We start from the raw sequence: 72,089 nt of genomic DNA, 5'->3' as shown, positions 1-72,089 counted from the left end.
TGTTCTATGAATAAAACCTTGTGTTCTATTAATAGAACCCTGTGTTCTATGAATGGAACCCTGTGTTCATTTAATAGAACCCTGTGTTTTATGAATGAAACCATGTGTTCTCTGAATGGAAACCACCCGTGATCTATAAATATAACCATCTGTTCTATGAATAAAACCTTGTGCTATTTGAATAGAACCCTGTGTTCTATGAATGGAACCCTGTGTTCTATGAATAGAACCCTGTGTTTTATGAATGAAATTATGTGTTCTCTGAATAGAAACAACCCATGATCTATAAATATAACCATGTGTTCTATAAATAAAACCTTGTGTTCTATTAATAGAACCCTGTGTTCTATGAATAGAACCCTGTGTTCTATGAATAGAACCCTGTGTTTTATGAATGAAACCATGTGTTCTCTGAATGGAAACCACCCGTGATCTATAAATATAACCATCTGTTCTATGAATAAAACCTTGTGTTCTATGAATAGAACCATGTGTTCTATAAATGGAACCCTGTGTTCTATGAATAGAACCCTGTGTTTTATGAATGAAACCATGTGTTCTCTGAATGGAAACCACCCGTGATCTATAAATATAACCATCTGTTCTATGAATAAAACCTTGTGTTCTATGAATAGAACCCTGTGTTCTATAAATGAAACCCTGTGTTCTATGAATAGAACACTGTGTTTTAGGAATGAAATTATGTGTTCTCTGAATGGAAACCACCCGTGATCTATACATATAACCATTGTGTTCTATGAATAAAACCTTGTGTTCTATTAATAGAACCCTGTGTTCTATGAATGGAACCCTGTGTTCTATGAATAGAACCCTGTGTTTTATGAATGAAACCATGTGTTCTCTGAATGGAAACCACCCGTGATCTATAAATATAACCATCTGTTCTATGAATAAAACCTTGTGTTCTATGAATTGAACCCTGCGTTCTATGAATGGAACCCTGTGTTCTATGAATAGAACCCTGTGTTTTATGAATGAAATTATGTGTTCTCTGAATGGAAACAACCCATGATATATAAATATAACCATGTGTTCTATAAATAAAACCTTGTGTTCTATTAATAGAACCCTGTGTTCTATTAATAAAACCCTGTGTTCTATGAATAGAACCCTGTGTTTTATGAATGAAACCATGTGTTCTCTGAATGGAAACCACCCATGATCTATAAATATAACCATGTGTTCTATGAATAAAACCTTGTGTTCTATGTATAGAACCCTGTGTTCTATGAATGGAACCCTGTGTTCTATGAATAGAACCCTGTGTTTTATGAATAGAACCCTGAGTTTTATTAATTAAACCATGTGTTCACTGAATGAAAACCACCTGTGATCTATAAATATAACCATGTGTTCTATGAATACAACCTTGTGTTCTATGTATAGATCCCTGTGTTCTATGAATGGAACCCTGTGTTCTATGAATAGAACCCTGTGTTTTATGAATGAAACCATGTGTTCTCTGAATGGAAACCACCCGTGATCTATAAATATAACCATCTGTTCTATGAATAAAACCTTGTGTTCTATGAATAAAAACCTGTGTACTATAAATGGAACCCTGTGTTCTATGAATATAACCCTGTGTTTTATGAATGAAATTATGTGTTCTCTGAATGGAAACCACCCGTGATCTATAAATATAACCATGTGTTCTATAAATAAAACCTTGTGTTCTATTAATAGAACCCTGTGTTCTATGAATGGAACCCTGTGTTCTATGAAAAGAACCCTGTGTTTTATGAATGAAACCATGTGTTCTCTGAATGGAAACCACCCGTGATCTATAAATATAACCATCTGTTCTATGAATAAAACCTTGTGTTCTATGAATAGAACCCTGTGTTCTATAAATGGAACCCTGTGTTCTATGAATATAACCCTGTGTTTTATGAATGAAATTATGTGTTCTCTGAATGGAAACCACCCGTGATCTATAAATATAACCATGTGTTCTATAAATAAAACCTTGTGTTCTATGAATTGAACCCTGCGTTCTATGAATGGAACCCTGTGTTCTATGAATAGAACCCTGTGTTTTATGAATGAAATTATGTGTTCTCTGAATGGAAACAACCCATGATATATAAATATAACCATGTGTTCTATAAATAAAACCTTGTGTTCTATTAATAGAACCCTGTGTTCTATGAATAAAACCCTGTGTTCTATGAATAGAACCCTGTGTTTTATGAATGAAACCATGTGTTCTCTGAATGGAAACCACCCATGATCTATAAATATAACCATCTGTTCTATGAATAAAACCTTGTGTTCTATGAATTGAACCCTGCGTTCTATGAATGGAACCCTGTGTTCTATGAATAGAACCCTGTGTTTTATGAATGAAATTATGTGTTCTCTGAATGGAAACAACCCATGATATATAAATATAACCATGTGTTCTATAAATAAAACCTTGTGTTCTATTAATAGAACCCTGTGTTCTATGAATAAAACCCTGTGTTCTATGAATAGAACCCTGTGTTTTATGAATGAAACCATGTGTTCTCTGAATGGAAACCACCCATGATCTATAAATATAACCATGTGTTCTATGAATAAAACCTTGTGTTCTATGTATAGAACCCTGTGTTCTATGAATGGAACCCTGTGTTCTATGAATAGAACCCTGTGTTTTATGAATATAACCCTGAGTTTTATTAATTAAACCATGTGTTCACTGAATGAAAACCACCTGTGATCTATAAATATAACCATGTGTTCTATGAATAAAACCTTGTGTTCTATGTATAGATCCCTGTGTTCTATGAATGGAACCCTGTGTTCTATGAATAGAACCCTGTGTTTTATGAATGAAACCATGTGTTCTCTGAATGGAAACCACCCGTGATCTATAAATATAACCATCTGTTCTATGAATAAAACCTTGTGTTCTATGAATAAAAACCTGTGTACTATAAATGGAACCCTGTGTTCTATGAATATAACCCTGTGTTTTATGAATGAAATTATGTGTTCTCTGAATGGAAACCACCCGTGATCTATAAATATAACCATGTGTTCTATAAATAAAACCTTGTGTTCTATTAATAGAACCCTGTGTTCTATGAATAGAACACTGTGTTCTATGAATAGAACACTGTGTTTTAGGAATGAAATTATGTGTTCTCTGAATGGAAACCACCCGTGATCTATAAATATAACCATGTGTTCTATGAATAAAACCTTGTGTTCTATTAATAGAACCCTGTGTTCTATGAATGGAACCCTGTGTTCTATGAATAGAACCCTGTGTTTTATGAATGAAACCATGTGTTCTCTGAATGGAAACCAACCGTGATCTATAAATATAACCATCTGTTCTATGAATAAAACCTTGTGTTCTATGAATAGAACCCTGTGTTCTATAAATGGAACCCTGTGTTCTATGAATAGAACCGTGTGTTTTATGAATGAAACCATGTGTTCTCTGAATGGAAACCACCCGTGATCTATAAATATAACCATCTGTTCTATGAATAAAACCTTGTGTTCTATGAATAGAACCCTGTGTTCTATAAATGAAACCCTGTGTTCTATGAATAGAACACTGTGTTTTAGGAATGAAATTATGTGTTCTCTGAATGGAAACCACCCGTGATCTATAAATATAACCATGTGTTCTATGAATAAAACCTTGTGTTCTATGTATAGAACCCTGTGTTCTATGAATGGAACCCTGTGTTCTATGAATAGAACCCTGTGTTTTATGAATGAAACCATGTGTTCTCTGAATGGAAACCACCCGTGATCTATAAATATAACCATCTGTTCTATGAATAAAACCTTGTGTTCTATGAATAAAAACCTGTGTACTATAAATGGATCCCTGTGTTCTATGAATATAACCCTGTGTTTTATGAATGAAATTATGTGTTCTCTGAATGGAAACCACCCGTGATCTATAAATATAACCATGTGTTCTATAAATAAAACCTTGTGTTCTATTAATAGAACCCTGTGTTCTATGAATGGAACCCTGTGTTCTATGAAGAGAACCCTGTGTTTTATGAATGAAACCATGTGTTCTCTGAATGGAAACCACCCGTGATCTATAAATATAACCATCTGTTCTATGAATAAAACCTTGTGTTCTATGAATAGAACCCTGTGTTCTATAAATGGAACCCTGTGTTCTATGAATAGAACACTGTGTTTTAGGAATGAAATTATGTGTTCTCTGAATGGAAACCACCCGTGATCTATAAATATAGATCAGAGAACACATGGTTTCATTCATAAAACACAGGGTTCTATGAATAAAACCTTGTGTTCTATTAATAGAACCCTGTGTTCTATGAATGGAACCCTTTGTTCTATGAATAGAACCCTGTGTTTTATGAATGAAACCATGTGTTCTCTGAATGGAAACCACCTGTGATCTATGAATATAACCATCTGTTCTATGAATAAAACCTTGTGTTCTATGAATAGAACCCTGTGTTCTATAAATGGAACCCTGTGTTCTATGAATAGAACACTGTGTTTTAGGAATGAAATGATGTGTTCTCTGAATGGCAACCACCCATGATCTATAAATATAACCATGTGTTCTATGAATAAAACCTTGTGTTCTATTAATAGAACCCTGTGTTCTATGAATGGAACACTGTGTTCTATGAATAGAACCCTGTGTTTTATGAATGAAACCATGTGTTCTCTGAATTGAAACCACCCGTGATCTATAAATATAACCATCTGTTCTATGAATAAAACCTTGTGTTCTATGAATAGAACCCTGTGTTCTATAAATGGAACCCTGTGTTCTATGAATAGAACACTGTGTTCTATGAATAGAACACTGTGTTTTAGGAATGAAATTATGTGTTCTCTGAATGGAAACCTCCCGTGATCTATAAATATAACCATGTGTTCTATGAATAAAACCTTGTGTTCTATTAATAGAACCCTGTGTTCTATGAATGGAACACTGTGTTCTATGAATAGAACCCTGTGTTTTATGAATGAAACCATGTGTTCTCTGAATTGAAACCACCCGTGATCTATAAATATAACCATCTGTTCTATGAATAAAACCTTGTGTTCTATGAATAGAACCCTGTGTTCTATAAATGGAACCCTGTGTTCTATGAATAGAACACTGTGTTCTATGAATAGAACACTGTGTTTTAGGAATGAAATTATGTGTTCTCTGAATGGAAACCACCCGTGATCTATACATATAACCATTGTGTTCTATGAATAAAACCTTGTGTTCTATTAATAGAACCCTGTGTTCTATGAATGGAACCCTGTGTTCTATGAATAGAACCCTGTGTTTTATGAATGAAACCATGTGTTCTCTGAATGGAAACCACCCGTGATCTATAAATATAACCATCTGTTCTATGAATAAAACCTTGTGTTCTATGAATTGAACCCTGCGTTCTATGAATGGAACCCTGTGTTCTATGAATAGAACCCTGTGTTTTATGAATGAAATTATGTGTTCTCTGAATGGAAACAACCCATGATATATAAATATAACCATGTGTTCTATAAATAAAACCTTGTGTTCTATTAATAGAACCCTGTGTTCTATGAATAAAACCCTGTGTTCTATGAATAGAACCCTGTGTTTTATGAATGAAACCATGTGTTCTCTGAATGGAAACCACCCATGATCTATAAATATAACCATGTGTTCTATGAATAAAACCTTGTGTTCTATGTATAGAACCCTGTGTTCTATGAATGGAACCCTGTGTTCTATGAATAGAACCCTGTGTTTTATGAATAGAACCCTGAGTTTTATTAATTAAACCATGTGTTCACTGAATGAAAACCACCTGTGATCTATAAATATAACCATGTGTTCTATGAATAAAACCTTGTGTTCTATGTATAGATCCCTGTGTTCTATGAATGGAACCCTGTGTTCTATGAATAGAACCCTGTGTTTTATAAATGAAACCATGTGTTCTCTGAATGGAAACCACCCGTGATCTATAAATATAACCATCTGTTCTATGAATAAAACCTTGTGTTCTATGAATAAAAACCTGTGTACTATAAATGGAACCCTGTGTTCTATGAATATAACCCTGTGTTTTATGAATGAAATTATGTGTTCTCTGAATGGAAACCACCCGTGATCTATAAATATAACCATGTGTTCTATAAATAAAACCTTGTGTTCTATTAATAGAACCCTGTGTTCTATGAATGGAACCCTGTGTTCTATGAAAAGAACCCTGTGTTTTATGAATGAAACCATGTGTTCTCTGAATGGAAACCACCCGTGATCTATAAATATAACCATCTGTTCTATGAATAAAACCTTGTGTTCTATGAATAGAACCCTGTGTTCTATAAATGGAACCCTGTGTTCTATGAATATAACCCTGTGTTTTATGAATGAAATTATGTGTTCTCTGAATGGAAACCACCCGTGATCTATAAATATAACCATGTGTTCTATAAATAAAACCTTGTGTTCTATGAATTGAACCCTGCGTTCTATGAATGGAACCCTGTGTTCTATGAATAGAACCCTGTGTTTTATGAATGAAATTATGTGTTCTCTGAATGGAAACAACCCATGATATATAAATATAACCATGTGTTCTATAAATAAAACCTTGTGTTCTATTAATAGAACCCTGTGTTCTATGAATAAAACCCTGTGTTCTATGAATAGAACCCTGTGTTTTATGAATGAAACCATGTGTTCTCTGAATGGAAACCACCCATGATCTATAAATATAACCATCTGTTCTATGAATAAAACCTTGTGTTCTATGAATTGAACCCTGCGTTCTATGAATGGAACCCTGTGTTCTATGAATAGAACCCTGTGTTTTATGAATGAAATTATGTGTTCTCTGAATGGAAACAACCCATGATATATAAATATAACCATGTGTTCTATAAATAAAACCTTGTGTTCTATTAATAGAACCCTGTGTTCTATGAATAAAACCCTGTGTTCTATGAATAGAACCCTGTGTTTTATGAATGAAACCATGTGTTCTCTGAATGGAAACCACCCATGATCTATAAATATAACCATGTGTTCTATGAATAAAACCTTGTGTTCTATGTATAGAACCCTGTGTTCTATGAATGGAACCCTGTGTTCTATGAATAGAACCCTGTGTTTTATGAATAGAACCCTGAGTTTTATTAATTAAACCATGTGTTCACTGAATGAAAACCACCCGTGATCTATAAATATAACCATGTGTTCTATAAATAAAACCTTGTGTTCTATTAATAGAACCCTGTGTTCTATGAATGGAACCCTGTGTTCTATGAAGAGAACCCTGTGTTTTATGAATGAAACCATGTGTTCTCTGAATGGAAACCACCCGTGATCTATAAATATAACCATCTGTTCTATAAATAAAACCTTGTGTTCTATGAATAGAACCCTGTGTTCTATAAATGGAACCCTGTGTTCTATGAATAGAACACTGTGTTTTAGGAATGAAATTATGTGTTCTCTGAATGGAAACCACCCGTGATCTATAAATATAGATCAGAGAACACATGGTTTCATTCATAAAACACAGGGTTCTATGAATAAAACCTTGTGTTCTATTAATAGAACCCTGTGTTCTATGAATGGAACCCTTTGTTCTTTGAATGAAACCATGTGTTCTCTGAATGGAAACCACCTGTGATCTATAAATATAACCATGTGTTCTATGAATAAAACCTTGTGTTCTATGTATAGATCCCTGTGTTCTATGAATGGAACCCTGTGTTCTATGAATAGAACCCTGTGTTTTATGAATGAAACCATGTGTTCTCTGAATGGAAACCACCCGTGATCTATAAATATAACCATCTGTTCTATGAATAAAACCTTGTGTTCTATGAATAAAAACCTGTGTACTATAAATGGAACCCTGTGTTCTATGAATATAACCCTGTGTTTTATGAATGAAATTATGTGTTCTCTGAATGGAAACCACCCGTGATCTATAAATATAACCATGTGTTCTATAAATAAAACCTTGTGTTCTATTAATAGAACCCTGTGTTCTATGAATGGAACCCTGTGTTCTATGAAGAGAACCCTGTGTTTTATGAATGAAACCATGTGTTCTCTGAATGGAAACCACCCGTGATCTATAAATATAACCATCTGTTCTATGAATAAAACCTTGTGTTCTATGAATAGAACCCTGTGTTCTATAAATGGAACCCTGTGTTCTATGAATAGAACACTGTGTTTTAGGAATGAAATTATGTGTTCTCTGAATGGAAACCACCCGTGATCTATAAATATAGATCAGAGAACACATGGTTTCATTCATAAAACACAGGGTTCTATGAATAAAACCTTGTGTTCTATTAATAGAACCCTGTGTTCTATGAATGGAACCCTTTGTTCTATGAATGAAACCATGTGTTCTCTGAATGGAAACCACCTGTGATCTATGAATATAACCATCTGTTCTATGAATAAAACCTTGTGTTCTATGAATAGAACCCTGTGTTCTATAAATGGAACCCTGTGTTCTATGAATAGAACACTGTGTTTTAGGAATGAAATGATGTGTTCTCTGAATGGCAACCACCCATGATCTATAAATATAACCATGTGTTCTATGAATAAAACCTTGTGTTCTATTAATAGAACCCTGTGTTCTATGAATGGAACCCTGTGTTCTATGAATAGAACCCTGTGTTTTATCAATGAAACCATGTGTTCTCTGAATTGAAACCACCCGTGATCTATAAATATAACCATCTGTTCTATGAATAAAACCTTGTGTTCTATGAATAGAACCCTGTGTTCTATAAATGGAACCCTGTGTTCTATGAATAGAACACTGTGTTCTATGAATAGAACACTGTGTTTTAGGAATGAAATTATGTGTTCTCTGAATGGAAACCACCCGTGATCTATAAATATAACCATGTGTTCTATGAATAAAACCTTGTGTTCTATTAATAGAACCCTGTGTTCTATGAATGGAACCCTGTGTTCTATGAATAGAACCCTGTGTTTTATGAATGAAACCATGTGTTCTCTGAATGGAAACCAACCGTGATCTATAAATATAACCATCTGTTCTATGAATAAAACCTTGTGTTCTATGAATAGAACCCTGTGTTCTATAAATGGAACCCTGTGTTCTATGAATAGAACCGTGTGTTTTATGAATGAAACCATGTGTTCTCTGAATGGAAACCACCCGTGATCTATAAATATAACCATCTGTTCTATGAATAAAACCTTGTGTTCTATGAATAGAACCCTGTGTTCTATAAATGAAACCCTGTGTTCTATGAATAGAACACTGTGTTTTAGGAATGAAATTATGTTTTCTCTTAATGGAAACCACCCGTGATCTATAAATATAACCATGTGTTCTATGAATAAAACCTTGTGTTCTATGTATAGAACCCTGTGTTCTATGAATGGAACCCTGTGTTCTATGAATAGAACCCTGTGTTTTATGAATGAAACCATGTGTTCTCTGAATGGAAACCACCCGTGATCTATAAATATAACCATCTGTTCTATGAATAAAACCTTGTGTTCTATGAATAAAAACCTGTGTACTATAAATGGATCCCTGTGTTCTATGAATATAACCCTGTGTTTTATGAATGAAATTATGTGTTCTCTGAATGGAAACCACCCGTGATCTATAAATATAACCATGTGTTCTATAAATAAAACCTTGTGTTCTATTAATAGAACCCTGTGTTCTATGAATGGAACCCTGTGTTCTATGAAGAGAACCCTGTGTTTTATGAATGAAACCATGTGTTCTCTGAATGGAAACCACCCGTGATCTATAAATATAACCATCTGTTCTATGAATAAAACCTTGTGTTCTATGAATAGAACCCTGTGTTCTATAAATGGAACCCTGTGTTCTATGAATAGAACACTGTGTTTTAGGAATGAAATTATGTGTTCTCTGAATGGAAACCACCCGTGATCTATAAATATAGATCAGAGAACACATGGTTTCATTCATAAAACACAGGGTTCTATGAATAAAACCTTGTGTTCTATTAATAGAACCCTGTGTTCTATGAATGGAACCCTTTGTTCTATGAATAGAACCCTGTGTTTTATGAATGAAACCATGTGTTCTCTGAATGGAAACCACCCGTGATCTATAAATATAACCATCTGTTCTATGAATAAAACCTTGTGTTCTATGAATAGAACCCTGTGTTCTATAAATGGAACCCTGTGTTCTATGAATAGAACACTGTGTTTTAGGAATGAAATGATGTGTTCTCTGAATGGCAACCACCCATGATCTATAAATATAACCATGTGTTCTATAAATAAAACCTTGTGTTCTATTAATAGAACCCTGTGTTCTATGAATAGAACCCTGTGTTCTATGAATAGAACCCTGTTTTTTATGAATGAAACCATGTGTTCTCTGAATGGAAACCACCCGTGATCTATAAATATAACCATCTGTTCTATGAATAAAACCTTGTGTTCTATGAATAGAACCCTGTGTTCAATGAATGGAACCCTGTGTTCTATGAATAGAACCCTGTGTTTTATGAATGAAACCATGTGTTCTCTGAATGGAAACCACCCGTGATCTATAAATATAACCATCTGTTCTATGAATAAAACCTTGTGCTATTTGAATAGAACCCTGTGTTCTATGAATGGAACCCTGTGTTCTATGAATAGAACCCTGTGTTTTATGAATGAAATTATGTGTTCTCTGAATGGAAACAACCCATGATCTATAAATATAACCATGTGTTCTATAAATAAAACCTTGTGTTCTATTAATAGAACACTGTGTTCTATGAATAGAACCCTGTGTTTTATGAATGAAACCATGTGTTCTCTGAATGGAAACCACCCGTGATCTATAAATATAACCATCTGTTCTATGAATAAAACCTTGTGTTCTATGAATAGAACCCTGTGTTCTATGAATGGAACCCTGTGTTCTATGAATAGAACCCTGTGTTTTATGAATGAAACCATGTGTTCTCTGAATGGAAACCACCCGTGATCTATAAATATAACCATCTGTTCTATGAATAAAACCTTGTGTTCTATGAATAGAACCCTGTGTTCTATAAATGAAACCCTGTGTTCTATCAATAGAACACTGTGTTTTAGGAATGAAATTATGTGTTCTCTGAATGGAAACCACCCGTGATCTATAAATATAACCATGTGTTCTATGAATAAAACCTTGTGTTCTATTAATAGAACCCTGTGTTCTATGAATGGAACCCTGTGTTCATTTAATAGAACCCTGTGTTTTATGAATGAAACCATGTGTTCTCTGAATGGAAACCACCCGTGATCTATAAATATAACCATCTGTTCTATGAATAAAACCTTGTGCTATTTGAATAGAACCCTGTGTTCTATGAATGGAACCCTGTGTTCTATGAATAGAACCCTGTGTTTTATGAATGAAATTATGTGTTCTCTGAATAGAAACAACCCATGATCTATAAATATAACCATGTGTTCTATAAATAAAACCTTGTGTTCTATTAATAGAACCCTGTGTTCTATGAATAGAACCCTGTGTTCTATGAATAGAACCCTGTGTTTTATGAATGAAACCATGTGTTCTCTGAATGGAAACCACCCGTGATCTATAAATATAACCATCTGTTCTATGAATAAAACCTTGTGTTCTATGAATAGAACCATGTGTTCTATAAATGGAACCCTGTGTTCTATGAATAGAACCCTGTGTTTTATGAATGAAACCATGTGTTCTCTGAATGGAAACCACCCGTGATCTATAAATATAACCATCTGTTCTATGAATAAAACCTTGTGTTCTATGAATAGAACCCTGTGTTCTATAAATGAAACCCTGTGTTCTATGAATAGAACACTGTGTTTTAGGAATGAAATTATGTGTTCTCTGAATGGAAACCACCCGTGATCTATACATATAACCATTGTGTTCTATGAATAAAACCTTGTGTTCTATTAATAGAACCCTGTGTTCTATGAATGGAACCCTGTGTTCTATGAATAGAACCCTGTGTTTTATGAATGAAACCATGTGTTCTCTGAATGGAAACCACCCGTGATCTATAAATATAACCATCTGTTCTATGAATAAAACCTTGTGTTCTATGAATTGAACCCTGCGTTCTATGAATGGAACCCTGTGTTCTATGAATAGAACCCTGTGTTTTATGAATGAAATTATGTGTTCTCTGAATGGAAACAACCCATGATATATAAATATAACCATGTGTTCTATAAATAAAACCTTGTGTTCTATTAATAGAACCCTGTGTTCTATGAATAAAACCCTGTGTTCTATGAATAGAACCCTGTGTTTTATGAATGAAACCATGTGTTCTCTGAATGGAAACCACCCATGATCTATAAATATAACCATGTGTTCTATGAATAAAACCTTGTGTTCTATGTATAGAACCCTGTGTTCTATGAATGGAACCCTGTGTTCTATGAATAGAACCCTGTGTTTTATGAATAGAACCCTGAGTTTTATTAATTAAACCATGTGTTCACTGAATGAAAACCACCTGTGATCTATAAATATAACCATGTGTTCTATGAATACAACCTTGTGTTCTATGTATAGATCCCTGTGTTCTATGAATGGAACCCTGTGTTCTATGAATAGAACCCTGTGTTTTATGAATGAAACCATGTGTTCTCTGAATGGAAACCACCCGTGATCTATAAATATAACCATCTGTTCTATGAATAAAACCTTGTGTTCTATGAATAAAAACCTGTGTACTATAAATGGAACCCTGTGTTCTATGAATATAACCCTGTGTTTTATGAATGAAATTATGTGTTCTCTGAATGGAAACCACCCGTGATCTATAAATATAACCATGTGTTCTATAAATAAAACCTTGTGTTCTATTAATAGAACCCTGTGTTCTATGAATGGAACCCTGTGTTCTATGAAAAGAACCCTGTGTTTTATGAATGAAACCATGTGTTCTCTGAATGGAAACCACCCGTGATCTATAAATATAACCATCTGTTCTATGAATAAAACCTTGTGTTCTATGAATAGAACCCTGTGTTCTATAAATGGAACCCTGTGTTCTATGAATATAACCCTGTGTTTTATGAATGAAATTATGTGTTCTCTGAATGGAAACCACCCGTGATCTATAAATATAACCATGTGTTCTATAAATAAAACCTTGTGTTCTATGAATTGAACCCTGCGTTCTATGAATGGAACCCTGTGTTCTATGAATAGAACCCTGTGTTTTATGAATGAAATTATGTGTTCTCTGAATGGAAACAACCCATGATATATAAATATAACCATGTGTTCTATAAATAAAACCTTGTGTTCTATTAATAGAACCCTGTGTTCTATGAATAAAACCCTGTGTTCTATGAATAGAACCCTGTGTTTTATGAATGAAACCATGTGTTCTCTGAATGGAAACCACCCATGATCTATAAATATAACCATCTGTTCTATGAATAAAACCTTGTGTTCTATGAATTGAACCCTGCGTTCTATGAATGGAACCCTGTGTTCTATGAATAGAACCCTGTGTTTTATGAATGAAATTATGTGTTCTCTGAATGGAAACAACCCATGATATATAAATATAACCATGTGTTCTATAAATAAAACCTTGTGTTCTATTAATAGAACCCTGTGTTCTATGAATAAAACCCTGTGTTCTATGAATAGAACCCTGTGTTTTATGAATGAAACCATGTGTTCTCTGAATGGAAACCACCCATGATCTATAAATATAACCATGTGTTCTATGAATAAAACCTTGTGTTCTATGTATAGAACCCTGTGTTCTATGAATGGAACCCTGTGTTCTATGAATAGAACCCTGTGTTTTATGAATATAACCCTGAGTTTTATTAATTAAACCATGTGTTCACTGAATGAAAACCACCTGTGATCTATAAATATAACCATGTGTTCTATGAATAAAACCTTGTGTTCTATGTATAGATCCCTGTGTTCTATGAATGGAACCCTGTGTTCTATGAATAGAACCCTGTGTTTTATGAATGAAACCATGTGTTCTCTGAATGGAAACCACCCGTGATCTATAAATATAACCATCTGTTCTATGAATAAAACCTTGTGTTCTATGAATAAAAACCTGTGTACTATAAATGGAACCCTGTGTTCTATGAATATAACCCTGTGTTTTATGAATGAAATTATGTGTTCTCTGAATGGAAACCACCCGTGATCTATAAATATAACCATGTGTTCTATAAATAAAACCTTGTGTTCTATTAATAGAACCCTGTGTTCTATGAATGGAACCCTGTGTTCTATGAAGAGAACCCTGTGTTTTATGAATGAAACCATGTGTTCTCTGAATGGAAACCACCCGTGATCTATAAATATAACCATCTGTTCTATGAATAAAACCTTGTGTTCTATGAATAGAACCCTGTGTTCTATAAATGGAACCCTGTGTTCTATGAATAGAACACTGTGTTTTAGGAATGAAATTATGTGTTCTCTGAATGGAAACCACCCGTGATCTATAAATATAGATCAGAGAACACATGGTTTCATTCATAAAACACAGGGTTCTATGAATAAAACCTTGTGTTCTATTAATAGAACCCTGTGTTCTATGAATGGAACCCTTTGTTCTATGAATGAAACCATGTGTTCTCTGAATGGAAACCACCTGTGATCTATAAATATAACCATGTGTTCTATGAATAAAACCTTGTGTTCTATGTATAGATCCCTGTGTTCTATGAATGGAACCCTGTGTTCTATGAATAGAACCCTGTGTTTTATGAATGAAACCATGTGTTCTCTGAATGGAAACCACCCGTGATCTATAAATATAACCATCTGTTCTATGAATAAAACCTTGTGTTCTATGAATAAAAACCTGTGTACTATAAATGGAACCCTGTGTTCTATGAATATAACCCTGTGTTTTATGAATGAAATTATGTGTTCTCTGAATGGAAACCACCCGTGATCTATAAATATAACCATGTGTTCTATAAATAAAACCTTGTGTTCTATTAATAGAACCCTGTGTTCTATGAATGGAACCCTGTGTTCTATGAAGAGAACCCTGTGTTTTATGAATGAAACCATGTGTTCTCTGAATGGAAACCACCCGTGATCTATAAATATAACCATCTGTTCTATGAATAAAACCTTGTGTTCTATGAATAGAACCCTGTGTTCTATAAATGGAACCCTGTGTTCTATGAATAGAACACTGTGTTTTAGGAATGGAATTATGTGTTCTCTGAATGGAAACCACCCGTGATCTATAAATATAGATCAGAGAACACATGGTTTCATTCATAAAACACAGGGTTCTATGAATAAAACCTTGTGTTCTATTAATAGAACCCTGTGTTCTATGAATGGAACCCTTTGTTCTATGAATGAAACCATGTGTTCTCTGAATGGAAACCACCTGTGATCTATGAATATAACCATCTGTTCTATGAATAAAACCTTGTGTTCTATGAATAGAACCCTGTGTTCTATAAATGGAACCCTGTGTTCTATGAATAGAACACTGTGTTTTAGGAATGAAATGATGTGTTCTCTGAATGGCAACCACCCATGATCTATAAATATAACCATGTGTTCTATGAATAAAACCTTGTGTTCTATTAATAGAACCCTGTGTTCTATGAATGGAACCCTGTGTTCTATGAATAGAACCCTGTGTTTTATCAATGAAACCATGTGTTCTCTGAATTGAAACCACCCGTGATCTATAAATATAACCATCTGTTCTATGAATAAAACCTTGTGTTCTATGAATAGAACCCTGTGTTCTATAAATGGAACCCTGTGTTCTATGAATAGAACACTGTGTTCTATGAATAGAACACTGTGTTTTAGGAATGAAATTATGTGTTCTCTGAATGGAAACCACCCGTGATCTATAAATATAACCATGTGTTCTATGAATAAAACCTTGTGTTCTATTAATAGAACCCTGTGTTCTATGAATGGAACCCTGTGTTCTATGAATAGAACCCTGTGTTTTATGAATGAAACCATGTGTTCTCTGAATGGAAACCAACCGTGATCTATAAATATAACCATCTGTTCTATGAATAAAACCTTGTGTTCTATGAATAGAACCCTGTGTTCTATAAATGGAACCCTGTGTTCTATGAATAGAACCGTGTGTTTTATGAATGAAACCATGTGTTCTCTGAATGGAAACCACCCGTGATCTATAAATATAACCATCTGTTCTATGAATAAAACCTTGTGTTCTATGAATAGAACCCTGTGTTCTATAAATGAAACCCTGTGTTCTATGAATAGAACACTGTGTTTTAGGAATGAAATTATGTGTTCTCTGAATGGAAACCACCCGTGATCTATAAATATAACCATGTGTTCTATGAATAAAACCTTGTGTTCTATGTATAGAACCCTGTGTTCTATGAATGGAACCCTGTGTTCTATGAATAGAACCCTGTGTTTTATGAATGAAACCATGTGTTCTCTGAATGGAAACCACCCGTGATCTATAAATATAACCATCTGTTCTATGAATAAAACCTTGTGTTCTATGAATAAAAACCTGTGTACTATAAATGGATCCCTGTGTTCTATGAATATAACCCTGTGTTTTATGAATGAAATTATGTGTTCTCTGAATGGAAACCACCCGTGATCTATAAATATAACCATGTGTTCTATAAATAAAACCTTGTGTTCTATTAATAGAACCCTGTGTTCTATGAATGGAACCCTGTGTTCTATGAAGAGAACCCTGTGTTTTATGAATGAAACCATGTGTTCTCTGAATGGAAACCACCCGTGATCTATAAATATAACCATCTGTTCTATGAATAAAACCTTGTGTTCTATGAATAGAACCCTGTGTTCTATAAATGGAACCCTGTGTTCTATGAATAGAACACTGTGTTTTAGGAATGAAATTATGTGTTCTCTGAATGGAAACCACCCGTGATCTATAAATATAGATCAGAGAACACATGGTTTCATTCATAAAACACAGGGTTCTATGAATAAAACCTTGTGTTCTATTAATAGAACCCTGTGTTCTATGAATGGAACCCTTTGTTCTATGAATAGAACCCTGTGTTTTATGAATGAAACCATGTGTTCTCTGAATGGAAACCACCTGTGATCTATGAATATAACCATCTGTTCTATGAATAAAACCTTGTGTTCTATGAATAGAACCCTGTGTTCTATAAATGGAACCCTGTGTTCTATGAATAGAACACTGTGTTTTAGGAATGAAATGATGTGTTCTCTGAATGGCAACCACCCATGATCTATAAATATAACCATGTGTTCTATGAATAAAACCTTGTGTTCTATTAATAGAACCCTGTGTTCTATGAATGGAACACTGTGTTCTATGAATAGAACCCTGTGTTTTATGAATGAAACCATGTGTTCTCTGAATTGAAACCACCCGTGATCTATAAATATAACCATCTGTTCTATGAATAAAACCTTGTGTTCTATGAATAGAACCCTGTGTTCTATAAATGGAACCCTGTGTTCTATGAATAGAACACTGTGTTCTATGAATAGAACACTGTGTTTTAGGAATGAAATTATGTGTTCTCTGAATGGAAACCTCCCGTGATCTATAAATATAACCATGTGTTCTATGAATAAAACCTTGTGTTCTATTAATAGAACCCTGTGTTCTATGAATGGAACACTGTGTTCTATGAATAGAACCCTGTGTTTTATGAATGAAACCATGTGTTCTCTGAATTGAAACCACCCGTGATCTATAAATATAACCATCTGTTCTATGAATAAAACCTTGTGTTCTATGAATAGAACCCTGTGTTCTATAAATGGAACCCTGTGTTCTATGAATAGAACACTGTGTTCTATGAATAGAACACTGTGTTTTAGGAATGAAATTATGTGTTCTCTGAATGGAAACCACCCGTGATCTATACATATAACCATTGTGTTCTATGAATAAAACCTTGTGTTCTATTAATAGAACCCTGTGTTCTATGAATGGAACCCTGTGTTCTATGAATAGAACCCTGTGTTTTATGAATGAAACCATGTGTTCTCTGAATGGAAACCACCCGTGATCTATAAATATAACCATCTGTTCTATGAATAAAACCTTGTGTTCTATGAATTGAACCCTGCGTTCTATGAATGGAACCCTGTGTTCTATGAATAGAACCCTGTGTTTTATGAATGAAATTATGTGTTCTCTGAATGGAAACAACCCATGATATATAAATATAACCATGTGTTCTATAAATAAAACCTTGTGTTCTATTAATAGAACCCTGTGTTCTATGAATAAAACCCTGTGTTCTATGAATAGAACCCTGTGTTTTATGAATGAAACCATGTGTTCTCTGAATGGAAACCACCCATGATCTATAAATATAACCATGTGTTCTATGAATAAAACCTTGTGTTCTATGTATAGAACCCTGTGTTCTATGAATGGAACCCTGTGTTCTATGAATAGAACCCTGTGTTTTATGAATAGAACCCTGAGTTTTATTAATTAAACCATGTGTTCACTGAATGAAAACCACCTGTGATCTATAAATATAACCATGTGTTCTATGAATAAAACCTTGTGTTCTATGTATAGATCCCTGTGTTCTATGAATGGAACCCTGTGTTCTATGAATAGAACCCTGTGTTTTATGAATGAAACCATGTGTTCTCTGAATGGAAACCACCCGTGATCTATAAATATAACCATCTGTTCTATGAATAAAACCTTGTGTTCTATGAATAAAAACCTGTGTACTATAAATGGAACCCTGTGTTCTATGAATATAACCCTGTGTTTTATGAATGAAATTATGTGTTCTCTGAATGGAAACCACCCGTGATCTATAAATATAACCATGTGTTCTATAAATAAAACCTTGTGTTCTATTAATAGAACCCTGTGTTCTATGAATGGAACCCTGTGTTCTATGAAAAGAACCCTGTGTTTTATGAATGAAACCATGTGTTCTCTGAATGGAAACCACCCGTGATCTATAAATATAACCATCTGTTCTATGAATAAAACCTTGTGTTCTATGAATAGAACCCTGTGTTCTATAAATGGAACCCTGTGTTCTATGAATATAACCCTGTGTTTTATGAATGAAATTATGTGTTCTCTGAATGGAAACCACCCGTGATCTATAAATATAACCATGTGTTCTATAAATAAAACCTTGTGTTCTATGAATTGAACCCTGCGTTCTATGAATGGAACCCTGTGTTCTATGAATAGAACCCTGTGTTTTATGAATGAAATTATGTGTTCTCTGAATGGAAACAACCCATGATATATAAATATAACCATGTGTTCTATAAATAAAACCTTGTGTTCTATTAATAGAACCCTGTGTTCTATGAATAAAACCCTGTGTTCTATGAATAGAACCCTGTGTTTTATGAATGAAACCATGTGTTCTCTGAATGGAAACCACCCATGATCTATAAATATAACCATCTGTTCTATGAATAAAACCTTGTGTTCTATGAATTGAACCCTGCGTTCTATGAATGGAACCCTGTGTTCTATGAATAGAACCCTGTGTTTTATGAATGAAATTATGTGTTCTCTGAATGGAAACAACCCATGATATATAAATATAACCATGTGTTCTATAAATAAAACCTTGTGTTCTATTAATAGAACCCTGTGTTCTATGAATAAAACCCTGTGTTCTATGAATAGAACCCTGTGTTTTATGAATGAAACCATGTGTTCTCTGAATGGAAACCACCCATGATCTATAAATATAACCATGTGTTCTATGAATAAAACCTTGTGTTCTATGTATAGAACCCTGTGTTCTATGAATGGAACCCTGTGTTCTATGAATAGAACCCTGTGTTTTATGAATAGAACCCTGAGTTTTATTAATTAAACCATGTGTTCACTGAATGAAAACCACACGTGATCTATAAATATAACCATGTGTTCTATAAATAAAACCTTGTGTTCTATTAATAGAACCCTGTGTTCTATGAATGGAACCCTGTGTTCTATGAAGAGAACCCTGTGTTTTATGAATGAAACCATGTGTTCTCTGAATGGAAACCACCCGTGATCTATAAATATAACCATCTGTTCTATAAATAAAACCTTGTGTTCTATGAATAGAACCCTGTGTTCTATAAATGGAACCCTGTGTTCTATGAATAGAACACTGTGTTTTAGGAATGAAATTATGTGTTCTCTGAATGGAAACCACCCGTGATCTATAAATATAGATCAGAGAACACATGGTTTCATTCATAAAACACAGGGTTCTATGAATAAAACCTTGTGTTCTATTAATAGAACCCTGTGTTCTATGAATGGAACCCTTTGTTCTATGAATGAAACCATGTGTTCTCTGAATGGAAACCACCTGTGATCTATAAATATAACCATGTGTTCTATGAATAAAACCTTGTGTTCTATGTATAGATCCCTGTGTTCTATGAATGGAACCCTGTGTTCTATGAATAGAACCCTGTGTTTTATGAATGAAACCATGTGTTCTCTGAATGGAAACCACCCGTGATCTATAAATATAACCATCTGTTCTATGAATAAAACCTTGTGTTCTATGAATAAAAACCTGTGTACTATAAATGGAACCCTGTGTTCTATGAATATAACCCTGTGTTTTATGAATGAAATTATGTGTTCTCTGAATGGAAACCACCCGTGATCTATAAATATAACCATGTGTTCTATAAATAAAACCTTGTGTTCTATTAATAGAACCCTGTGTTCTATGAATGGAACCCTGTGTTCTATGAAGAGAACCCTGTGTTTTATGAATGAAACCATGTGTTCTCTGAATGGAAACCACCCGTGATCTATAAATATAACCATCTGTTCTATGAATAAAACCTTGTGTTCTATGAATAGAACCCTGTGTTCTATAAATGGAACCCTGTGTTCTATGAATAGAACACTGTGTTTTAGGAATGAAATTATGTGTTCTCTGAATGGAAACCACCCGTGATCTATAAATATAGATCAGAGAACACATGGTTTCATTCATAAAACACAGGGTTCTATGAATAAAACCTTGTGTTCTATTAATAGAACCCTGTGTTCTATGAATGGAACCCTTTGTTCTATGAATGAAACCATGTGTTCTCTGAATGGAAACCACCTGTGATCTATGAATATAACCATCTGTTCTATGAATAAAACCTTGTGTTCTATGAATAGAACCCTGTGTTCTATAAATGGAACCCTGTGTTCTATGAATAGAACACTGTGTTTTAGGAATGAAATGATGTGTTCTCTGAATGGCAACCACCCATGATCTATAAATATAACCATGTGTTCTATGAATAAAACCTTGTGTTCTATTAATAGAACCCTGTGTTCTATGAATGGAACCCTGTGTTCTATGAATAGAACCCTGTGTTTTATCAATGAAACCATGTGTTCTCTGAATTGAAACCACCCGTGATCTATAAATATAACCATCTGTTCTATGAATAAAACCTTGTGTTCTATGAATAGAACCCTGTGTTCTATAAATGGAACCCTGTGTTCTATGAATAGAACACTGTGTTCTATGAATAGAACACTGTGTTTTAGGAATGAAATTATGTGTTCTCTGAATGGAAACCACCCGTGATCTATAAATATAACCATGTGTTCTATGAATAAAACCTTGTGTTCTATTAATAGAACCCTGTGTTCTATGAATGGAACCCTGTGTTCTATGAATAGAACCCTGTGTTTTATGAATGAAACCATGTGTTCTCTGAATGGAAACCAACCGTGATCTATAAATATAACCATCTGTTCTATGAATAAAACCTTGTGTTCTATGAATAGAACCCTGTGTTCTATAAATGGAACCCTGTGTTCTATGAATAGAACCGTGTGTTTTATGAATGAAACCATGTGTTCTCTGAATGGAAACCACCCGTGATCTATAAATATAACCATCTGTTCTATGAATAAAACCTTGTGTTCTATGAATAGAACCCTGTGTTCTATAAATGAAACCCTGTGTTCTATGAATAGAACACTGTGTTTTAGGAATGAAATTATGTTTTCTCTTAATGGAAACCACCCGTGATCTATAAATATAACCATGTGTTCTATGAATAAAACCTTGTGTTCTATGTATAGAACCCTGTGTTCTATGAATGGAACCCTGTGTTCTATGAATAGAACCCTGTGTTTTATGAATGAAACCATGTGTTCTCTGAATGGAAACCACCCGTGATCTATAAATATAACCATCTGTTCTATGAATAAAACCTTGTGTTCTATGAATAAAAACCTGTGTACTATAAATGGATCCCTGTGTTCTATGAATATAACCCTGTGTTTTATGAATGAAATTATGTGTTCTCTGAATGGAAACCACCCGTGATCTATAAATATAACCATGTGTTCTATAAATAAAACCTTGTGTTCTATTAATAGAACCCTGTGTTCTATGAATGGAACCCTGTGTTCTATGAAGAGAACCCTGTGTTTTATGAATGAAACCATGTGTTCTCTGAATGGAAACCACCCGTGATCTATAAATATAACCATCTGTTCTATGAATAAAACCTTGTGTTCTATGAATAGAACCCTGTGTTCTATAAATGGAACCCTGTGTTCTATGAATAGAACACTGTGTTTTAGGAATGAAATTATGTGTTCTCTGAATGGAAACCACCCGTGATCTATAAATATAGATCAGAGAACACATGGTTTCATTCATAAAACACAGGGTTCTATGAATAAAACCTTGTGTTCTATTAATAGAACCCTGTGTTCTATGAATGGAACCCTTTGTTCTATGAATAGAACCCTGTGTTTTATGAATGAAACCATGTGTTCTCTGAATGGAAACCACCTGTGATCTATGAATATAACCATCTGTTCTATGAATAAAACCTTGTGTTCTATGAATAGAACCCTGTGTTCTATAAATGGAACCCTGTGTTCTATGAATAGAACACTGTGTTTTAGGAATGAAATGATGTGTTCTCTGAATGGCAACCACCCATGATCTATAAATATAACCATGTGTTCTATGAATAAAACCTTGTGTTCTATTAATAGAACCCTGTGTTCTATGAATGGAACACTGTGTTCTATGAATAGAACCCTGTGTTTTATGAATGAAACCATGTGTTCTCTGAATTGAAACCACCCGTGATCTATAAATATAACCATCTGTTCTATGAATAAAACCTTGTGTTCTATGAATAGAACCCTGTGTTCTATAAATGGAACCCTGTGTTCTATGAATAGAACACTGTGTTCTATGAATAGAACACTGTGTTTTAGGAATGAAATTATGTGTTCTCTGAATGGAAACCTCCCGTGATCTATAAATATAACCATGTGTTCTATGAATAAAACCTTGTGTTCTATTAATAGAACCCTGTGTTCTATGAATGGAACCCTGTGTTCTATGAATAGAACCCTGTGTTTTATGAATGAAACCATGTGTTCTCTGAATGGAAACCACCCGTGATCTATAAATATAACCATCTGTTCTATGAATAAAACCTTGTGTTCTATGAATTGAACCCTGTGTTATATGAATGGAACCCTGTGTTCTATGAATAGAACCCTGTGTTTTATGAATGAAACCATGTGTTCTCTGAATGGAAACCACCCGTGATCTATAAATATAACCATGTGTTCTATGAATAAAACCTTGTGTTCTATTAATAGAACCCTGTGTTCTATGAATGGAACCCTGTGTTCTATGAATAGAACCCTGTGTTTTATGAATAGAACCCTGTGTTCTATGAATAGAACCCTGTGTTTTATGAATGAAACCATGTGTTCTCTGAATGGAAACCACCCGTGATCTATAAATATAACCATCTGTTCTATGAATAAAACCTTGTGTTCTATGAATAGAACCCTGTGTTCTATGAATGGAACCCTGTGTTCTATGAAGAGAACCCTGTGTTTTATGAATGAAACCATGTGTTCTCTGAATGGAAACCACCCGTGATCTATAAATATAACCATCTGTTCTATGAATAAAACCTTGTGTTCTATGAATAGAACCCTGTGTTCTATAAATGGAACCATGTGTTCTATGAATAGAACACTGTGTTTTAGGAATGAAATTATGTGTTCTCTGAATGGAAACCACCCGTGATCTATAAATATAACCATGTGTTCTATGAATAAAACCTTGTGTTCTATTAATAGAACCCTGTGTTCTATGAATGGAACCCTGTGTTCTATGAATAGAACCCTGTGTTTTATGAATGAAACCATGTGTTCTCTGAATGGAAACCACCCGTAATCTATAAATATAACCATCTGTTCTATGAATAAAACCTTGTGTTCTATGAATTGAACCCTGTGTTCTATGAATGGAACCCTGTGTTCTATGAATAGAACCCTGTGTTTTATGAATGAAATTATGTGTTCTCTGAATGGAAACAACCCATGATCTATAAATATAACCATGTGTTCTATAAATAAAACCTTGTGTTCTATTAATAGAACCCTGTGTTCTATGAATAGAACCCTGTGTTCTATGAATAGAACCCTGTGTTTTATGAATGAAACCATGTGTTATCTGAATGGAAACCACCCATGATCTATAAATATAACCATGTGTTCTATGAATAAAACCTTGTGTTCTATTAATAGAACCCTGTGTTCTATGAATGGAACCCTGTGTTCTATGAATAGAACCCTGTGTTTTATTAATTAAACCATGTGTTCACTGAATGAAAACCACCTGTGATCTATAAATATAACCATGTGTTCTATGAATAAAACAGTGTGTTCTATGTATAGAACCCTGTGTTCTATGAATGGAACCCTGTGTTCTATGAATAGAACCCTGTGTTTTATGAATGAAACCATGTGTTCTCTGAATGGAAACCACCAGTGATCTATAAATATAACCATCTGTTCTATGAATAAAACCTTGTGTTCTATGAATTGAACCCTGTGTTCTATGAATGGAACCCTGTGTTCTATGAATAGAACCCTGTGTTTTATGAATGAAATTATGTGTTCTCTGAATGGAAACAACCCATGATCTATAAATATAACCATGTGTTCTATAAATAAAACCTTGTGTTCTATTAATAGAACCCTGTGTTCTATGAATAAAACCCTGTGTTCTATGAATAGAACCCTGTGTTTTATGAATGAAACCATGTGTTCTCTGAATGGAAACCACCCATGATCTATAAATATAACCATGTGTTCTATGAATAAAACCTTGTGTTCTATTAATAGAACCCTGTGTTCTATGAATGGAACCCTGTGTTCTATGAATAGAACCCTGAGTTTTATTAATTAAACCATGTGTTCACTGAATGAAAACCACCTGTGATCTATAAATATAACCATGTGTTCTATGAATAAAACCTTGTGTTCTATGTATAGAACCCTGTGTTCTATGAATGGAACCCTGTGTTCTATGAATAGAACCCTGTGTTTTATGAATGAAACCATGTGTTCTCTGAATGGAAACCACCCGTGATCTATAAATATAACCATCTGTTCTATGAATAAAACCTTGTGTTCTATGAATAAAACCCTGTGTACTATAAATGGAACCCTGTGTTCTATGAATATAACCCTGTGTTTTATGAATGAAATTATGTGTTCTCTGAATGGAAACCACCCGTGATCTATAAATATAACCATGTGTTCTATAAATAAAACCTTGTGTTCTATTAATAGAACCCTGTGTTCTATGAAGAGAACCCTGTGTTTTATGAATGAAACCATGTGTTCTCTGAATGGAAACCACCCGTGATCTATAAATATAACCATCTGTTCTATGAATAAAACCTTGTGTTCTATGAATTGAACCCTGCGTTCTATGAATGGAACCCTGTGTTCTATGAATAGAACCCTGTGTTTTATGAATGAAATTATGTGTTCTCTGAATGGAAACAACCCATGATATATAAATATAACCATGTGTTCTATAAATAAAACCTTGTGTTCTATTAATAGAACCCTGTGTTCTATGAATAAAACCCTGTGTTCTATGAATAGAACCCTGTGTTTTATGAATGAAACCATGTGTTCTCTGAATGGAAACCACCCATGATCTATAAATATAACCATCTGTTCTATGAATAAAACCTTGTGTTCTATGAATTGAACCCTGCGTTCTATGAATGGAACCCTGTGTTCTATGAATAGAACCCTGTGTTTTATGAATGAAATTATGTGTTCTCTGAATGGAAACAACCCATGATATATAAATATAACCATGTGTTCTATAAATAAAACATTGTGTTCTATTAATAGAACCCTGTGTTCTATGAATAAAACCCTGTGTTCTATGAATAGAACCCTGTGTTTTATGAATGAAACCATGTGTTCTCTGAATGGAAACCACCCATGATCTATAAATATAACCATGTGTTCTATGAATAAAACCTTGTGTTCTATGTATAGAACCCTGTGTTCTATGAATGGAACCCTGTGTTCTATGAATAGAACCCTGTGTTTTATGAATAGAACCCTGAGTTTTATTAATTAAACCATGTGTTCACTGAATGAAAACCACCCGTGATCTATAAATATAACCATGTGTTCTATAAATAAAACCTTGTGTTCTATTAATAGAACCCTGTGTTCTATGAATGGAACCCTGTGTTCTATGAAGAGAACCCTGTGTTTTATGATTGAAACCATGTGTTCTCTGAATGGAAACCACCCGTGATCTATAAATATAACCATCTGTTCTATAAATAAAACCTTGTGTTCTATGAATAGAACCCTGTGTTCTATAAATGGAACCCTGTGTTCTATGAATAGAACACTGTGTTTTAGGAATGAAATTATGTGTTCTCTGAATGGAAACCACCCGTGATCTATAAATATAGATCAGAGAACACATGGTTTCATTCATAAAACACAGGGTTCTATGAATAAAACCTTGTGTTCTATTAATAGAACCCTGTGTTCTATGAATGGAACCCTTTGTTCTATGAATGAAACCATGTGTTCTCTGAATGGAAACCACCTGTGATCTATAAATATAACCATGTGTTCTATGAATAAAACCTTGTGTTCTATGTATAGATCCCTGTGTTCTATGAATGGAACCCTGTGTTCTATGAATAGAACCCTGTGTTTTATGAATGAAACCATGTGTTCTCTGAATGGAAACCACCCGTGATCTATAAATATAACCATCTGTTCTATGAATAAAACCTTGTGTTCTATGAATAAAAACCTGTGTACTATAAATGGAACCCTGTGTTCTATGAATATAACCCTGTGTTTTATGAATGAAATTATGTGTTCTCTGAATGGAAACCACCCGTGATCTATAAATATAACCATGTGTTCTATAAATAAAACCTTGTGTTCTATTAATAGAACCCTGTGTTCTATGAATGGAACCCTGTGTTCTATGAAGAGAACCCTGTGTTTTATGAATGAAACCATGTGTTCTCTGAATGGAAACCACCCGTGATCTATAAATATAACCATCTGTTCTATGAATAAAACCTTGTGTTCTATGAATAGAACCCTGTGTTCTATAAATGGAACCCTGTGTTCTATGAATAGAACACTGTGTTTTAGGAATGAAATTATGTGTTCTCTGAATGGAAACCACCCGTGATCTATAAATATAGATCAGAGAACACATGGTTTCATTCATAAAACACAGGGTTCTATGAATAAAACCTTGTGTTCTATTAATAGAACCCTGTGTTCTATGAATGGAACCCTTTGTTCTATGAATGAAACCATGTGTTCTCTGAATGGAAACCACCTGTGATCTATGAATATAACCATCTGTTCTATGAATAAAACCTTGTGTTCTATGAATAGAACCCTGTGTTCTATAAATGGAACCCTGTGTTCTATGAATAGAACACTGTGTTTTAGGAATGAAATGATGTGTTCTCTGAATGGCAACCACCCATGATCTATAAATATAACCATGTGTTCTATGAATAAAACCTTGTGTTCTATTAATAGAACCCTGTGTTCTATGAATGGAACCCTGTGTTCTATGAATAGAACCCTGTGTTTTATCAATGAAACCATGTGTTCTCTGAATTGAAACCACCCGTGATCTATAAATATAACCATCTGTTCTATGAATAAAACCTTGTGTTCTATGAATAGAACCCTGTGTTCTATAAATGGAACCCTGTGTTCTATGAATAGAACACTGTGTTCTATGAATAGAACACTGTGTTTTAGGAATGAAATTATGTGTTCTCTGAATGGAAACCACCCGTGATCTATAAATATAACCATGTGTTCTATGAATAAAACCTTGTGTTCTATTAATAGAACCCTGTGTTCTATGAATGGAACCCTGTGTTCTATGAATAGAACCCTGTGTTTTATGAATGAAACCATGTGTTCTCTGAATGGAAACCAACCGTGATCTATAAATATAACCATCTGTTCTATGAATAAAACCTTGTGTTCTATGAATAGAACCCTGTGTTCTATAAATGGAACCCTGTGTTCTATGAATAGAACCGTGTGTTTTATGAATGAAACCATGTGTTCTCTGAATGGAAACCACCCGTGATCTATAAATATAACCATCTGTTCTATGAATAAAACCTTGTGTTCTATGAATAGAACCCTGTGTTCTATAAATGAAACCCTGTGTTCTATGAATAGAACACTGTGTTTTAGGAATGAAATTATGTTTTCTCTTAATGGAAACCACCCGTGATCTATAAATATAACCATGTGTTCTATGAATAAAACCTTGTGTTCTATGTATAGAACCCTGTGTTCTATGAATGGAACCCTGTGTTCTATGAATAGAACCCTGTGTTTTATGAATGAAACCATGTGTTCTCTGAATGGAAACCACCCGTGATCTATAAATATAACCATCTGTTCTATGAATAAAACCTTGTGTTCTATGAATAAAAACCTGTGTACTATAAATGGATCCCTGTGTTCTATGAATATAACCCTGTGTTTTATGAATGAAATTATGTGTTCTCTGAATGGAAACCACCCGTGATCTATAAATATAACCATGTGTTCTATAAATAAAACCTTGTGTTCTATTAATAGAACCCTGTGTTCTATGAATGGAACCCTGTGTTCTATGAAGAGAACCCTGTGTTTTATGAATGAAACCATGTGTTCTCTGAATGGAAACCACCCGTGATCTATAAATATAACCATCTGTTCTATGAATAAAACCTTGTGTTCTATGAATAGAACCCTGTGTTCTATAAATGGAACCCTGTGTTCTATGAATAGAACACTGTGTTTTAGGAATGAAATTATGTGTTCTCTGAATGGAAACCACCCGTGATCTATAAATATAGATCAGAGAACACATGGTTTCATTCATAAAACACAGGGTTCTATGAATAAAACCTTGTGTTCTATTAATAGAACCCTGTGTTCTATGAATGGAACCCTTTGTTCTATGAATAGAACCCTGTGTTTTATGAATGAAATCATGTGTTCTCTGAATGGAAACCACCTGTGATCTATGAATATAACCATCTGTTCTATGAATAAAACCTTGTGTTCTATGAATAGAACCCTGTGTTCTATAAATGGAACCCTGTGTTCTATGAATAGAACACTGTGTTTTAGGAATGAAATGATGTGTTCTCTGAATGGCAACCACCCATGATCTATAAATATAACCATGTGTTCTATGAATAAAACCTTGTGTTCTATTAATAGAACCCTGTGTTCTATGAATGGAACACTGTGTTCTATGAATAGAACCCTGTGTTTTATGAATGAAACCATGTGTTCTCTGAATTGAAACCACCCGTGATCTATAAATATAACCATCTGTTCTATGAATAAAACCTTGTGTTCTATGAATAGAACCCTGTGTTCTATAAATGGAACCATGTGTTCTATGAATAGAACACTGTGTTCTATGAATAGAACACTGTGTTTTAGGAATGAAATTATGTGTTCTCTGAATGGAAACCTCCCGTGATCTATAAATATAACCATGTGTTCTATGAATAAAACCTTGTGTTCTATTAATAGAACCCTGTGTTCTATGAATGGAACCCTGTGTTCTATGAATAGAACCCTGTGTTTTATGAATGAAACCATGTGTTCTCTGAATGGAAACCACCCGTGATCTATAAATATAACCATCTGTTCTATGAATAAAACCTTGTGTTCTATGAATTGAACCCTGTGTTATATGAATGGAACCCTGTGTTCTATGAATAGAACCCTGTGTTTTATGAATGAAACCATGTGTTCTCTGAATGGAAACCACCCGTGATCTATAAATATAACCATGTGTTCTATGAATAAAACCTTGTGTTCTATTAATAGAACCCTGTGTTCTATGAATGGAACCCTGTGTTCTATGAATAGAACCCTGTGTTTTATGAATAGAACCCTGTGTTCTATGAATAGAACCCTGTGTTTTATGAATGAAACCATGTGTTCTCTGAATGGAAACCACCCGTGATCTATAAATATAACCATCTGTTCTATGAATAAAACCTTGTGTTCTATGAATAGAACCCTGTGTTCTATGAATGGAACCCTGTGTTCTATGAAGAGAACCCTGTGTTTTATGAATGAAACCATGTGTTCTCTGAATGGAAACCACCCGTGATCTATAAATATAACCATCTGTTCTATGAATAAAACCTTGTGTTCTATGAATAGAACCCTGTGTTCTATAAATGGAACCATGTGTTCTATGAATAGAACACTGTGTTTTAGGAATGAAATTATGTGTTCTCTGAATGGAAACCACCCGTGATCTATAAATATAACCATGTGTTCTATGAATAAAACCTTGTGTTCTATTAATAGAACCCTGTGTTCTATGAATGGAACCCTGTGTTCTATGAATAGAACCCTGTGTTTTATGAATGAAACCATGTGTTCTCTGAATGGAAACCACCCGTAATCTATAAATATAACCATCTGTTCTATGAATAAAACCTTGTGTTCTATGAATTGAACCCTGTGTTCTATGAATGGAACCCTGTGTTCTATGAATAGAACCCTGTGTTTTATGAATGAAATTATGTGTTCTCTGAATGGAAACAACCCATGATCTATAAATATAACCATGTGTTCTATAAATAAAACCTTGTGTTCTATTAATAGAACCCTGTGTTCTATGAATAGAACCCTGTGTTCTATGAATAGAACCCTGTGTTTTATGAATGAAACCATGTGTTATCTGAATGGAAACCACCCATGATCTATAAATATAACCATGTGTTCTATGAATAAAACCTTGTGTTCTATTAATAGAACCCTGTGTTCTATGAATGGAACCCTGTGTTCTATGAATAGAACCCTGTGTTTTATTAATTAAACCATGTGTTCACTGAATGAAAACCACCTGTGATCTATAAATATAACCATGTGTTCTATGAATAAAACAGTGTGTTCTATGTATAGAACCCTGTGTTCTATGAATGGAACCCTGTGTTCTATGAATAGAACCCTGTGTTTTATGAATGAAACCATGTGTTCTCTGAATGGAAACCACCAGTGATCTATAAATATAACCATCTGTTCTATGAATAAAACCTTGTGTTCTATGAATTGAACCCTGTGTTCTATGAATGGAACCCTGTGTTCTATGAATAGAACCCTGTGTTTTATGAATGAAATTATGTGTTCTCTGAATGGAAACAACCCATGATCTATAAATATAACCATGTGTTCTATAAATAAAACCTTGTGTTCTATTAATAGAACCCTGTGTTCTATGAATAAAACCCTGTGTTCTATGAATAGAACCCTGTGTTTTATGAATGAAACCATGTGTTCTCTGAATGGAAACCACCCATGATCTATAAATATAACCATGTGTTCTATGAATAAAACCTTGTGTTCTATTAATAGAACCCTGTGTTCTATGAATGGAACCCTGTGTTCTATGAATAGAACCCTGAGTTTTATTAATTAAACCATGTGTTCACTGAATGAAAACCACCTGTGATCTATAAATATAACCATGTGTTCTATGAATAAAACCTTGTGTTCTATGTATAGAACCCTGTGTTCTATGAATGGAACCCTGTGTTCTATGAATAGAACCCTGTGTTTTATGAATGAAACCATGTGTTCTCTGAATGGAAACCACCCGTGATCTATAAATATAACCATCTGTTCTATGAATAAAACCTTGTGTTCTATGAATAAAACCCTGTGTACTATAAATGGAACCCTGTGTTCTATGAATATAACCCTGTGTTTTATGAATGAAATTATGTGTTCTCTGAATGGAAACCACCCGTGATCTATAAATATAACCATGTGTTCTATAAATAAAACATTGTGTTCTATTAATAGAACCCTGTGTTCTATGAAGAGAACCCTGTGTTTTATGAATGAAACCATGTGTTCTCTGAATGGAAACCACCCGTGATCTATAAATATAACCATCTGTTCTATGAATAAAACCTTGTGTTCTATGAATAGAACCCTGTGTTCTATAAATGGAACCCTGTGTTCTATGAATGGAACACTGTGTTTTAGGAATGAAATTATGTGTTCTCTGAATGGAAACCACCCGTGATCTATAAATATAGATCAGAGAACACATGGTTTCATTCATAAAACACAGGGTTCTATGAATAAAACCTTGTGTTCTATTAATAGAACCCTGTGTTCTATGAATGGAACCCTTTGTTCTATGAATGAAACCATGTGTTCTCTGAATGGAAACCACCTGTGATCTATGAATATAACCATCTGTTCTATGAATAAAACCTTGTGTTCTATGAATAGAACCCTGTGTTCTATAAATGGAACCCTGTGTTCTATGAATAGAACACTGTGTTTTAGGAATGAAATGATGTGTTCTCTGAATGGCAACCACCCATGATCTATAAATATAACCATGTGTTCTATGAATAAAACCTTGTGTTCTATTAATAGAACCCTGTGTTCTATGAATGGAACCCTGTGTTCTATGAATAGAACCCTGTGTTTTATGAATGAAACCATGTGTTCTCTGAATTGAAACCACCCGTGATCTATAAATATAACCATCTGTTCTATGAATAAAACCTTGTGTTCTATGAATAGAACCCTGTGTTCTATAAATGGAACCCTGTGTTCTATGAATAGAACACTGTGTTCTATGAATAGAACACTGTGTTTTAGGAATGAAATTATGTGTTCTCTGAATGGAAACCACCCGTGATCTATAAATATAACCATGTGTTCTATGAATAAAACCTTGTGTTCTATTAATAGAACCCTGTGTTCTATGAATGGAACCCTGTGTTCTATGAATAGAACCCTGTGTTTTATGAATGAAACCATGTGTTCTCTGAATGGAAACCAACCGTGATCTATAAATATAACCATCTGTTCTATGAATAAAACCTTGTGTTCTATGAATTGAACCCTGTGTTATATGAATGGAACCCTGTGTTCTATGAATAGAACCCTGTGTTTTATGAATGAAACCATGTGTTCTCTGAATGGAAACCACCCGTGATCTATAAATATAACCATCTGTTCTATGAATAAAACCTTGTGTTCTATGAATAGAACCCTGTGTTCTATAAATGGAACCCTGTGTTCTATGAATAGAACCCTGTGTTTTATGAATGAAATTATGTGTTCTCTGAATGGAAACCACCCGTGATCTATAAATATAACCATCTGTTCTATGAATAAAACCTTGTGTTCTATGAATAGAACCCTGTGTTCTATAAATGAAACCCTGTGTTCTATGAATAGAACACTGTGTTTTAGGAATGAAATTATGTGTTCTCTGAATGGAAACCACCCGTGATCTATAAATATAACCATGTGTTCTATGAATAAAACCTTGTGTTCTATGTATAGAACCCTGTGTTCTATGAATGGAACCCTGTGTTCTATGAATAGAACCCTGTGTTTTATGAATGAAACCATGTGTTCTCTGAATGGAAACCACCCGTGATCTATAAATATAACCATCTGTACTATGAATAAAACCTTGTGTTCTATGAATAAAAACCTGTGTACTATAAATGGAACCCTGTGTTCTATGAATATAACCCTGTGTTTTATGAATGAAATTATGTGTTCTCTGAATGGAAACCACCCGTGATCTATAAATATAACCATGTGTTCTATAAATAAAACCTTGTGTTCTATTAATAGAACCCTGTGTTCTATGAATGGAACCCTGTGTTCTATGAAGAGAACCCTGTGTTTTATGAATGAAACCATGTGTTCTCTGAATGGAAACCACCCGTGATCTATAAATATAACCATCTGTTCTATGAATAAAACCTTGTGTTCTATGAATAGAACCCTGTGTTCTATAAATGGAACCCTGTGTTCTATGAATAGAACACTGTGTTTTAGGAATGAAATTATGTGTTCTCTGAATGGAAACCACCCGTGATCTATAAATATAGATCAGAGAACACATGGTTTCATTCATAAAACACAGGGTTCTATGAATAAAACCTTGTGTTCTATTAATAGAACCCTGTGTTCTATGAATGGAACCCTTTGTTCTATGAATAGAACCCTGTGTTTTATGAATGAAACCATGTGTTCTCTGAATGGAAACCACCTGTGATCTATGAATATAACCATCTGTTCTATGAATAAAACCTTGTGTTCTATGAATAGAACCCTGTGTTCTATAAATGGAACCCTGTGTTCTATGAATAGAACACTGTGTTTTAGGAATGAAATGATGTGTTCTCTGAATGGCAACCACCCATGTTCTATAAATATAACCATGTGTTCTATGAATAAAACCTTGTGTTCTATTAATAGAACCCTGTGTTCTATGAATGGAACCCTGTGTTCTATGAATAGAACCCTGTGTTTTATGAATGAAACCATGTGTTCTCTGAATTGAAACCACCCGTGATCTATAAATATAACCATCTGTTCTATGAATAAAACCTTGTGTTCTATGAATAGAACCCTGTGTTCTATAAATGGAACCCTGTGTTCTATGAATAGAACACTGTGTTCTATGAATAGAACACTGTGTTTTAGGAATGAAATTATGTGTTCTCTGAATGGAAACCACCCGTGATCTATAAATATAACCATGTGTTCTATGAATAAAACCTTGTGTTCTATTAATAGAACCCTGTGTTCTATGAATGGAACCCTGTGTTCTATGAATAGAACCCTGTGTTTTATGAATGAAACCATGTGTTCTCTGAATGGAAACCACCCGTGATCTATAAATATAACCATCTGTTCTATGAATAAAACCTTGTGTTCTATGAATTGAACCCTGTGTTATATGAATGGAACCCTGTGTTCTATGAATAGAACCCTGTGTTTTATGAATGAAACCATGTGTTCTCTGAATGGAAACCACCCGTGATCTATAAATATAACCATGTGTTCTATGAATAAAACCTTGTGTTCTATTAATAGAACCCTGTGTTCTATGAATGGAACCCTGTGTTCTATGAATAGAACCCTGTGTTTTATGAATAGAACCCTGTGTTCTATGAATAGAACCCTGTGTTTTATGAATGAAACCATGTGTTCTCTGAATGGAAACCACCCGTGATCTATAAATATAACCATCTGTTCTATGAATAAAACCTTGTGTTCTATGAATAGAACCCTGTGTTCTATGAAGAGAACCCTGTGTTTTATGAATGAAACCATGTGTTCTCTGAATGGAAACCACCCGTGATCTATAAATATAACCATCTGTTCTATGAATAAAACCTTGTGTTCTATGAATAGAACCCTGTGTTCTATAAATGGAACCATGTGTTCTATGAATAGAACACTGTGTTTTAGGAATGAAATTATGTGTTCTCTGAATGGAAACCACCCGTGATCTATAAATATAACCATGTGTTCTATGAATAAAACCTTGTGTTCTATTAATAGAACCCTGTGTTCTATGAATGGAACCCTGTGTTCTATGAATAGAACCCTGTGTTTTATGAATGAAACCATGTGTTCTCTGAATGGAAACCACCCGTAATCTATAAATATAACCATCTGTTCTATGAATAAAACCTTGTGTTCTATGAATTGAACCCTGTGTTCTATGAATGGAACCCTGTGTTCTATGAATAGAACCCTGTGTTTTATGAATGAAATTATGTGTTCTCTGAATGGAAACAACCCATGATCTATAAATATAACCATGTGTTCTATAAATAAAACCTTGTGTTCTATTAATAGAACCCTGTGTTCTATGAATAGAACCCTGTGTTCTATGAATAGAACCCTGTGTTTTATGAATGAAACCATGTGTTATCTGAATGGAAACCACCCATGATCTATAAATATAACCATGTGTTCTATGAATAAAACCTCGTGTTCTATTAATAGAACCCTGTGTTCTATGAATGGAACCCTGTGTTCTATGAATAGAACCCTGTGTTTTATTAATTAAACCATGTGTTCACTGAATGAAAACCACCTGTGATCTATAAATATAACCATGTGTTCTATGAATAAAACAGTGTGTTCTATGTATAGAACCCTGTGTTCTATGAATGGAACCCTGTGTTCTATGAATAGAACCCTGTGTTTTATGAATGAAACCATGTGTTCTCTGAATGGAAACCACCCGTGATCTATAAATATAACCATCTGTTCTATGAATAAAACCTTGTGTTCTATGAATTGAACCCTGTGTTCTATGAATGGAACCCTGTGTTCTATGAATAGAACCCTGTGTTTTATGAATGAAATTATGTGTTCTCTGAATGGAAACAACCCATGATCTATAAATATAACCATGTGTTCTATAAATAAAACCTTGTGTTCTATTAATAGAACCCTGTGTTCTATGAATAAAACCCTGTGTTCTATGAATAGAACCCTGTGTTTTATGAATGAAACCATGTGTTCTCTGAATGGAAACCACCCATGATCTATAAATATAACCATGTGTTCTATGAATAAAACCTTGTGTTCTATTAATAGAACCCTGTGTTCTATGAATGGAACCCTGTGTTCTATGAATAGAACCCTGAGTTTTATTAATTAAACCATGTGTTCACTGAATGAAAACCACCTGTGATCTATAAATATAACCATGTGTTCTATGAATAAAACCTTGTGTTCTATGTATAGAACCCTGTGTTCTATGAATGGAACCCTGTGTTCTATGAATAGAACCCTGTGTTTTATGAATGAAACCATGTGTTCTCTGAATGGAAACCACCCGTGATCTATAAATATAACCATCTGTTCTATGAATAAAACCTTGTGTTCTATGAATAAAACCCTGTGTACTATAAATGGAACCCTGTGTTCTATGAATATAACCCTGTGTTTTATGAATGAAATTATGTGTTCTCTGAATGGAAACCACCCGTGATCTATAAATATAACCATGTGTTCTATAAATAAAACCTTGTGTTCTATTAATAGAACCCTGTGTTCTATGAAGAGAACCCTGTGTTTTATGAATGAAACCATGTGTTTTCTGAATGGAAACCACCCGTGATCTATAAATATAACCATCTGTTCTATGAATAAAACCTTGTGTTCTATGAATAGAACCCTGTGTTCTATAAATGGAACCCTGTGTTCTATGAATAGAACACTGTGTTTTAGGAATGAAATTATGTGTTCTCTGAATGGAAACCACCCGTGATCTATAAATATAGATCAGAGAACACATGGTTTCATTCATAAAACACAGGGTTCTATGAATAAAACCTTGTGTTCTATTAATAGAACCCTGTGTTCTATGAATGGAACCCTTTGTTCTATGAATAGAACCCTGTGTTTTATGAATGAAACCATGTGTTCTCTGAATGGAAACCACCCGTGATCTATGAATATAACCATCTGTTCTATGAATAAAACCTTGTGTTCTATGAATAGAACCCTGTGTTCTATAAATGGAACCCTGTGTTCTATGACTAGAACACTGTGTTTTAGGAATGAAATGATGTGTTCTCTGAATGGCAACCACCCATGATCTATAAATATAACCATGTGTTCTATGAATAAAACCTTGTGTTCTATTAATAGAACCCTGTGTTCTATGAATGGAACCCTGTGTTCTATGAATAGAACCCTGTGTTTTATGAATGAAACCATGTGTTCTCTGAATGGAAACCACCCGTGATCTATAAATATAACCATCTGTTCTATGAATAAAACCTTGTGTTCTATGAATAGAACCCTGTGTTCTATAAATGGAACCCTGTGTTCTATGAATAGAACACTGTGTTTTAGGAATGAAATTATGTGTTCTTTGAATGGAAACCACCCGTGATCTATAAATATAACCATGTTTTCTATGAATAAAACCTTGTGTTCTATTAATAGAACCCTGTGTTCTATGAATGGAACCCTGTGTTCTATGAATAGAACCCTGTGTTTTATGAATGAAACCATGTGTTCTCTGAATGGAAACCACCCGTGATCTATAAATATAACCATCTGTTCTATGAATAAAACCTTGTGTTCTATGAATTGAACCCTGTGTTATATGAATGGAACCCTGTGTTCTATGAATAGAACCCTGTGTTTTATGAATGAAACCATGTGTTCTCTGAATGGAAACCTTCCGTGATCTATAAATATAACCATCTGTTCTATGAATAAAACCTTGTGTTCTATGAATAGAACCCTGTGTTCTATAAATGGAACCCTGTGTTCTATGAATAGAACCCTGTGTTTTATGAATGAAACCATGTGTTCTCTGAATGGAAACCACCCGTGATCTATAAATATAACCATCTTTTCTATGAATAAAACCTTGTGTTCTATGAATAGAACCCTGTGTTCTATAAATGAAACCCTGTGTTCTATGAATAGAACACTGTGTTTTAGGAATGAAATTATGTGTTCTCTGAATGGAAACCACCCGTGATCTATAAATATAACCATGTGTTCTATGAATAAAACCTTGTGTTCTATTAATAGAACCCTGTGTTCTATGAATGGAACCCTGTGTTCTATGAATAGAACCCTGTGTTTTATGAATGAAACCATGTGTTCTCTGAATGGAAACCACCCGTGATCTATAAATATAACCATCTGTTCTATGAATAAAACCTTGTGTTCTATGAATTGAACCCTGTGTTCTATGAATGGAACCCTGTGTTCTATGAATAGAACCCTGTGTTTTATGAATGAAATTATGTGTTCTCTGAATGGAAACAACCCATGATCTATAAATATAACCATGTGTTCTATAAATAAAACCTTGTGTTCTATTAATAGAACCCTGTGTTCTATGAATAGAACCCTGTGTTCTATGAATAGAACCCTGTGTTTTATGAATGAAACCATGTGTTATCTGAATGGAAACCACCCATGATCTATAAATATAACCATGTGTTCTATGAATAAAACCTTGTGTTCTATTAATAGAACCCTGTGTTCTATGAATGGAACCCTGTGTTCTATGAATAGAACCCTGTGTTTTATTAATTAAACCATGTGTTCACTGAATGAAAACCACCTGTGATCTATAAATATAACCATGTGTTCTATGAATAAAACAGTGTGTTCTATGTATAGAACCCTGTGTTCTATGAATGGAACCCTGTGTTCTATGAATAGAACCCTGTGTTTTATAAATGAAACCATGTGTTCTCTGAATGGAAACCACCCGTGATCTATAAATATAACCATCTGTTCTATGAATAAAACATTGTGTTCTATGAATAGAACCCTGTGTACTATAAATGGAACCCTGTGTTCTATGAATATAACCCTGTGTTTTATGAATGAAATTATGTGTTCTCTGAATGGAAACCACCCGTGATCTATAAATATAACCATGTGTTCTATGGATAAAACCTTGTGTTCTATTAATAGAACCCTGTGTTCTATAAATGGAACCCTGTGTTCTATGAAGAGAACCCTGTGTTTTATGAATGAAACCATGTGTTCTCTAAATGGAAACCACCCGTGATCTATAAATATAACCATCTGTTCTATGAATAAAACCTTGTGTTCTATGAATAGAACCCTGTGTTTTATGAATAGAACCCTGTGTTCTATGAATAGAACCCTGTGTTTTATGAATGAAACCATGTGTTCTCTGAATGGAAACCACCCGTTATCTATAAATATAACCATCTGTTCTATGAATAAAACCTTGTGTTCTATGAATAGAACCCTGTGTTCTATGAATGGAACCCTGTGTTCTATGAATAGAACCCTGTGTTTTATGAATGAAACCATGTGTTCTCTGAATGGAAACCACCCGTGATCTATAAATATAACCATCTGTTCTATGAATAAAACCTTGTGTTCTATGAATAGAACCCTGTGTTCTATAAATGGAACCCTGTGTTCTATGAATAGAACACTGTGTTTTAGGAATGAAATTATGTGTTCTCTGAATGGAAACCACCCGTGATCTATAAATATAACCATGTGTTCTATGAATAAAACCTTGTGTTCTATTAATAGAACCCTGTGTTCTATGAATGGAACCCTGTGTTCTATGAATAGAACCCTGTGTTTTATGAATGAAACCATGTGTTCTCTGAATGGAAACCACCCGTAATCTATAAATATAACCATCTGTTCTATGAATAAAACCTTGTGTTCTATGAATTGAACCCTGTGTTCTATGAATGGAACCCTGTGTTCTATGAATGGAACCCTGTGTTCTATGAATAGAACCCTGTGTTTTATGAATGAAATTATGTGTTCTCTGAATGGAAACAACCCATGATCTATAAATATAACCATGTGTTCTATAAATAAAACCTTGTGTTCTATTAATAGAACCCTGTGTTCTATGAATAGAACCCTGTGTTCTATGAATAGAACCCTGTGTTTTATGAATGAAACCATGTGTTATCTGAATGGAAACCACCCATGATCTATAAATATAACCATGTGTTCTATGAATAAAACCTTGTGTTCTATTAATAGAACCCTGTGTTCTATGAATGGAACCCTGTGTTCTATGAATAGAACTCTGTGTTTTATTAATTAAACCATGTGTTCACTGAATGAAAACCACCTGTGATCTATAAATATAACCATGTGTTCTATGAATAAAACAGTGTGTTCTATGTATAGAACCCTGTGTTCTATGAATGGAACCCTGTGTTCTATGAATAGAACCCTGTGTTTTATGAATGAAACCATGTGTTCTCTGAATGGAAACCACCCGTGATCTATAAATATAACCATCTGTTCTATGAATAAAACCTTGTGTTCTATGAATTGAACCCTGTGTTCTATGAATGGAACCCTGTGTTCTATGCATAGAACCCTGTGTTTTATTAATGAAATTATGTGTTCTCTGAATGGAAACAACCCATGATCTATAAATATAACCATGTGTTCTATAAATAAAACCTTGTGTTCTATTAATAGAACCCTATGTTCTATTAATAAAACCCTGTGTTCTATGAATAGAACCCTGTGTTTTATGAATGAAACCATGTGTTCTCTGAATGGAAACCACCCATGATCTATAAATATAACCATGTGTTCTATGAATAAAACCTTGTGTTCTATTAATAGAACCCTGTGTTCTATGAATGGAACCCTGTGTTCTATGAATAGAACCCTGAGTTTTATTAATTAAACCATGTGTTCACTGAATGAAAACCACCTGTGATCTATAAATATAACCATGTGTTCTATGAATAAAACCTTTTGTTCTATGTATAGAACCCTGTGTTCTATGAATGGAACCCTGTGTTCTATGAATAGAACCCTGTGTTTTATGAATGAAACCATGTGTTCTCTGAATGGAAACCACCCGTGATCTATAAATATAACCATCTGTTCTATGAATAAAACCTTGTGTTCTATGAATAAAACCCTGTGTACTATAAATGGAACCCTGTGTTCTATGAATATAACCCTGTGTTTTATGAATGAAATTATGTGTTCTCTGAATGGAAACCACCCGTGATCTATAAATATAACCATGTGTTCTATAAATAAAACCTTGTGTTCTATTAATAGAACCCTGTGTTCTATGAATGAAACCCTGTGTTCTATGAATAGAACCCTGTGTTTTATTAATTAAACCATGTGTTCACTGAATGAAAACCACCCGTGATCTATAAATATAACCATGTGTTCTATGAATAAAACCTTGTGTTCTATGTATAGAACCCTGTGTTCTATGAATGGAACCCTGTGTTCTATGAATAGAACCCTGTGTTTTATGAATGAAACCATGTGTTCTCTGAATGGAAACCACCCGTGATCTATAAATATAACCATCTGTTCTATGAATAAAACCTTGTGTTCTATGAATAGAACCCTGTGTTCTATAAATGGAACCCTGTGTTCTATGAATAGAACACTGTGTTTTAGGAATGAAATTATGTGTTCTCTAAATGGAAACCAACCGTGATCTATAAATATAACCATGTGTTCTATGAATAAAACCTTGTGTTCTATTAATAGAACCCTTTGTTCTATGAATGGAACCCTGTGTTCTATGAATAGAACCCTGTGTTTTATGAATGAAACCATGTGTTCTCTGAATGGAAACCACCCGTGATCTATAAATATAACCATCTGTTCTATGAATAAAACCTTGTGTTCTATGAATTGAACCCTGTGTTCTATGAATGGAACCCTGTGTTCTATGAATAGAACCCTGTGTTTTATGAATGAAATTATGTGTTCTCTGAATGGAAACCACCCATGATCTATAAATATAACCATGTGTTCTATGAATACAACCTTGTGTTCTATTAATAGAACCCTGTGTTCTATGAATGGAACCCTGTGTTTTATTAATTAAACCATGTGTTCACTGAATGAAAACCACCCGTGATCTATAAATATAACCATGTGTTCTATGAATAAAACCTTGTGTTCTATGTATAGAACCCTGTGTTCTATGAATGGAACCCTGTGTTCTATGAATAGAACCCTGTGTTTTATGAATGAAACCATGTGTTCTCTGAATGGAAACCACCCGTGATCTATAAATATAACCATCTGTTCTATGAATAAAACCTTGTGTTCTATGAATAGAACCCTGTGTTCTATGAATAGAACACTGTGTTCTATAAATGGAACCCTGTGTTCTATGAATAGAACACTGTGTTTTAGGAATGAAATTATGTGTTCTCTGAATGGAAACCACCCGTGATCTATAAATATAACCATGTGTTCTATGAATAAAACCTTGTGTTCTATGAATAGAACCCTGTGTTCTATGAATGGAACCCTGTGTTCTATGAATAGAACCCTGTGTTTTATTAATTAAACCATGTGTTCACTGAATGAAAACCACCCGTGATCTATAAATATAACCATGTGTTCTATGAATAAAACCTTGTGTTCTATGTATAGAACCCTGTGTTCTATGAATGGAACCCTGTGTTCTATGAATAGAACCCTGTGTTTTATGAATGAAACCATGTGTTCTCTGAATGGAAACCACCCGTGATCTATAAATATAACCATCTGTTCTATGAATAAAACCTTGTGTTCTATGAATAGAACCCTGTGTTCTATAAATGGAACCCTGTGTTCTATGAATAGAACACTGTGTTTTAGGAATGAAATTATGTGTTCTCTGAATGGAAACCACCCATGATCTATAAATATAACCATGTGTTCTATGAATAAAACCTTGTGTTCTATGAATAGAACCCTGTGTTCTATGAATGGAACCCTGTGTTCTATGAATAGAACCCTGTGTTTTATGAATGAACCTATGTGTTCTCTGAATGGAAACCACCCGTGATCTATAAATATAACCATCTGTTCTATGAATAAAACCTTGTGTTCTATGAATAGAACCCTGTGTTCTATAAATGGAACCCTGTGTTCTATGAATAGAACACTGTGTTTTAGGAATGAAATTATGTGTTCTCTGAATGGAAACCACCCGTGATCTATAAATATAACCATGTGTTCTATAAATAAAACCTTGTGTTCTATTAATAGAACCCTGTGTTCTATGAATGGAACCCTGTGTTCTATGAATAGAACCCTGTGTTTTATGAATGAAACCATGTGTTCTCTGAATGGAAACCACCCGTGATCTATAAATATAACCATCTGTTCTATGAATAAAACCTTGTGTTCTATGAATTGAACCCTGTGTTCTATGAATGGAACCCTGTGTTCTATGAATAGAACCCTGTGTTTTATGAATGAAATTATGTGTTCTCTGAATGGAAACCACCCATGATCTATAAATATAACCATGTGTTCTATGAATAAAACATTGTGTTCTATTAATAGAACCCTGTGTTCTATGAATGGAACCCTGTGTTTTATGAATGAAACCATGTGTTCTCTGAATGGAAACCACCCGTGATCTATAAATATAACCATCTGTTCTATGAATAAAACCTTGTGTTCTATGAATAGAACCCTGTGTTCTATAAATGGAACCCTGTGTTCTATGAATAGAACACTGTGTTTTAGGAATGAAATTATGTGTTCTCTGAATGGAAACCACCCATGATCTATAAATATAACCATGTGTTCCATGAATAAAACCTTGTGTTCTATGAATAGAACCCTGTGTTCTATGAATAGAACCCTGTGTTCTATGAATAGAACCCTGTGTTTTATGAATGAAACCATGTGTTCTCTGAATGGAAACCACCCGTGATCTATAAATATAACCATCTGTTCTATGAATAAAACCTTGTGTTCTATGAATAGAACCCTGTGTTCTATAAATGGAACCCATTGTTCTATGAATAGAACACTGTGTTTTAGGAATTAAATTATGTGTTCTCTGAATGGAAACCACCCGTGATCTATAAATATAACCATATGTTCTATGAATAAAACCTTGTGTTCTATTAATAGAACCCTGTGTTCTATGAATGGAACCCTGTGTTCTATGAATAGAACCCTGTGTTTTATGAATGAAACCATGTGTTCTCTGAATGGAAACCACCCGTGATCTATAAATATAACCATCTGTTCTATGAATAAAACCTTGTGTTCTATGAATTGAACCCTGTGTTCTATGAATGGAACCCTGTGTTCTATGAATAGATCCCTGTGTTTTATGAATACAATTATGTGTTCTCTGAATGGAAACCACCCATGATCTATAAATATAACCATGTGTTCTATGAATAAAACCTTGTGTTCTATTAATAGAACCCTGTGTTCTATGAATGGAACCCTGTGTTCTATGAATAGAACACTGTGTTTTAGGAATGAAATTATGTGTTCTCTGAATGGAAACCACCCGTGATCTATAAATATAACCATGTGTTCTATGAATAAAACCTTGTGTTCTATTAATAGAACCCTGTGTTTTATGAATGAAACCATGTGTTCTCTGAATAGAAACCACCCGTGATCTATAAATATAACCATCTGTTCTATGAATAAAACCTTGTGCTATTTGAATAGAACCCTGTGTTCTATGAATGGAACCCTGAGTTCTATGAATAGAACCCTGTGTTCTATGAATGGAACCCTGTGTTATATGAATAGAACCCTGTGTTTTATGAATGAAACCATGTGTTCTCTGAATGGAAACCACCCGTGATCTATAAATATAACCATCTGTTCTATGAATAAAACCTTGTGTTCTATGAATAAAACCCTGTGTTCTATGAATGGAACCCTGTGTTCTATGAATAGAACCCTGTGTTTTATGAATGAAACCATGTGTTCTCTGAATGGAAACCACCCGTGATCTATAAATATAACCATCTGTTCTATAAATAAAACCTTGTGTTCTATGAATAGAACCCTGTGTTCTATAAATGGAACCCTGTGTTCTATGAATAGAACACTGTGTTTTAGGAATGAAATTATGTGTTTTCTGAATGGAAACCACCCGTGATCTATAAATATAACAATGTGTTCTATGAATAAAACCTTGTGTTCTATTAATAGAACCCTGTGTTCTATGAATGGAACCCTGTGTTCTATGAATAGAACCCTGTGTTTTATGAATGAAACCATGTGTTCTCTGAATGGAAACCACCCGTGATCTATAAATATAACCATCTCTTCTATGAATAAAACCTTGTGTTCTATGAATTGAACCCTGTGTTCTATGAATGGAACCCTGTGTTCTATGAATAGAACCCTGTGTTTTATGAATGAAATTATGTGTTCTCTGAATGGAAACCACCCATGATCTATAAATATAACCATGTGTTCTATGAATAAAACCTTGTGTTCTATTAATAGAACCCTGTGTTCTATGAATGGAACCCTGTGTTCTATGAATAGAACACTGTGTTTTAGGAATGAAATTATGTGTTCTCTGAATGGAAACCACCCGTGATCTATAAATATAACCATGTGTTCTATGAATAAAACCTTGTGTTCTATTAATAGAACCCTGTGTTCTATGAATGGAACCCTGTGTTCTATGAATAGAACCCTGTGTTTTATGAATGAAACCATGTGTTCTCTGAATGGAAACCACCCGTGATCTATAAATATAACCATCTGTTCTATGAATAAAACCTTGTGCTATTTGAATAGAACCCTGTGTTCTATGAATGGAACCCTGTGTTCTATGAATAGAACCCTGTGTTCTATGAATGGAACCCTGTGTTCTATGAATAGAACCCTGTGTTTTATGAATGAAACCATGTGTTCTCTGAATGGAAACCACCCGTGATCTATAAATATAACCATCTGTTCTATGAATAAAACCTTGTGTTCTATGAATAGAACCCTGTGTTCTATAAATGGAACCCTGTGTTCTATGAATAGAACACTGTGTTTTAGGAATGAAATTATGTGTTCTCTGAATGGAAACCACCCGTGATCTATAAATATAACCATGTGTTCTATGAATAAAACCTTGTGTTCTATGAATAGAACCCTGTGTTCTATGAATAGAACCCTGTGTTCTATGAATAGAACCCTGTGTTTTATGAATGAAACCATGTGTTCTCTGAATGGAAACCACCCGTGATCTATAAATATAACCATCTGTTCTATGAATAAAACCTTGTGTTCTATGAATAGAACCCTGTGTTCTATAAATGGAACCCTGTGTTCTATGAATAGAACACTGTGTTTTAGGAATGAAATTATGTGTTCTCTGAATGGAAACCACCCGTGATCTATAAATATAACCATGTGTTCTATGAATAAAACCTTGTGTTCTATTAATAGAACCCTGTGTTCTATGAATGGAACCCTGTGTTCTATGAATAGAACCCTGTGTTTTATGAATGAAACCATGTGTTCTCTGAATGGAAACCACCCGTGATCTATAAATATAACCATCTGTTCTATGAATAAAACCTTGTGTTCTATGAATTGAACCCTGTGTTCTATGAATGGAACCCTGTGTTCTATGAATAGATCCCTGTGTTTTATGAATAAAATTATGTGTTCTCTGAATGGAAACCACCCATGATCTATAAATATAACCATGTGTTCTATGAATAAAACCTTGTGTTCTATTAATAGAACCCTGTGTTCTATGAATGGAACCCTGTGTTCTATGAATAGAACACTGTGTTTTAGGAATGAAATTATGTGTTCTCTGAATGGAAACCACCCGTGATCTATAAATATAACCATGTGTTCTATGAATAAAACCTTGTGTTCTATTAATAGAACCCTGTGTTCTATGAATGGAACCCTGTGTTCTATGAATAGATCCTTGTGTTTTATGAATGAAACCATGTGTTCTCTGAATGGAAACCACCCGTGATCTATAAATATAACCATCTGTTCTATGAATAAAACCTTGTGTTCTATGAATAGAACCCTGTGTTCTATAAATGGAACCCATTGTTCTATGAATAGAACACTGTGTTTTAGGAATTAAATTATGTGTTCTCTGAATGGAAACCACCCGTGATCTATAAATATAACCATATGTTCTATGAATAAAACCTTGTGTTCTATTAATAGAACCCTGTGTTCTATGAATGGAACCCTGTGTTCTATGAATAGAACCCTGTGTTTTATGAATGAAACCATGTGTTCTCTGAATGGAAACCACCCGTGATCTATAAATATAACCATCTGTTCTATGAATAAAACCTTGTGTTCTATAAATTGAACCCTGTGTTCTATGAATGGAACCCTGTGTTCTATGAATAGATCCCTGTGTTTTATGAATACAATTATGTGTTCTCTGAATGGAAACCACCCATGATCTATAAATATAACCATGTGTTCTATGAATAAAACCTTGTGTTCTATTAATAGAACCCTGTGTTCTATGAATGGAACCCTGTGTTCTATGAATAGAACACTGTGTTTTAGGAATGAAATTATGTGTTCTCTGAATGGAAACCACCCGTGATCTATAAATATAACCATGTGTTCTATGAATAAAACCTTGTGTTCTATTAATAGAACCCTGTGTTTTATGAATGAAACCATGTGTTCTCTGAATAGAAACCACCCGTGATCTATAAATATAACCATCTGTTCTATGAATAAAACCTTGTGCTATTTGAATAGAACCCTGTGTTCTATGAATGGAACCCTGAGTTCTATGAATAGAACCCTGTGTTCTATGAATGGAACCCTGTGTTATATGAATAGAACCCTGTGTTTTATGAATGAAACCATGTGTTCTCTGAATGGAAACCACCCGTGATCTATAAATATAACCATCTGTTCTATGAATAAAACCTTGTGTTCTATGAATAAAACCCTGTGTTCTATGAATGGAACCCTGTGTTCTATGAATAGAACCCTGTGTTTTATGAATGAAACCATGTGTTCTCTGAATGGAAACCACCCGTGATCTATAAATATAACCATCTGTTCTATAAATAAAACCTTGTGTTCTATGAATAGAACCCTGTGTTCTATAAATGGAACCCTGTGTTCTATGAATAGAACACTGTGTTTTAGGAATGAAATTATGTGTTTTCTGAATGGAAACCACCCGTGATCTATAAATATAACAATGTGTTCTATGAATAAAACCTTGTGTTCTATTAATAGAACCCTGTGTTCTATGAATGGAACCCTGTGTTCTATGAATAGAACCCTGTGTTTTATGAATGAAACCATGTGTTCTCTGAATGGAAACCACCCGTGATCTATAAATATAACCATCTCTTCTATGAATAAAACCTTGTGTTCTATGAATTGAACCCTGTGTTCTATGAATGGAACCCTGTGTTCTATGAATAGAACCCTGTGTTTTATGAATGAAATTATGTGTTCTCTGAATGGAAACCACCCATGATCTATAAATATAACCATGTGTTCTATGAATAAAACCTTGTGTTCTATTAATAGAACCCTGTGTTCTATGAATGGAACCCTGTGTTCTATGAATAGAACACTGTGTTTTAGGAATGAAATTATGTGTTCTCTGAATGGAAACCACCCGTGATCTATAAATATAACCATGTGTTCTATGAATAAAACCTTGTGTTCTATTAATAGAACCCTGTGTTCTATGAATGGAACCCTGTGTTCTATGAATAGAACCCTGTGTTTTATGAATGAAACCATGTGTTCTCTGAATGGAAACCACCCGTGATCTATAAATATAACCATCTGTTCTATGAATAAAACCTTGTGCTATTTGAATAGAACCCTGTGTTCTATGAATGGAACCCTGTGTTCTATGAATAGAACCCTGTGTTCTATGAATGGAACCCTGTGTTCTATGAATAGAACCCTGTGTTTTATGAATGAAACCATGTGTTCTCTGAATGGAAACCACCCGTGATCTATAAATATAACCATCTGTTCTATGAATAAAACCTTGTGTTCTATGAATAGAACCCTGTGTTCTATAAATGGAACCCTGTGTTCTATGAATAGAACACTGTGTTTTAGGAATGAAATTATGTGTTCTCTGAATGGAAACCACCCGTGATCTATAAATATAACCATGTGTTCTATGAATAAAACCTTGTGTTCTATTAATAGAACCCTGTGTTCTATGAATGGAACCCTGTGTTCTATGAATAGAACCCTGTGTTCTATGAATAGAACCCTGTGTTTTATGAATGAAACCATGTGTTCTCTGAATGGAAACCACCCGTGATCTATAAATATAACCATCTGTTCTATGAATAAAACCTTGTGTTCTATGAATTGAACCCTGTGTTCTATGAATGGAACCCTGTGTTCTATGAATAGATCCCTGTGTTTTATGAATAAAATTATGTGTTCTCTGAATGGAAACCACCCATGATCTATAAATATAACCATGTGTTCTATGAATAAAACCTTGTGTTCTATTATTAGAACCCTGTGTTCTATGAATGGAACCCTGTGTTCTATGAATAGAACACTGTGTTTTAGGAATGAAATTATGTGTTCTCTGAATGGAAACCACCCGTGATCTATAAATATAACCATGTGTTCTATGAATAAAACCTTGTGTTCTATTAATAGAACCCTGTGTTCTATGAATGGAACCCTGTGTTCTATGAATAGATCCCTGTGTTTTATGAATGAAACCATGTGTTCTCTGAATGGAAACCACCCGTGATCTATAAATATAACCATCTGTTCTATGAATAAAACCTTGTGCTATTTGAATAGAACCCTGTGTTCTATGAATGGAACCCTGTGTTCTATGAATAGAACCCTGTGTTCTATGAATGGAACCCTGTGTTCTATGAATAGAACCCTGTGTTTTATGAATGAAACCATGTGTTCTCTGAATGGAAACCACCCGTGATCTATAAATATAACCATCTGTTCTATGAATAAAACCTTGTGTTCTATGAATAAAACCCTGTGTTCTATGAATGGAACCCTGTGTTCTATGAATAGAACCCTGTGTTTTATGAATGAAACCATGTGTTCTCTGAATGGAAACCACCCGTGATCTATAAATATAACCATCTGTTCTATAAATAAAACCTTGTGTTCTATGAATGGAACCCTGTGTTCTATGAATAGAACACTGTTTTTTAGGAATGAAATTATGTGTTTTCTGAATGGAAACCACCCGTGATCTATAAATATAACAATGTGTTCTATGAATAAAACCTTGTGTTCTATTAATAGAACCCTGTGTTCTATGAATGGAACCCTGTGTTCTATGAATAGAACCCTGTGTTTTATGAATGAAACCATGTGTTCTCTGAATGGAAACCACCCATGATCTATAAATATAACAATCTGTTCTATGAATAAAACCTTGTGTTCTATGAATTGAACCCTGTGTTCTATGAATGGAACCCTGTGTTCTATGAATAGAACCCTGTGTTTTATGAATGAAATTATGTGTTCTCTGAATGGAAACCACCCATGATCTATAAATATAACCATGTGTTCTATGAATAAAACCTTGTGTTCTATTAATAGAACCCTGTGTTCTATGAATGGAACCCTGTGTTCTATGAATAGAACCCTGTGTTTTATTAATTAAACCATGTGTTCACTGAATGAAAACCACCCGTGATCTATAAATATAACCATGTGTTCTATGAATAAAACCTTGTGTTCTATGTATAGAACCCTGTGTTCTATAAATGGAACCCTGTGTTCTATGAATAGAACACTGTGTTTTAGGAATGAAATTATGTGTTCTCTGAATGGAAACCACCCGTGATCTATAAATATAACCATGTGTTCTATGAATAAAACCTTGTGTTCTATTAATAGAACCCTGTGTTCTATGAATGGAACCCTGTGTTCTATGAATAGAACCCTGTGTTTTATGAATGAAACCATGTGTTCTCTGAATGGAAACCACCCGTGATCTATAAATATAACCATCTGTTCTATGAATAAAACCTTGTGCTATTTGAATAGAACCCTGTGTTCTATGAATGGAACCCTGTGTTCTATGAATAGAACCCTGTGTTCTATGAATGGAACCCTGTGTTCTATGAATAGAACCCTGTGTTTTATGAATGAAACCATGTGTTCTCTGAATGGAAACCACCCGTGATCTATAAATATAACCATCTGTTCTATGAATAAAACCTTGTGTTCTATGAATAAAACCCTGTGTTCTATGAATGGAACCCTGTGTTCTATGAATAGAACCCTGTGTTTTATGAATGAAACCATGTGTTCTCTGAATGGAAACCACCCGTGATCTATAAATATAACCATCTGTTCTATGAATAAAACCTTGTGTTCTATGAATAGAACCCTGTGTTCTATAAATGGAACCCTGTGTTCTATGAATAGAACACTGTGTTTTAGGAATGAAATTATGTGTTCTCTGAATGGAAACCACCCATGATCTATAAATATAACCATGTGTTCTATGAATAAAACCTTGTGTTCTATGAATAGAACCCTGTGTTCTATGAATGGAACCCTGTGTTCTATGAATAGAACCCTGTGTTTTATGAATGAAACTATGTGTTCTCTGAATGGAAACCACCCGTGATCTATAAATATAACCATCTGTTCTATGAATAAAACCTTGTGCTATTTGAATAGAACCCTGTGTTCTATGAATGGAACCCTGTGTTCTATGAATAGAACCCTGTGTTTAATGAATGAAATTATGTGTTCTCTGAATGGAAACAACCCATGATCTATAAATATAACCATGTGTTCTATAAATAAAACCTTGTGTTCTATTAATAGAACCCTGTGTTCTATGAATAGAACCCTGTGTTTTATGAATGAAACCATGTGTTCTCTGAATGGAAACCACCCGTGATCTATAAATATAACCATCTTTTCTATGAATAAAACCTTGTGTTCTATGAATAGAACCCTGTGTTCTATAAATGGAACCCTGTGTTCTATGAATAGAACACTGTTTTTTAGGAATGAAATTATGTGTTCTCTGAATGGAAACCACCCGTGATCTATAAATATAACCATGTGTTCTATGAATAAAACCTTGTGTTCTATTAATAGAACCCTGTGTTCTATGAATAGAACCCTGTGTTCTATGAATAGAACCCTGTGTTTTATGAATGAAACCATGTGTTCTCTGAATGGAAACCACTCGTGATCTATAAATATAACCATCTGTTCTATGAATAAAACCTTGTGTTCTATGAATAGAACCCTGTGTTCTATAAATGGAACCCTGTGTTCTATGAATAGAACCCTGTGTTTTATGAATGAAACCATGTGTTCTCTGAATGGAAACCACCCGTGATCTATAAATATAACCATCTGTTCTATGAATAAAACCTTGTGTTCTATGAATTGAACCCTGTGTTCTATGAATGGAACCCTGTGTTCTATGAATAGAACCCTGTGTTTTATGAATGAAATTATGTGTTCTCTGAATGGAAACCACCCATGATCTATAAATATAACCATGTGTTCTATGAATAAAACCTTGTGTTCTATTAATAGAACCCTGTGTTCTATGAATGGAACCCTGTGTTCTATGAATAGAACCCTGTGTTTTATTAATTAAACCATTTGTTCACTGAATGAAAACCACCCGTGATCTATAAATATAACCATGTGTTCTATGAATAAAACCTTGTGTTCTATGTATAGAACCCTGTGTTCTATGAATGGAACCCTGTGTTCTATGAATAGAACACTGTGTTTTAGGAATGAAATTATGTGTTCTCTGAATGGAAACCACCCGTGATCTATAAATATAACCATGTGTTCTATGAATAAAACCTTGTGTTCTATTAATAGAACCATGTGTTCTATGAATGGAACCCTGTGTTCTATGAATAGAACCCTGTGTTTTATGAATGAAATTATGTGTTCTCTGAATGGAAACCACCCATGATCTATAAATATAACCATGTGTTCTATGAATAAAACCTTGTGTTCTATTAATAGAACCCTGTGTTCTATGAATGAAACCCTGTGTTCTATGAATAGAACCCTGTGTTTTATTAATTAAACCATGTGTTCACTGAATGAAAACCACCCGTGATCTATAAATATAACCATGTGTTCTATGGATAAAACCTTGTGTTCTATGTATAGAACCCTGTGTTCTATGAATGGAACCCTGTGTTCTATGAATAGAACCCTGTGTTTTATGAATGAAACCATGTGTTCTCTGAATGGAAACCACCCGTGATCTATAAATATAACCATCTGTTCTATGAATAAAACCTTGTGTTCTATGAATAGAACCCTGTGTTCTATAAATGGAACCCTGTGTTCTATGAATAGAACACTGTGTTTTAGGAATGAAATTATGTGTTCTCTAAATGGAAACCAACCGTGATCTATAAATATAACCATGTGTTCTATGAATAAAACCTTGTGTTCTATTAATAGAACCCTTTGTTCTATGAATGGAACCCTGTGTTCTATGAATAGAACCCTGTGTTTTATGAATGAAACCATGTGTTCTCTGAATGGAAACCACCCGTGATCTATAAATATAACCATCTGTTCTATGAATAAAACCTTGTGTTCTATGAATTGAACCCTGTGTTCTATGAATGGAACCCTGTGTTCTATGAATAGAACCCTGTGTTTTATGAATGAAATTATGTGTTCTCTGAATGGAAACCACCCATGATCTATAAATATAACCATGTGTTCTATGAATAAAACCTTGTGTTCTATTAATAGAACCCTGTGTTCTATGAATGGAACCCTGTGTTTTATTAATTAAACCATGTGTTCACTGAATGAAAACCACCCGTGATCTATAAATATAACCATGTGTTCTATGAATAAAACCTTGTGTTCTATGTATAGAACCCTGTGTTCTATGAATGGAACCCTGTGTTCTATGAATAGAACCCTGTGTTTTATGAATGAAACCATGTGTTCTCTGAATGGAAACCACCCGTGATCTATAAATATAACCATCTGTTCTATGAATAAAACCTTGTGTTCTATGAATAGAACCCTGTGTTCTATAAATGGAACCCTGTGTTCTATGAATAGAACACTGTGTTTTAGGAATGAAATTATGTGTTCTCTGAATGGAAACCACCCGTGATCTATAAATATAACCATGTGTTCTATGAATAAAACCTTGTGTTCTATGAATAGAACCCTGTGTTATATGAATGGAACCCTGTGTTCTATGAATAGAACCCTGTGTTTTATTAATTAAACCATGTGTTCACTGAATGAAAACCACCCGTGATCTATAAATATAACCATGTGTTCTATGAATAAAACCTTGTGTTCTATGTATAGAACCCTGTGTTCTATGAATGGAACCCTGTGTTCTATGAATAGAACCCTGTGTTTTATGAATGAAACCATGTGTTCTCTGAATGGAAACCACCCGTGATCTATAAATATAACCATCTGTTCTATGAATAAAACCTTGTGTTCTATGAATAGAACCCTGTGTTCTATAAATGGAACCCTGTGTTCTATGAATAGAACCCTGTGTTTTATGAATGAAATTATGTGTTCTCTGAATGGAAACCACCCATGATCTATAAATATAACCATGTGTTCTATGAATAAAACCTTGTGTTCTATTAATAGAACCATGTGTTCTATGAATGAAACCCTGTGTTCTATGAATAGAACCCTGTGTTTTATTAATTAAACCATGTGTTCACTGAATGAAAACCACCCGTGATCTATAAATATAACCATGTGTTCTATGGATAAAACCTTGTGTTCTATGTATAGAACCCTGTGTTCTATGAATGGAACCCTGTGTTCTATGAATAGAACCCTGTGTTTTATGAATGAAACCATGTGTTCTCTGAATGGAAACCACCCGTGATCTATAAATATAACCATCTGTTCTATGAATAAAACCTTGTGTTCTATGAATAGAACCCTGTGTTCTATAAATGGAACCCTGTGTTCTATGAATAGAACACTGTGTTTTAGGAATGAAATTATGTGTTCTCTAAATGGAAACCAACCGTGATCTATAAATATAACCATGTGTTCTATGAATAAAACCTTGTGTTCTATTAATAGAACCCTTTGTTCTATGAATGGAACCCTGTGTTCTATGAATAGAACCCTGTGTTTTATGAATGAAACCATGTGTTCTCTGAATGGAAACCACCCGTGATCTATAAATATAACCATCTGTTCTATGAATAAAACCTTGTGTTCTATGAATTGAACCCTGTGTTCTATGAATGGAACCCTGTGTTCTATGAATAGAACCCTGTGTTTTATGAATGAAATTATGTGTTCTCTGAATGGAAACCACCCATGATCTATAAATATAACCATGTGTTCTATGAATAAAACCTTGTGTTCTATTAATAGAACCCTGTGTTCTATGAATGGAACCCTGTGTTTTATTAATTAAACCATGTGTTCACTGAATGAAAACCACCCGTGATCTATAAATATAACCATGTGTTCTATGAATAAAACCTTGTGTTCTATGTATAGAACCCTGTGTTCTATGAATGGAACCCTGTGTTCTATGAATAGAACCCTGTGTTTTATGAATGAAACCATGTGTTCTCTGAATGGAAACCACCCGTGATCTATAAATATAACCATCTGTTCTATGAATAAAACCTTGTGTTCTATGAATAGAACCCTGTGTTCTATAAATGGAACCCTGTGTTCTATGAATAGAACACTGTGTTTTAGGAATGAAATTATGTGTTCTCTGAATGGAAACCACCCGTGATCTATAAATATAACCATGTGTTCTATGAATAAAACCTTGTGTTCTATGAATAAAACCCTGTGTTCTATGAATGGAACCCTGTGTTCTATGAATAGAACCCTGTGTTTTATTAATTAAACCATGTGTTCACTGAATGAAAACCACCCGTGATCTATAAATATAACCATGTGTTCTATGAATAAAACCTTGTGTTCTATGTATAGAACCCTGTGTTCTATGAATGGAACCCTGTGTTCTATGAATAGAACCCTGTGTTTTATGAATGAAACCATGTGTTCTCTGAATGGAAACCACCCGTGATCTATAAATATAACCATCTGTTCTATGAATAAAACCTTGTGTTCTATGAATAGAACCCTGTGTTCTATAAATGGAACCCTGTGTTCTATGAATAGAACACTGTGTTTTAGGAATGAAATTATGTGTTCTCTGAATGGAAACCACCCATGATCTATAAATATAACCATGTGTTCTATGAATAAAACCTTGTGTTCTATGAATAGAACCCTGTGTTCTATGAATGGAACCCTGTGTTCTATGAATAGAACCCTGTGTTTTATGCATGAAACTATGTGTTCTCTGAATGGAAACCACCCGTGATCTATAAATATAACCATCTGTTCTATGAATAAAACCTTGTGTTCTATGAATAGAACCCTGTGTTCTATAAATGGAACCCTGTGTTCTATGAATAGAACACTGTGTTTTAGGAATGAAATTATGTGTTCTCTGAATGGAAACCACCCGTGATCTATAAATATAACCATGTGTTCTATAAATAAAACCTTGTGTTCTATTAATAGAACCCTGTGTTCTATGAATGGAACCCTGTGTTCTATGAATAGAACCCTGTGTTTTATGAATGAAACCATGTGTTCTCTGAATGGAAACCACCCGTGATCTATAAATATAACCATCTGTTCTATGAATAAAACCTTGTGTTCTATGAATTGAAAACTGTGTTCTATGAATGGAACCCTGTGTTCTATGAATAGAACCCTGTGTTTTATGAATGAAATTATGTGTTCTCTGAATGGAAACCACCCATGATCTATAAATATAACCATGTGTTCTATGAATAAAACATTGTGTTCTATTAATAGAACCCTGTGTTCTATGAATGGAACCCTGTGTTTTATGAATGAAACCATGTGTTCTCTGAATGGAAACCACCCGTGATCTATAAATATAACCATCTGTTCTATGAATAAAACCTTGTGTTCTATGAATAGAACCCTGTGTTCTATAAATGGAACCCTGTGTTCTATGAATAGAACACTGTGTTTTAGGAATGAAATTATGTGTTCTCTGAATGGAAACCACCCGTGATCTATAAATATAACCATGTGTTCTATGAATAAAACCTTGTGTTCTATGAATAGAACCCTGTGTTCTATGAATAGAACCCTGTGTTCTATGAATAGAACCCTGTGTTTTATGAATGAAACCATGTGTTCTCTGAATGGAAACCACCCGTGATCTATAAATATAACCATCTGTTCTATGAATAAAACCTTGTGTTCTATGAATAGAACCCTGTGTTCTATAAATGGAACCCTGTGTTCTATGAATAGAACACTGTGTTTTAGGAATGAAATTATGTGTTCTCTGAATGGAAACCACCCGTGATCTATAAATATAACCATGTGTTCTATGAATAAAACCTTGTGTTCTATTAATAGAACCCTGTGTTCTATGAATGGAACCCTGTGTTCTATGAATAGAACCCTGTGTTTTATGAATGAAACCATGTGTTCTCTGAATGGAAACCACCCGTGATCTATAAATATAACCATCTGTTCTATGAATAAAACCTTGTGTTCTATGAATTGAAACCTGTGTTCTATGAATGGAACCCTGTGTTCTATGAATAGAACCCTGTGTTTTATGAATGAAATTATGTGTTCTCTGAATGGAAACCACCCATGATCTATAAATATAACCATGTGTTCTATGAATAAAACCTTGTGTTCTATTAATAGAATACTTAGAAAGAAGAGAGACGGTAGTCCACAAAGAGTGGGCAACCGTTCTCAGACAGGGATTCTTGTTGGAGGCACACTTTTAATTTTTTGAGAATGATGTATTATGAATGAGTTAAAACTTAACTTTTAATTCCAATATATCTAAAATAATGATAACTCTTATTAGATCATGTGAGGCAAAATTAGCCATATAGAGTTAACCTGTAGATAAATATTTAGCATATTTTCATGTGAACAAAAAAGAAAAGAATGGCCACTGATATATTTTCTCATATAATCTTGTCTAAACCAGTGGCAATTGGTGGTGTTGTTTTGAATAAACATATAGCATAAATTATGCAAATTTTTTGGAACCTATAATAGGTCAGCTGATGACAGATCCAGAGTATGTGATTTATCTATAGATATTTGAAAATTATTATATTGAGAATATATCACATATAGTATACCCCTAGATGATGGTTGGCCGTATGTTGTAAAGACTATCATAGTCTGATAACTGGCGCAGGTATCCTTTCAAGATTGGGAAAATCGCAGTACAGTGAGTTAGAATCTAATCTTTCTGCTGCCCACCTTCTTCATGGAAATGAGCGGAAGGGGGGTGAGAGAAGAGTTAGATGCACTGATGGAAAAACTAGCAGGTGAAAAGAGGACTTACAGGAGTGTAAGTGGTGTTAGGTCAGTCCTGATACTAAAGCATTGCAGGGCTGAAATTCGCCACCAGGAAGTCTCTCTTTGCACGTTGAAGGAAAATCTAGATGAAGAAAAAAAGGGGGGGGTTTGGGAGGGGGGGAAAAGGAACGGAAAAGGGAAAAGCAGGAGTTAGGGAAAGAAAAGGCTGAGGTAAAATTTCAGACACAAGCAGATGGATCTGAAAGTCTGGCAGCAGATTCATAAAAAATGTACGCTCAGAGTAAAAATATCACATTCAATCTATTGCAGCCCAACAGAGAAGTAATATACAAGAAGTGCACATGCAACAAAAGCATACACATATAGTCTATATGCCAATGATGTTCAGCAGTTTAGACATTTACTAAGTGGCAGTAATAAATTGTAACAGAATGTTGGTGGATGAACAATTATAAGTATCAATACAATTACTGTCTAGCAGCAAATTTATGCCAAAATTCTGTGACAATTTGCAACAGTATCATATATACTGTATATATATATATATATAAATGATGTTTCAACAGTTTTTCAGCATATATTGTACGGCCGTAATACAGTATTGTCAAAATGCTGATAGACAGACAAAATTAGTCATTAATACCGTCACTGTCTAGTGGCAGTTTTATAGTAAAGCTCTGCAACACCCTTCCATGCACATATAGTTTTTATTAGTAATATGTTAGCAACTTTCTAACATTCAATATTTGGCTGCGGTAAAGCTAAAGAAAGATGCTGACAGATCAGCATTTACACAGATTTGTATTTCTACTATCTGGCATCAAATCTATATAACAGCTCCGCAGCAGGTTGTAACTCAATGTGTGGTTACAGCAATAATGCCCTATGTAGCTAATACACATTTATAGAAGGACATGTACACATATAAACACAAACACAATGCCTGTTTGTATCCACAATGGGAGCGCAGTTAATAATTGGAAAAAAAATCACATTGACATTGCCCACAGTGAATGTATAGTATAGGGATAATCAAGAGCACATTAAATGCCAATTAGTAGTAGTGGACAATAGTCTAACAATTACTATACAGATGTCTAGCAGATTGTGCAAAATAGAAGGAAGGAGGCGTACATATATGAAAAAGATATCCGCTGCCAGAAAATAAATAAATAAAGAAAAAAGAGACTAATCAGAAGAGTCACCGTTTACTTATCAATAAAAGGCATGGAGTGACTACAATTTGATACATATATTACGTTACAGCCAGAAGACAAAAGTAATAAAGGGAGCAGATGAGACAGCAGTGATAAGTGCTGGAATCAATCACAGAGGTCCCGTCTTCTGAGAGCGGACGGGAGATACTAGTGATTTGCCGGCGCACTGCTGGAGAAAAAAAGGCGCAGGAGAAAAGGTGCTGGGACAGCCGCTGTGAGCGGTGTTAGGTCTGTCCTGATGCTCGAGCAGAGCAGGGCAGAGATGCGCCGCCAGCGTGTCCCAGACACCCTGGAGAAGGAAGCGGGGAGGATACCTGCGGCAGCGAGGGGTAGCTGGATCAGAGTCACGTCTGGCAGTTCCCCATGAACTGAGGAGACTGTCAGCACCAAAGCAGCGTCAATCAGAACGCGTTTCACCACGTGGGCTTGATCACCTGAAGCCTAACGTAATGCGCAATGCCAGGTATTTATTAATGGGATTGATGGATTATTAATTACAGCTGAGGCAAGTAGGCTGAATTGGCCGTTGCCAGTTAATTAAATGAACGAGGTGTATTAGCGGTTACTATTGACAACGTGCAAACAAAGAGAGCTGGTCATAGGGAACGACTGAATGTATTATAACGAGCAAAAAAATATAATGGATATGAAGGAATTATGTTTAAAAATAAAAATAATGATAATAAATGTAAACAAAGATTAAAGATAAATATGAATAAAAATTATCAAAATAATAAAAATAAATAGGAATAAAAATAAATATAAAAATAGAAATAAAATTAACATAAAAATAAAAGTGAATAAATAAATAAAAAAATAAATTAAATATAAAAATAAATAAGTATAAGGTGAAGTAAATAATAATGGAAATAAACATAAAAACAAAAATAATAATAAAAATAAATATAAATATAAAAATAAATAAAAATAAATATGGAAATAAATAAAAATAGAAATTAATATATAAATATGAATGAATAATAAAAGTACAAATAAATAAATACAAATTAAGTACTAGGTGCCAAAAAATATTTATTAAAAATAAATGAATAGAAACAGGCTGAAAAATTATGATACATGTAATGTGAAAGAATTATTTTGAATTTATTATTATCTGGTGTACTGAAGGATCAGTTTATAAGTGATGATATAATATCTGTTAAATATATTACCACAATATATATAATAAATCTAATAGATAATAATTGAAAAATATTGCATAAGTGAGCGCAAATAATTGCGCAAAGAATACGCACAGATGCCTAAATAGAAATAAATCAAAATTTATTTATATAGGAATAAAAATGATAAAAATTGATGATCTAATGGTTATGGATATTCATAGAAGGAGCTGCAAATGTGTAAAATAGTAATTTAGTGATGGAGTGACGGACATGGGAAAGGGAATAAAATTATTAATAATAATAAGAAAATTATTATTAAGGTGAAGATATTAGTGGTTGACGCCAAGTTGGAGTGCTAGGGTAAGGATGACACATGAAAACTGGGAAGGAGGAGGAGGAAGGGGAAACTAAACGGGGGGGGGAAAGGAGGAAGAAAGAGGAGGTGAAAAAAGAGGGGGGGGGAGGGGAAGGGGTGAAGATGTGTATAATTGTTTAAATGAAATCAGTGTAACAATGTACATTATGTGATAACTAATGTGGATAGAAGTGAAACCCAAATAAAGTGAATCAAATATATAGCTGGTTATCATTGAATGATGATAGAGTGCTAGGTCGTATACCAGCTGCGCAGGTGCAGCAGCTTTATATACTTGTGCTGATAGTGACAGCATGCAAAACAAAAATGTGAAAGTGAAGAAAAAATGCATAAAATAATGGTGAAAAAAGGGCAAAAACACAGTGAAAATAAGCCGAGAAAGTGTAAAGGACTATGAATTGAAAAAGGGTTTATATTCTTAGATTGACACTGAAAAAAACACACGAAAAATACAAGAAAAATGAAATTATAAGTGTGTGTTATACATAGTGAATAACATTAATCACTCAAATGTACAAAACAGAGGAGGAAGTAAATGAAAACAGCCTGATACGAAAAAATAAATATGAAAAAGAAAAAAATATATATAAAAAATTTTGAATTTGGAAGGTTTGTTATGGAGAATATGAATTAAGAATGGATAACAAAATATCAAACAAAAATGCTGTAATTGATATGCTCATTAAGACCATTGGGTGCAAGGGTACCAAGATAGAAGGTCCACTGACTTTCTTTTTTAAGCAGTTCCTTCATGGTATCTCCACCTCGTATCCCCAGATGTATTTTCTCCAAACAAAAGACACCTATTTTATGATGTTCTCTGTCGTTCCGATATTGGTGAAAATGTCGAGCCACTGTGGTGATTTGTTTCATGTTGACCAAATCTCTTGACGCGTTCCTTATAGTACCTAAGTGCTCCAGGATCCTATTTTTGAGCATCCTTGTTGTAATACCAATATATTTTTTCCCACAAGAACAAGTGATACAATACACCACATTAGTTGTTTTGCAATTAAAATAGTCATTAATGTGGTGCAGTTTCCCATATTTGTCCATCACTGATGCAGTCGGGGTCACAAGGTTGCAGATTTTACATGCACCACATGGGAATGTGCCTTGACATATGGGATTTTTCTTGGGTCTTGGAACAAAGTGGCTTTTAACCAACGCGTCCTTGAGGTTGGGAGATCTCCTCCAACTCATGGATACGGAATCACCTAAATCTGTGGCAAGATCAGGATCAGATTTGAGGATATGCCAATATTTTTGTATGGAGTCTCTCATCTCTCTCCAATTGTTGCAAAAGTCGCCAACAAATCTGGGAGCGCTGTCGACTGATTTTGTTTTCGTTTCAAAGACTAGTTTATCTCTGTCAAGTGCCATTATGGCTGATCTAGATCTTTTAATCAGGCGGTTGCTATAGCCTCGTGCTTTCAAGCGTTGTGTTAGTTCTAAGCTTTGTTTATCATATTCATCTTGACTTGAGCAGTTTCGTTTGAGCCTCAAGAATTCGCCCTTTGGAATGTTCCTAACGGTTGGTGGAAAATGCGAGCTGGAGTTATGAAGGACACTGTTCGTGGCTGTAGGTTTGCGAAATAGTTTAGTCGCAATCTGGTCATCTTCATTGCGGTATATCCGCAGATCCAGGAAGGAAATGGTGTCTCTACTAAATTCATAGGTAAATCTTAAATTTAGTTCATTGTTGTTTAGACGTGTCATGAACTGTGTAAGTTCTTGTTCTGTACCATCCCAGATAAACATGACATCGTCGATGTATCTCAGCCAAACAACGATTTTCTGGGTCAGAACATCTTCATCGTTTTTGAAGACATGTTCCCGCTCCCACCACCCAAGAAAGAGGTTAGCATATGTGGGCGCACAAGCCGCCCCCATAGCTGTGCCTCTAACCTGGAGGTAGAAGCGGTCATTGAAGACGAAATAATTATGATGTAATATAAAGTGTAACAATTTAAGAATACATTTTTGGAAATCACCCATTCCTTCCATTTCCAAAAAGTATTTGGTTGCTTGAAGACCAAGGGAGTGTCCTATTGAGGTGTATAGGGACTCCACGTCCATGCTGACTAGTAATTGGTTGTTTTCAAGTTTTACATCATGTAATATCCTAAGTACATCAGTTGTATCTTTGACGTAAGAAAGAAGATCTGTTACATGGGGTCTAAGATGGACGTCGATAAAAGTGCTCGCATTCTCAGTTAGGCTTTCACACCCAGACACAATAGGTCTGCCTGGAGGCACCGATACATTTTTGTGCACTTTGGGCAATAAGTATAGTGTTGGGATTTTGGGGCTCTCTGTGCGTAAAAAGGCATGTTCAGCCTTCAAAATCGTTCCGTTGGCGAATGCTTGATCGATGATGTTATGATATAGCTCAGTATAGTTGGGAGTGGGATTCAATAGGAGAGAGCTATAGCACTTGGTATCGTTGAGTTGTTTGAGGGCTTCAGTAATGTACATGTCCTGTGGCCACAAGACTATATTACCGCCCTTATCTGATGGTTTGATGACCAGATTGGTCCAACTCTGAATTTCCTGGATTGCTTTTTTCTCTCCTACTGTGAGGTTGTTGTTACCACTCCATCTGTTCCGACGATTATGAATACTATCCATTTCTTTGGACACAAGAGTCATAAAGACTTTGATTTCAGGGCTAATCTGCTCAGACGGTGTAAAGGTAGAGCGTTTTTTACAATATGGTCTCTTAGGGAGTCCATAAGTTTGATGTGTGGAATCTTCATCCATTAGTTCTTCAAGAGTGGAGATTGCTTGAAGTTCTTGTGTATTCCAGTGCGGATCATTGGTTGAAAAGTCAGACTGTTCCAGTTGATCCGATGTTAAGTCTTCGTTTGTATGGAAGAACTTTTTTAGAAGGAGTTTGCGACCAAATAGCCTAAGGTCACGCTCCCATCCAAAACGGTTGAATGGTCTGGATGGTGAGAATGAAAGGCCTTTGCTTAATACATCCGATTGTTCTGTGGTAAGGATGCGGTCTGAGAGGTTAATAATATTAAGAGGATTGGTGTTGGGGGTTAGAGTGGGTATCTCCGGGTTTGATATCGTCTCGGCGACGTGGATTCCCATCTTCGCCTTGCTCTTCCTCTTTTTGCCTCTCCTCGTCTTTCTTTTGGTTGCCTTGATTGTCGGCTTTCCTCTAAAAAAGAAGACTGTCTTTCGGCAGTTTTACCCCGATAATTCGTGTTGGGTCTCGTGCTGATTTCAGCAATTTCGTCGTTATCGGATGATTCAATTTCGGATGAACTGTAATGATCTGGTCTGTTGATGCCAGTATTGTTACGATTGGTCGCTCTTCACTTGTAGATGTTGCCTGAGTCAAAGTCCCTCTTGTCCCTTCCAAATTTGGATTTCTTTCGTTCAATGATGGTTAATTCATAGGAGTCAAGATTTTGTTTAATATTCTCAAGCTTTTTGGAAACTGTTGTCTTGTTCCCAGGTTTCTAATTTTTTACCTAGGCTGGTTATTTCTTTGTCACATTCGTCCAAAATCAGATGATTGTGTTTAATAAGAATCCCGATTAGATCCAGGGAGCATTTGGTTAAAGTGTTTTCCCAGTCGGTTTTTAATGCCTCAGTAGCCAATTCAAAAGCTGGAAATGTACGTGGTCTTAGACCTCTGGGAACTATTTTTTGCTTGAAATAGTTCTCGAGACTGGTCAAGTCCCAGTTAACTCGAGTTTGTTTCTGTAATAATCTTTTAAGTTTTAAGAGGTCGTCATCCCAATTAGCTTGCGATCCTGGGTTTGTGGACGAAGTGGAAAAAATACCCTCCAAATCTTCAACCTTACGCCTGGCAGATAATTCTGACAACAATTTGAAACCTGACATAGCGCACATCAGTTAGGAAGGAAAGAAAAGCAATTTTGTAGTGTAAGAAAAATGTATATATGGGCGAATAAGAGTACACCCAAATCGTAAGGGGAGGTCCGTGCAAAGGACACAGAACTGAGAATACACTCAGATAAATCTAACAGAGACAGGTAGGAGTAGTATCCTGCACAGGACAATAAGGAAATCAAGTGTAATCAAAAAACCAACTAGAGAGAGTGTATATTTTGTGACATACAACAGTTGCAACGTTGGAGGTGCCTCCAAGAATCAAGTACCAGTATACTTAGAAAGAAGAGAGACGGTAGTCCACAAAGAGTGGGCAACCGTTCTCAGACAGGGATTCTTGTTGGAGGCACACTTTTAATTTTTTGAGAATGATGTATTATGAATGAGTTAAAACTTAACTTTTAATTACAATATATCTAAAATAATGATAACTCTTATTAGATCATGTGAGGCAAAATTAGCCATATAGAGTTAACCTGTAGATAAATATTTAGCATATTTTCATGTGAACAAAAAAGAAAAGAATGGCCACTGATATATTTTCTCATATAATCTTGTCTAAACCAGTGGCAATTGGTGGTGTTGTTTTGAATAAACATATAGCATAAATTATGCAAATTTTTTGGAACCTATAATAGGTCAGCTGATGACAGATCCAGATAGTAGAAATACAAATCTGTGTAAATGCTGATCTGTCAGCATCTTTCTTTAGCTTTACCGCAGCCAAATATTGAATGTTAGAAAGTTGCTAACATATTACTGATAAAAACTATATGTGCATGGAAGGGTGTTGCAGAGCTTTACTATAAAACTGCCACTAGACAGTGACGGTATTAATGACTAATTTTGTCTGTCTATCAGCATTTTGACAATACTGTATTACGGCCGTACAATATATGCTGAAAAACTGTTGAAACATCATTTATATATATATATATATATATATGATACTGTTGCAAATTGTCACAGAATTTTGGCATAAATTTGCTGCTAGACAGTAATTGTATTGATACTTATAATTGTTCATCCACCAACATTCTGTTACAATTTATTACTGCCACTTAGTAAATGTCTAACCTGCTGAACATCATTGGCATATAGACTATATGTGTATGCTTTTGTTGCATGTGCACTTCTTGTATATTACTTCTCTGTTGGGCTGCAATAGATTGAATGTGATATTTTTACTCTGAGCGTACATTTTTTATGAATCTGCTGCCAGACTTTCAGATCCATCTGCTTGTGTCTGAAATTTTACCTCAGCCTTTTCTTTCCCTAACTCCTGCTTTTCCCTTTTCCGTTCCTTTCCCCCCCCTCCCAAACCCCCCCCCCCTTTTTTTCTTCATCTAGATTTTCCTTCAACGTGCAAAGAGAGACTTCCTGGTGGCGAATTTCAGCCCTGCAATGCTTTAGTATCAGGACTGACCTAACACCACTTACACTCCTGTAAGTCCTCTTTTCACCTGCTAGTTTTTCCATCAGTGCATCTAACTCTTCTCTCACCCCCCTTCCGCTCATTTCCATGAAGAAGGTGGGCAGCAGAAAGATTAGATTCTAACTCACTGTACTGCGCTTTTCCCAATCTTGAAAGGATACCTGCGCCAGTTATCAGACTATGATAGTCTTTACAACATACGGCCAACCATCATCTAGGGGTATACTATATGTGATATATTCTCAATATAATAATTTTCAAATATCTATAGATAAATCACATACTCTGGATCTGTCATCAGCTGACCTATTATAGGTTCCAAAAAATTTGCATAATTTATGCTATATGTTTATTCAAAACAACACCACCAATTGCCACTGGTTTAGACAAGATTATGGGCCTTATTTTGGTTCATTCTTTCTGACAAAATCCTTCTTAGATGGACAAAACCATGTACACTGCAGGGGGGGGCAGATGTAACATGTGCAGAGAGAATTAGATTTGGGTGAGTAATTTTGTTTCTGTGCAGGGAAAATACTGACTGCTTTATTTTTACACTGCAATATAGATCTCACTTTGAAGTAAAACCCCACCCAAATCTAATTCTCTCTGCACAAGTAACATCTGCCTCACCTGCAGTGCACATGGTTTTGCCCATCTAAGAAGGATTTTGTCAGAAAGAATGAACCAAAATAAGGCCCCAAATGAGAAAATATATCAGTGGCCATTCTTTTATTTTTTGTTCACATGAAAATATGCTAAATATTTATCTACAGGTTAACTCTATATGGCTAATTTTGCCTCACATGATCTAATAAGAGTTATCATTATTTTAGATATATTGTAATTAAAAGTTAAGTTTTAACTCATTCATAATACATCATTCTCAAAAAATTAAAAGTGTGCCTCCAACAAGAATCCCTGTCTGAGAACGGTTGCCCACTCTTTGTGGACTACCGTCTCTCTTCTTTCTAAGTATACTGGTACTTGATTCTTGGAGGCACCTCCAACGTTGCAACTGTTGTATGTCACAAAATATACACTCTCTCTAGTTGGTTTTTTGATTACACTTGATTTCCTTATTGTCCTGTGCAGGATACTACTCCTACCTGTCTCTGTTCTATTAATAGAACCCTGTGTTCTATGAATGGAACCCTGTGTTCTATGAATAGAACACTGTGTTTTAGGAATGAAATTATGTGTTCTCTGAATGGAAACCACCCGTGATCTATAAATATAACCATGTGTTCTATGAATAAAACCTTGTGTTCTATTAATAGAACCCTGTGTTCTATGAATGGAACCCTGTGTTCTATGAATAGAACCCTGTGTTTTATGAATGAAACCATGTGTTCTCTGAATGGAAACCACCCGTGATCTATAAATATAACCATCTGTTCTATGAATAAAACCTTGTGCTATTTGAATAGAACCCTGTGTTCTATGAATGGAACCCTGTGTTCTATGAATAGAACCCTGTGTTCTATGAATGGAACCCTGTGTTCTATGAATAGAACCCTGTGTTTTATGAATGAAACCATGTGTTCTCTGAATGGAAACCACCCGTGATCTATAAATATAACCATCTGTTCTATGAATAAAACCTTGTGTTCTATGAATAAAACCCTGTGTTCTATGAATGGAACCCTGTGTTCTATGAATAGAACCCTGTGTTTTATGAATGAAACCATGTGTTCTCTGAATGGAAACCACCCGTGATCTATAAATATAACCATCTGTTCTATAAATAAAACCTTGTGTTCTATGAATAGAACCCTGTGTTCTATAAATGGAACCCTGTGTTCTATGAATAGAACACTGTGTTTTAGGAATGAAATTATGTGTTTTCTGAATGGAAACCACCCGTGATCTATAAATATAACAATGTGTTCTATGAATAAAACCTTGTGTTCTATTAATAGAACCCTGTGTTCTATGAATGGAACCCTGTGTTCTATGCATAGAACCCTGTGTTTTATGAATGAAACCATGTGTTCTCTGAATGGAAACCACCCGTGATCTATAAATATAACCATCTGTTCTATGAATAAAACCTTGTGTTCTATGAATTGAACCCTGTGTTCTATGAATGGAACCCTGTGTTCTATGAATAGAACCCTGTGTTTTATGAATGAAATTATGTGTTCTCTGAATGGAAACCACCCATGATCTATAAATATAACCATGTGTTCTATGAATAAAACCTTGTGTTCTATTAATAGAACCCTGTGTTCTATGAATGGAACCCTGTGTTCTATGAATAGAACCCTGTGTTTTATTAATTAAACCATGTGTTCACTGAATGAAAACCACCCGTGATCTATAAATATAACCATGTGTTCTATGAATAAAACCTTGTGTTCTATGTATAGAACCCTGTGTTCTATAAATGGAACCCTGTGTTCTATGAATAGAACACTGTGTTTTAGGAATGAAATTATGTGTTCTCTGAATGGAAACCACCCGTGATCTATAAATATAACCATGTGTTCTATGAATAAAACCTTGTGTTCTATTAATAGAACCCTGTGTTCTATGAATGGAACCCTGTGTTCTATGAATAGAACCCTGTGTTTTATGAATGAAACCATGTGTTCTCTGAATGGAAACCACCCGTGATCTATAAATATAACCATCTGTTCTATGAATAAAACCTTGTGCTATTTGAATAGAACCCTGTGTTCTATGAATGGAACCCTGTGTTCTATGAATAGAACCCTGTGTTCTATGAATAGAACCCTGTGTTCTATGAATAGAACCCTGTGTTTTATGAATGAAACCATGTGTTCTCTGAATGGAAACCACCCGTGATCTATAAATATAACCATCTGTTCTATGAATAAAACCTTGTGTTCTATGAATAAAACCCTGTGTTCTATGAATGGAACCCTGTGTTCTATGAATAGAACCCTGTGTTTTATGAATAGAACCCTGTGTTTTATGAATGAAACCATGTGTTCTCTGAATGAAAACCACCCGTGATCTATAAATATAACCATCTGTTCTATGAATAAAACCTTGTGTTCTATGAATAGAACCCTGTGTTCTATAAATGGAACCCTGTGTTCTATGAATAGAACACTGTGTTTTAGGAATGAAATTATGTGTTCTCTGAATGGAAACCACCCATGATCTATAAATATAACCATGTGTTCTATGAATAAAACCTTGTGTTCTATGAATAGAACCCTGTGTTTTATGAATGAAACTATGTGTTCTCTGAATGGAAACCACCCGTGATCTATAAATATAACCATCTGTTCTATGAATAAAACCTTGTGCTATTTGAATAGAACCCTGTGTTCTATGAATGGAACCCTGTGTTCTATGAATAGAACCCTGTGTTTAATGAATGAAATTATGTGTTCTCTGAATGGAAACAACCCATGATCTATAAATATAACCATGTGTTCTATAAATAAAACCTTGTGTTCTATTAATAGAACCCTGTGTTTTATGAATAGAACCCTGTGTTCTATGAATAGAACCCTGTGTTTTATGAATGAAACCATGTGTTCTCTGAATGGAAACCACCCGTGATCTATAAATATAACCATCTTTTCTATGAATAAAACCTTGTGTTCTATGAATAGAACCCTGTGTTCTATAAATGGAACCCTGTGTTCTATGAATAGAACACTGTGTTTTAGGAATGAAATTATGTGTTCTCTGAATGGAAACCACCCGTGATCTATAAATATAACCATGTGTTCTATGAATACAACCTTGTGTTCTATTAATAGAACCCTGTGTTCTATGAATAGAACCCTGTGTTCTATAAATAGAACCCTGTGTTTTATGAATGAAACCATGTGTTCTCTGAATGGAAACCACTCGTGATCTATAAATATAACCATCTGTTCTATGAATAAAACCTTGTGTTCTATGAATAGAACCCTGTGTTCTATAAATGGAACCCTGTGTTCTATGAATAGAACCCTGTGTTTTATGAATGAAACCATGTGTTCTCTGAATGGAAACCACCCGTGATCTATAAATATAACCATCTGTTCTATGAATAAAACCTTGTGTTCTATGAATTGAACCCTGTGTTCTATGAATGAAACCCTGTGTTCTATGAATAGAACCCTGTGTTTTATGAATGAAATTATGTGTTCTCTGAATGGAAACCACCCATGATCTATAAATATAACCATGTGTTCTATGAATAAAACCTTGTGTTCTATTAATAGAACCCTGTGTTCTATGAATGGAACCCTGTGTTCTATGAATAGAACCCTGTGTTTTATTAATTAAACCATGTGTTCACTGAATGAAAACCACCCGTGATCTATAAATATAACCATGTGTTCTATGAATAAAACCTTGTGTTCTATGTATAGAACCCTGTGTTCTATGAATGGAACCCTGTGTTCTATGAATAGAACACTGTGTTTTAGGAATGAAATTATGTGTTCTCTGAATGGAAACCACCCGTGATCTATAAATATAACCATGTGTTCTATGAATAAAACCTTGTGTTCTATTAATAGAACCCTGTGCTCTATGAATGGAACCCTGTGTTCTATGAATAGAACCCTGTGTTTTATGAATGAAATTATGTGTTCTCTGAATGGAAACCACCCATGATCTATAAATATAACCATGTGTTCTATGAATAAAACCTTGTGTTCTATTAATAGAACCCTGTGTTCTATGAATGAAACCCTGTGTTCTATGAATAGAACCCTGTGTTTTATTAATTAAACCATGTGTTCACTGAATGAAAACCACCCGTGATCTATAAATATAACTATGTGTTCTATGAATAAAACCTTGTGTTCTATGTATAGAACCCTGTGTTCTATGAATGGAACCCTGTGTTCTATGAATAGAACCCTGTGTTTTATGAATGAAACCATGTGTTCTCTGAATGGAAACCACCCGTGATCTATAAATATAACCATCTGTTCTATGAATAAAACCTTGTGTTCTATGAATAGAACCCTGTGTTCTATAAATGGAACCCTGTGTTCTATGAATATAACACTGTGTTTTAGGAATGAAATTATGTGTTCTCTGAATGGAAACCACCCGTGATCTATAAATATAACCATGTGTTCTATGAATAAAACCTTGTGTTCTATTAATAGAACCCTTTGTTCTATGAATGGAACCCTGTGTTCTATGAATAGAACCCTGTGTTTTATGAATGAAACCATGTGTTCTCTGAATGGAAACCACCCGTGATCTATAAATATAACCATCTGTTCTATGAATAAAACCTTGTGTTCTATGAATTGAACCCTGTG

The sequence above is a fragment of the Crinia signifera genome, chromosome 4 (genome assembly GCF_055691185.1).
Source record: "Crinia signifera chromosome 4, ASM5569118v1, whole genome shotgun sequence".
Lineage (NCBI taxonomy): Eukaryota > Metazoa > Chordata > Amphibia > Anura > Myobatrachidae > Crinia > Crinia signifera.
Note: the sequence above shows the minus strand (reverse complement) of the source record.